Below are 72,089 nucleotides of genomic sequence, written 5' to 3'. Positions count from 1 at the left end.
TGAAAAAAAAACAGCTTGGACACGTGCAATTAAATAAATCAAAAATAGTGGTTTCATAGTGTGTCAGTGTGTAAAAGTGATTTCAAATTGTAAAAAGAGATTTTCACTTGGCCCGAAAAAAAAAAGAGCAGTAAGTGTGCTTTCAAATTGGCAAAGAAATTTCGTTTTGGGACTAATGTGAAAACATGACTCTGTGTGCATAGAAGAATTATAGGCAGAGATTTATTGCGTCTTGCTCTGGTGATTTCACAGTTGCATTAGATGGAAAGGGGGAGCGAATTATTGGGGGAAGAAGCAGAGGCTTAGCACACACCCATGTCCTTGCCGTGTATAGTCATGCACAGTATTTACAAGCCAGTGGGGTTTTCAGGTTTAAGTCTGTAATGCAAATACATTCAGCATCACTATGGCTGGTTGCCCTTGGTGGAGTGTAGGCAGTCACAGAGAATGCACATGGTGGTGGTCTGAAAAAAAAACAGCTTGGACACGTGCAATTAAATAAATCAAAAATAGTGGTTTCATAATGTGTCAGTCTGTAAAAGTGATTTCAAATTGTAAAAAGAGATTTTCACTTGGCCCGAAAAAAAAAGAGCAGTAAGTGTGCTTTGAAATTGGCAAAGAAATTTCGTTTTGGCACTAATGTGAAAACATGACTCTGTGTGCATAGAAGAATTATAGGCAGAGATTTATTGCGTCTTGCTCTGGTGATTTCACAGTTGCATTAGATGGAAAGGGGGAGCGAATTATTGGGGGAAGAAGCAGAGGCTTAGCACACACCCATGTCCTTGCCGTGTATAGTCATGCACAGTATTTACAAGCAAGTGGGGTTTTCAGGTTTAAGTCTGTAATGCAAATACATTCAGCATCACTAAGGCTGGTTGCCCTTGGTGGAGTGTAGGCAGTCACAGAGAATGCACATGGTGGTGGTCTGAAAAAAAAACAGCTTGGACACGTGCAATTAAATAAATCAAAAATAGTGGTTTCATAATGTGTCAGTGTGTAAAAGTGATTTCAAATTGTAAAAAGAGATTTTCACTTGGCCCGAAAAAAAAAAGAGCAGTAAGTGTGCTTTCAAATTGGCAAAGAAATTTCGTTTTGGCACTAATGTGAAAACATGACTCTGTGTGCATAGAAGAATTATAGGCAGAGATTTATTGCGTCTTGCTCTGGTGATTTCACAGTTGCATTAGATGGAAAGGGGGAGCGAATTATTGGGGGAAGAAGCAGAGGCTTAGCACACACCCATGTCCTTGCCGTGTATAGTCATGCACAGTATTTACAAGCCAGTGGGGTTTTCAGGTTTAAGTCTGTAATGCAAATACATTCAGCATCACTAAGGCTGGTTGCCCTTGCTGGAGTGTAGGCAGTCACAGAGAATGCACATGGTGGTGGTCTGAAAAAAAAACAGCTTGGACACGTGCAATTAAATAAATCAAAAATAGTGGTTTCATAATGTGTCAGTCTGTAAAAGTGATTTCAAATTGTAAAAAGAGATTTTCACTTGGCCCGAAAAAAAAAGAGCAGTAAGTGTGCTTTCAAATTGGCAAAGAAATTTCGTTTTGGCACTAATGTGAAAACATGACTCTGTGTGCATAGAAGAATTATAGGCAGAGATTTATTGCGTCTTGCTCTGGTGATTTCACAGTTGCATTAGATGGAAAGGGGGAGCGAATTTTTGGGGGAAGAAGCAGAGGCTTAGCCCACACCCATGTCCTTGCCGTGTATAGTCATGCACAGTATTTACAAGCCAGTGGGGTTTTCAGGTTTAAGTCTGTAATGCAAATACATTCAGCATCACTAAGGCTGGTTGCCCTTGGTGGAGTGTAGGCAGTCACAGAGAATGCACATGGTGGTGGTCTGAAAAAAAAACAGCTTGGACACGTGCAATTAAATAAATCAAAAATAGTGGTTTCATAATGTGTCAGTCTGTAAAAGTGATTTCAAATTGTAAAAAGAGATTTTCACTTGGCCCGAAAAAAAAAGAGCAGTAAGTGTGCTTTCAAATTGGCAAAGAAATTTCGTTTTGGCACTAATGTGAAAACATGACTCTGTGTGCATAGAAGAATTATAGGCACAGATTTATTGCGTCTTGCTCTGGTGATTTCACAGTTGCATTAGATGGAAAGGGGGAGCGAATTATTGGGGGAAGAAGCAGAGGCTTAGCCCACACCCATGTCCTTGCCGTGTATAGTCATGCACAGTATTTACAAGCCAGTGGGGTTTTCAGGTTTAAGTCTGTAATGCAAATACATTCAGCATCACTAAAGCTGGTTGCCCTTGCTGGAGTGTAGGCAGTCACAGAGAATGCACATGGTGGTGGTCTGAAAAAAAAACAGCTTGGACACGTGCAATTAAATAAATCAAAAATAGTGGTTTCATAATGTGTCAGTCTGTAAAAGTGATTTCAAATTGTAAAAAGAGATTTTCACTTGGCCCGAAAAAAAAAGAGCAGTAAGTGTGCTTTGAAATTGGCAAAGAAATTTCGTTTTGGCACTAATGTGAAAACATGACTCTGTGTGCATAGAAGAATTATAGGCAGAGATTTATTGCGTCTTGCTCTGGTGATTTCACAGTTGCATTAGATGGAAAGGGGGAGCGAATTATTGGGGGAAGAAGCAGAGGCTTAGCACACACCCATGTCCTTGCCGTGTATAGTCATGCACAGTATTTACAAGCCAGTGGGGTTTTCAGGTTTAAGTCTGTAATGCAAATACATTCAGCATCACTAAGGCTGGTTGCCCTTGGTGGAGTGTAGGCAGTCACAGAGAATGCACATGGTGGTGGTCTGAAAAAAAACCAGCTTGGACACGTGCAATTAAATAAATCAAAAATAGTGGTTTCATAATGTGTCAGTCTGTAAAAGTGATTTCAAATTGTAAAAAGAGATTTTCACTTGGCCCGAAAAAAAAAGAGCAGTAAGTGTGCTTTCCAATTGGCAAAGAAATTTCGTTTTGGGACTAATGTGAAAACATGACTCTGTGTGCATAGAAGAATTATAGGCAGAGATTTATTGCGTCTTGCTCTGGTGATTTCACAGTTGCATTAGATGGAAAGGGGGAGCGAATTATTGGGGGAAGAAGCAGAGGCTTAGCACACACCCATGTCCTTGCCGTGTATAGTCATGCACAGTATTTACAAGCCAGTGGGGTTTTCTGGTTTAAGTCTGTAATGCAAATACATTCAGCATCACTAAGGCTGGTTGCCCTTGGTGGAGTGTAGCACTGTGGACATGGGCTTTTTAAAAAATCTGAAAAGTGGTTTCATAATGTGACAGTTTGTAAAAGAGATTTTCACTTGCCCAAAAAAAAGAGCAGTTTGTGTGCATTCAAATTGGCAAAGAAATTTCGTTTTGTGACTATTGTGAAAAGAAATGTAGTAATATATTTAAATACAATAACAGATTTTTTTTTTAGTTTTTTTCAGGTATTGCTGAAGAACAGTGAACAAAATTTAAGATGCCTACAAAATCTCGAGTTCAAAAAACGCTAAAAAAAAAACTATATTTGAAGACAACTGGAGGACCAAAGTTAGTAGAAGATGCTGATGTTGGGAAAAAGAAAAAATCTTCTGGTAAGCAAAAAAAACAATTTCTAAACAAAATATTCAAAACAAAGAAAAATGTACAAAATGTCTGTTCTCGGAAAAATGTAACAAAACATAGAGAACAGCAAAAAATTGAGAATTTAGTTAATGCAAATATACCTTCTGCAATTGAAAAGTTTAACATAAACAGAAAAACAGCATTTAAAGAGATACGTAGAAAAATGTTTCAGAGAAGAGTTATGTCCAATTTGATAAAGGATATAAAGAAATATAAGCAAAAGGCTAAATATTACAAGAGAAAAAAAGAAATTGAAGCCATTGCAGCAAAAGCATTAGAATTAAAAAGGAAACTATTCATATTAATTTTGAATAGGATGCGTACATTAGATAAAATGGTTAATGTACTGAAATCACAAAGCAAAAGCAAAAGAGTAGTGAACAGAACAAACTTTTGTAAAGTGTTTTTAGGAAAGTGGATGCATAGTTCAAGTAGTGAACCTTTTTTTAATGAAGAGAGCTATTTTCAAAGTAATAGTTTGCTGCATGCAGTTGACACCAGAGGTCGTTCATACGAAGTAAAAAATGGTTGCATAATGGAGAAGGAGATAATGGTTCCAAGAGATGAGGTACAAGTGATGGCAGATGAGGCAATGGGGAGACGTCCTAAAGCCCCAGTGTACACTTGGAATTGTAGTAGTATTTGCACTGTGCGTCAGGAATCTATTGACAGATTTCGAGAGTTTCTAAGAGAATATAGTAAAAAAAGTGTAAAACAAAAGATTAAGGTGCTTCAAAGTCTGGATCCATGCAGAGTGAGAGAGAATACTGGTTTGCAGGGTCATTCTCTTGCTTGTCTATCTAGAAAAGTGTGCAATAGTGTTTTCCATCATTTTAGGATGCTGGCTGTTCATCATACTGAAATGAGAAAGTTTGTGAGACGGTTGTATTTTGCCAAAAGTCCAGCAATAAAGTTAAATGAATTGAATAGGGCTCTGTTCCGAGGAACGGTATCAGATGTAGAGAAGGTTGTTGATGAAATTCAGTTTTGTTACTTTGGTCCTGAACAAAACAGTGCAGAGAAGGACACAGTAAATGAGGCAGAAGTGGAAGACAATGTAGAACCCTCTGTAAGTAACACATTTAATGATCACATAACAAAATTTGCAATAGTCTCTAATGAAAGACCAAATTTTACTTGTATTTGTTGCCGCAGAACTCATTATAGAAAACAAACTAGGAATGTTGATCTCTACAGAAAGAGTGAAAATGAAGATAATTATAAGTGGAAGGATTTTGCCACATATATATTTCTAGAAAATTGTTTTGAATTGGGTGAAGATCAGCGTATTTGTAAATACTGTTATAACAAGTTAGAGGAAAATAGAATGCCGACCAGAGCTGTACATAATAATTTAGAATTGGATGCTATTCCTGCTGAACTTTCTGAATTAAATACATATGAGTCTATACTCATTCAATGTGTTCATCCGTTCCAGACCATAGTACGTATGGAGCCCAAAACTGGTAAATTACCTCCTTCAGATTTACTGAGAGGTTTAAAAGGTAGAGTGGTGTATTTGCCCTTGGATTTGAAAAAAAATATGGAAACTATTGATGCGGATACTTTGGAAACTGAACCATTAATTATTCTGGTTAATGGTGTACCTACAAAGAATAAGAAGATTTGGCAGGAGCTGGTAGATGTGCGGAAAGTACAAAGAGCAAATTTGTATTTGAAAAAAAATAACAAATGGTATGAATCAATTTATATAGAAGAAGAAGAAGAAGAAGAAGATTTACAAGGAGACACAGAAACACCAACTGGACAAATTGAAAAAGTGGACAAGTCAAAGGAAGAAGAAATTTATGAACATTTTAGCATACATCCTCTCCATTCGAAAGAAGTTATGGGAGACAATTTTGATCTCTTTCAGATGAAGAAAGCAAAAGGAAATCCCGTGAGTGTATGGGAGGAGAGCTTGGAAGCTCGATGTTTTCCCCAGCTGTTTCCTAAAGGAAAAGGAGGACGATACGATGAACGTCCAGAACAGATTCCAGCTTCAGAGTATCGAACTACAAGACTATATGCTGAAGATCCCAGATTTCGACAAAGTATTCCTTATTTGTTCCATCTTTTATTTGAAAGCGACTTGTCTGCACTGTCTTATGCAGTAAATCACATTTTAAAAAGTGGAGTACATTTACAAAATGTGTCTGCTAAGGATTTTATGGAGAAAGTGCAGCACCGAGATGATCATTTGGAAACACAACTGATCAATCTGATGGCTTGTCAGCGTGGGACAAATGAATATTGGTACCGACGCCATGGTGAACTAAAATGCATGTTACGCAATTTAGGAACACCAACATGGTTCCTTACCCTAAGCTGTGCCGAGTACGCTTGGGATGATTTACTGGATTTTCTACGAGAGGCCAATTCAAACATTAAAAACATCGAATACAAGACAGCAGGAGAACTGTGCTCATTGGATCCGGTTAATGTTTGCAGATATTTCAATCATAGATTTGAGGCTATGATATCCTTCATCTGCAATAAAAAAAATCCACCCCTTGGAGAAGTAGTGGATTTCTTTTGGAGAAAAGAGTACCAGGCAAGAGGTGCTCCTCATATTCATATGCTGCTGTGGATCAAGGATGCCCCAAAGTTTGGAACAGATACTGATGAAGCAGTGTTATCTTACATTGAAGAATATGCAACATGTGCTATACCTAAAAGCACAGAAGAGAACAAGTTAAAGGAGCAAGTTCTACGTTTCCAAAGTCATCGGTGTGGAAAATACTGTCGACGGAAATACAAGAGCAAAGAAAAATACTACACTAAATGTCGATTTGGATTTCCTAGACCTGTTCTTTCAAATGGAAGAGTCAACAGTTTTATGTCAGCTGTGAGACATACTATCACAAGAAAATCACCTAAGAATACCTACAACCTTAAAAGAAAAGAAGAATCAAAAAATATAAATGACTACAACCCAGTCATTTTATCCATGTGGAACGCTAACATGGATATACAGTATGTTGCTGACAATTCCATTGCTGTTGCTCGATATGTAACGTCTTACATTACGAAATCAGAAAAAACAGAATTGAAGGAAATGTGGGAAGAGATTTCTCACGAGAAGACTGTTAGTAAGAAGCTGTACAGTTTCAGTTTGAAGATGTTATCGCATCGAGAAATTGGATCCTACGAATGTTCAGATAGGTTATCTTCTGCAAGTCTCTACTCGAAGTCAAGAAGAATAATTTGGGCAAGTTTAGGCCTTGCAGCAATGAGAAATCGGGTACTGAAATCTGTTGGAGAAATTGAATATTTGGCTGAGAATGACCCAGAAAGTACAGATATATTGAAAACAAACATGTTGGACACATATTATCCCAAGAGAAGTCATCATCTGGAGAACATGTGTCTCTATGAAGTGTTACAGAACTACATTTATTCACGGAAAGCTGCAGAAGACATCAACAGTGGAAAATATAAAGTTGTTGGTGAAGAAGGATGTTTGGTGAAGCAAACCAAAGGAAGTTTGATAAATCACCGGAAGCTGAGTTGCGACACTACCGACAAGAAAGAATTTTACTACTTGGCTCTTTTACAGTTGTTTAAACCATGGCGTACAGAGGATGAACTACTGGGAGGATTCCAGAGCTATGAAGATTCTTTTAATGCTTGCAAAGACAGCATACAATGCAGTACATTCTCAACTTATCTGCAAATGTTAAATGAAGAAATTGAACAGGAAACTACAATTGCAGCAGAAATAGCTAGAGACAGTTCTCAGGACAGCCAAAGTTCAGGAACATACAGTCAAGATCCCCTAGGACAACCAATCGTTGAAAATGAAGCATCAATAGCCATGAATGAAGTGGAAACGGCTATGAATCAAGGTCAAGAAGAATTTATAGACTTAGAAAATTTGGAAAGACAACTGAATCAAGAGCAGCAACAAATTTATGAAGAGATCAAAAACAAAATTGATCACGGATTTCTACATATCAAAAAAGAGTGCTCATGCACATCATTTCATCCAATCAGGATGTATGTAAGCGGACAAGCTGGCACTGGAAAAAGTTTCCTAATTAAAGTCATCAGAAGCTACCTAAAGCAAAAAACGGATTCTACTTTGTCTTGTGTGGTTACTGCTCCAACTGGGTTAGCAGCATATAACATAAAAGGAATCACCTTACATCGTTTGCTAATGTTACCAGTGGAGCATGAGAACAAAATACAATTCAACAAGCTAACTGGAGAAGCATCCTTGGAAGTTTCAAGAGTATTGAAGAAGATGCAAGTTCTCATTATTGATGAGGTGAGCATGGTATCAAACTTAATGCTTGCCTTTGTGCATTTAAGAATGCAGCAAATTTTGAAGACAGACTATGACGTGTTATTTGGTGGAAAACACGTCATAGTTTTTGGGGATCTTTTGCAACTTACTCCAGTTAAAGGACAACCAGTGTTTAATACTGTGACACATGAAGACACGAAGAAGTCATTGGGAAGCATTGGAAATACAAATATTTGGTCCTTCTTTGAGTACAAGGAACTTACAACTAATATGAGGCAAGCAAACGATGAAGAATATGGAAGTATTCTGAAAGATATCAGGATTGGACTACTCACAGAAGTTGGGAAAAAAGCATTACAGAGTCGGCTGCTACATAATTTATTTCCAAAGGAAGAAATAGTTGCAGAGAAAATATACAAGAATATTGCAGAAAACAAAAGTGTCATCTGCTTAATGCCAACTCTACGTGAATGCTCAATATTTAATGAGGAGCTTTTGAAATTGGAAAAGGAAGACATCAGGAAATTGGAAGCAGTGGACAAAATTGAGGATGGAAGAATTACTGTCACAGTAACAGGCAAACTGAAAAATAAATTGGACTCACTAGAGAAGAACATCTCCAAAACAGCAGGATTAGAAAAAAATCTATATGTTTGCATGAACTGTAGAGTGTTTTTAAGGAGAAATTTGGATGTTGAGAAAGGCTTAGTGAATGGAGCGATGGGAAGAGTTGTGGGTTTTATTAATTATCAGAAAAAAGAAGGAATTGAATGTTTAAAAATAAAATTTGATCAGATAGAAGAAGTTAAAGATATTTGTCGTTGTACAGTTCGTTTTATGCTTGTGAAAGACTTATATGTACGTAGGAAGCAGTTTCCGTTTTCACTAGCATATGCTGTAACTATCCACAAGTCTCAAGGATTGACTGTAGATTGTGCATTTGTGAACATTGGTTCAACTGTGTTCAAAGAAGGTATGGCATATGTAGCTTTGTCACGAGTCAAAACATTATCAGGTTTATTCATGATAGACTTTGATGACTCAAAAGTTAGTGCTGATACAAACTGTGTAAAGGAGTATAATAGATTAAGAAGAAGCTATGCTCCTCATTTAGGTCAGTATCCTGTGTTGGAGAAACGTGTAGTTTCTCGTAAAAGGAGAAATGAGAATATCTGTAGTGAAGATGTAGAGAAGAGGAAAAAAAAGAGGAGTGATGTAATTGCAAGCAAAAAGAAAAAGGAAAATGAAGAACAGGTTGTAGGATGTCATTTTGAAAATAGCTCTGGTGTCAACTGCTACGCAAATGTAGTGCTGAATGTTGCATTTTATCTGGAAAGTTTGCAAGAGCAGATAATAGTAAATCAGGGAAAAAGATTCTGTTCAGAGCTGAGTCTCCTTTTTCAAAAGCTGAGTAAAGATAAAACTCAAATAGAAAGTGCTACTGACATTAGAAAACTTTTAGATGTATGTTCAGGACGAACACAGTTTTCTCAAAATGAACAGCAAGATGCACACGAATTTTTGATGTATTTTCTTCAGGTAGTGGAAGAAGAAGGAGTTCCCATTGACATTTTTTTTGGTCTCTCTTATAAATGGGAACATAGTTGTGATAATTGTTATAATATATGTGGCTCTATTGTTGATAATGAAAGGTTTATTTATTTGACATTGCCAGAGAGTAAAACAGTCACTTTTGCAAAATTAGTTAAAGATGCTAATCATAGCATGAAATGTGGTGAGTGTAATTCTGACATGTTATCAACATTAATTTTAAGGGAATACGGACAGTATGTAATTTTAATGATGCAACGATGTAGAGCTGATGGATCAAAATTGGATACTTTAATAAAGAAGTTTACAGGACAGCAATTATCAATTTCAGGAAAAACTTTTGTAACTGTTGCAATAATTTTCCATGATGGACCTACTGTTACTTCTGGACATTACACAGTTTATCTAAAATGTGAAAAAGGCTGGACACTGTGTAATGATTCCCAATTGATTTTCAAACAACGTTTGCCTTTTGATTTAGCAAATTCCTATCTAATCTTCATGAAACCTAAATTTTAGAGAGACTTGGCAAGATCTGGACAAAATAATTTTACCATTTTACTGGATTACCATTGCAATTTTGTAGAAAAAATATTTTTAAAATTATCATTTGGCCTAAAGGAAAGATAACCAATTGTAATGTGGACTTTTTTAATTTTTAATGCAATTTTGAAAAACCAATAATTTAGAGATAATCGGTAACTTCTGCACATTTTAAATTTTGGAATGCTATTGGACTGCCATTGGAAATTTTTTCAAAAATGATTAAAAAAATTACTATTTGGCCATGTGGAAAAGTAAGCAATTCTATTGTGGACTAAATAAATTATTCAAAAAATTTTCGTGAACCAAAATGTTACAGAGAATCGGTGAGATCTGGACAGATTAAACTTTAGAATTTTAATGGATTTCCCTTGGAAATTTATTCCAGGAAAAAAAAACAAATACTATTTGGCCTAAAGGAAATAAAATCAGATGTATTTTGGAGTTATTTGAGATATAATATTGTGATTATACTTCTCAAACAAACATATCAGACGGTATTTTAAAGAAAAAAGTATTGTTTTTAGATGATATTTTTTTAGAATAATATGCATTTCTGTAATGATAAGTTTAAGTGAGAAGAGATTCTGGGCTTTTTTAATACAATCTTTGAGATTGTTAATTTTTTTTGCCCGCTGTAAAATGATGAATGCAATTGCTTTCACAATTTATAGTGAAATGCAATATATTCTGAAAACAGCAAAAATAAGGCAAAAATATTTTTTGGTAAAAAATGTAAATATGTGTACTGTATTATAAAATGGTTTAAAAATATTAATACTTTTTTCTTTATTTTCAGATCGATATAGAAAATTTTCGGAAACTACAACCATTTTAAAAACTATTTTTAAAAAAAACAAATGAATAAATATTTTTTTGAGTGAGTATGGTAAGTCAATAATAATAATTGTAGTCTCTCAAGGACCTTGTAATGTGATAAATGATTTTTAGTGTTTTTTTTAAAAAATAAAAAAAAAGGTACGCTTACCGTACGCGTACGGTAAAAAAAAAAAAAAAAAGGTTTTAAAAAACATATGTAAAAAAAAGATGAAAGATAAGGTTGGCTCTTAAAAGAACCGTTGTGTTCATGCAGGGACAAAGGAAAGGAAGCATGGGAAAATCATTCAAAGCTACAAATGTGCTGATCTATTTTGTTGTTCACTAGGGAAACACTGGTCTCCCTATGACAAATTAGACCTTTACAAAATGTGCAATGAATATCAACCTTCCGAAATCGAAGGTTCATTTCCAGAGGGCCAGCAAAAGGAGATTCTCCCCCCACAGATGAAGGGCTCACCTGACCTGCAGAAGAAGGAGTCAGCCCTGCAGATGATGGTCCAGGCTGAGCTGCTGTGGATGTACTGGCTCGTCTTTCTGAAGAGTTACCTCCAAAAAGATGACCATGTGTCCTTCTGTGTACATCCTGGAGGTGTCTCTTCATGGTGTGATTCCCAAAGGAATACTTCCTGTTAGGATTACCTCTAGAAAGTACACGCTGACACAGCTTGCAAGTAACTAAGGGTGCATTCACCTTTTGCTGGCCTTCTGGAAAAGTAAAATAATCCCAAACATAAGAAGGCTTTTGTTTCCTCGATCTCTGCCTCAAGACAGTGCTGCTGGTGCTAGCCTCACTCTCAGAAGAGCTCTGCTGTTCTGCCATCGTATCCCAAAGACAAACCAGCTCCTTCTCCCAAGGGATCACAAGCAGAAATGAGGGGAATGGGTGTGGTGTAGGTGAGTTCTAGAACTGAAAGTAGTTTCAACCAATCAAAAGTTGTGTTTCAAGATCACATGACCTACCGTACGCTTACGGTACGCTTACGGTACGCTTACGGCAAAAAGTACGCGTGCGCGTAAAAAAGACACGCGCTTGCGCGCATGCGCATAACAGTCATTTCCCGGCACTTCCGCGTAACGTGCGCGTGTGGCGTAAGCGCGCACGCGTCCCACGCGCAGTACGTGCGGCTACGCAAAGTGCGTAACTATACGCAAGCAGCGTAGATAGATTACGGACGTTGCGTAAACCGTACGCTTACCGTGAGCTTACGGTACGCGTACTATAAAAAAAAAAAAAAAAAAAAAAAAAATCTGGTAATAAATTTTACATGTTTATTTTAAAAAATATATTAAAAAAAAATATTTAAGGATTTTAAAAATTTAAGCATAGTCTTTATAAAATGAAAGAAAATTAAATTAAAAATATGTTTGAAAAAAATGAAGAATAAAAAAAAAAATTAGCATTTAAAAAACCTTGCAAATTCACTGAAAAAACCATGGGTTACACACACGTTATAGTTAGGAATTAGCATTTAAAAAACCTTGCAAATTCACTGAAAAAACCATGGGTTTCACACACGTTATAGTTAGGAATTAGCATTTAAAAAACCTTAGAAATTCACTGAAAAAACCATAGGTTTCACACACGTTATAGTTAGGAATTAGCATTTAAAAAACCTTAGAAATTCATTGAAAAAACCATAGGTTTCACACATGTTATAGTTAGCTGGACATTTTACTCGTAAAAAACCAATGAAATTGCCCCGTTATAGTTAGTTCAGCTAACTATAACTCACGCGCCCGCAATGCACTGCTGATGACGTCACATATTACATCACTCATGACATGGTCAGTGACATCACTCATGACATCACTGATGACATCTCAAATGACATCACTGATGACATCACTGATGACATCATCCTTGTGATAGAGTGGCAGACCTCCTCTCACCTTAATATAAGCTTTGATACACACATTCAAAAATAGAGACTAAAAATTTCAAAACAATGGACATACCAATACCAGTTACAACAACCTCTTCAGTAATTCTAAGATCCACATACACATCCACTCATTCACCAACAGTCCTATACAGTCACTCATACATGTACTCACTCATCATATGTACTCATACACCTATACATCCTGTTACATAATGCCACTCATCCATAGAGTTACTCACACACATAGTCACTCATGCTAATAAAGAATCAAACATACATTCACCTGCATATACAGTTATACACACACCACCACACTTACTTCTACGGAAACTTACACATACTTAGTCTTTTAAACAATCACTTATAGAAACACATACTTATTCATACAGGAACTCTTTCAATCTCTCCCTCTCACATATACTCACATATATACACCAATAGTCACATATACTAGTTTAAAACATATGTAGTTACTCCTGAAGACACTATTGAGACAGTCTTTCACTCACTAACACACCCATACACACACTCATCCACCCATACAGTCCTGCACACATGCTGTCTTCAACACATACAAACAGTGAGTCACTCATTCATGCACCTATGCACTACGTAATACCCCCCACCGAACCATACAGACACTCAGACTGATACTCAAAAAAACAACTAATAACCTATATAGACACCCATGTAGCTACTCACCAACCCATGCAGCCACTTATACACAAAGTGAGAGATACACTTAATCAGTCAGTTACACAATCAATTTTTCAAAAACAAATCATCCATTTAGACACTTATATACCCATTTATTCTTCCATCGACCTTGAGATATACATATATAAAACATATTTAATTTTCAGAAAAACACACATTCACTGGATGATGTCATCAGTGATGTCATCAGTGATGTCATTTGAGATGTCATCAGTGATGTCATGAGTGATGTCACTGACCATGTCATGAGTGATGTAATATGTGACGTCATCAGCAGTGCATTGCGGGCGCGTGAGTTATAGTTAGCTGAACTAACTATAACGGGGCAATTTCATTGGTTTTTTACGAGTAAAATGTCCAGCTAACTATAACATGTGTGAAACCTATGGTTTTTTCAATGAATATATAAATGAATAATTACAATTAATTTTAAGTACAACAGCACTTGAAAGCCAGAGTTTATTTAATGCATCTTTAATCTACATGTACTACCTTTCTTTATGCATCTACATACCTTCCCTTTACTTATGGATCTATATATTTATTACTTTTCCTCTAATTCAGCATATCCACTGCATTACCACACTGCTCTCAATATATCCTCTACCTCAACTCTCTGACTCATCTCAAACTATTTCTACTACTCTTTCCAATGCACTACCCCATTTCTCACCCGATACCTCTATCTTTTTATCCTCTACCTCCACTCTCTGATTCATCCCAAACCCCATACCACTACTATGATCCCTAAAATAACCCTTTCTAGACTCTTCCCTACTCTACCTCTCTGCATCATCTCATACCTCTTTTACTATTCCAATCCCCCAAAATGAGCCCTTCTAAACCATTCCCTCTGACTCTACCCTCCCTCTCTATCTATCTTTTACTCATCCCAAGCCTCCTCCTTCTGCTATGAGCTCCAAAACAAACACGATACAAATACTAAATCCTTCCCTTTTCTATCCCTCCACTATCCTTCTCAATCTAAATAACCGACTAACATATCCACCACTCAAATTACTTTCATATTTCACTATACTAATTCACCACTAATCCTTTATGGGTTCAGAAGTAGTATGCTACTCGCCGAAAAAGCACTTTGACACCTCGTCAGGGGTAGTAAGCACTATATGAACGCATTTACAATTACAATTACAATACAGGGGCACAAAAGGTATTGCAACACCAGCTTCTTCATCTGGAAGCAGATTTAATCACCTCACAAGAAAGTATGTGAAAGGCCCAGCCTATATGGATCACTGGTCGTTCAAAGCAAGAAGTCATATTGGTGGGGTTAAAATGGGCCACCTCCTGACCAGGCTAGCCCATCCTGGCAACCCATGCTCCACAGTAACAGTCTTGAGCTGCCCTAATGGACGAATATTGACCACATAATCAGGCTTTAACAAATACTTAGCAACATTCTACTGATCCTTGTACAGAGGCAAGCACCCCTTAGCAGGGCTGCACTGCAAAGACTGACACTAGAACAAGTGACAGATCTTCATGTACTGATCAGTTATGAAGTAGAGATCGCCAGTTTCCAATTAGCATCTGGTAAGATGCCCAGCAGCGATGGATTGCCATTAGAGTTCTACAAAACATTTAAGGAACCCATGACTAGACATGTAACTAACGTCCAACTGATTCTGGGGGCCGCTCTATCTCATATAGCTAGAGAGTGGTACTACTGAAGAAGGACCCCAACCCACTTTCCATGCTGAAACTGGATTATAGAATTCTAGGCAAATTGTTTGAGGCTAGAGTGCTCAAGGTTCTTCCAGACATACCAAAGTGGGTTTACACCGAGAAGGATACTACCCCATGTCTGGCTGCTCTTTCGTGTCATTAATGATGTCCCTGAACAATCTCCTAATGCAACTTTGGTCGGAATCTTGAGAGTTTCAGAGTCTGCCTGTTTGGGTCGATGCCCAGACCTAAGTTGGGGAAATTGACAAGTAAATATATTGACTTGGCCTAGCCAAAATGACGATAGCCCTGAACTGGTAGCCGCCCTCAGCCCCAGACCGGATCTGTTGGAGTGGCGACCTATGTGATTATGTGCAAGCTGAAATGTTTGCCGATTGTCACTTTATGTCATCTGCTAACAGCCAGCTCATGATGCTAGACTGGGATCCCCTAATGCAGGCTATGACACATGATAGACCACAGTAACCCCCAATGTCTTGCTATTCCTACATTCTTATAACTGTCATCCTGCTCTCAACAACCCTTCTAACGTTCTTCATAGATTGCCTGTCCACAACACAAAATTAATTCAGGAAATGACTTTGGGTGTCTGCCCATTTGTTTTGTTATGATGTGTGTATTGTCTTCACATATTGTCTTGATGGCTTGACATACCTAACTTGTAGGCACACAGTATGAATTTAACAAACTATATTGAACTACTTACTTGCTGATTTTTCCTGTGATGTTGATTCTGATACATCTGTTACGTGACATCATATATATACTGCCGGTTGTGATATGAACAACAAAATTGCAATAATAATCAAGTAAAAAATATTTGTGTACACCTATTGAGTCGATGATATGGTCACATCCCCTCCTAGAGGAGAGTATCACCAAATCATATGTATGAAGTTACCTAAAAGGATGCAACTCTGGCAAATCTTTCTGTTCAAGCAGGACCCATCTTGGCTAGGTGTCTCTGGTGTAACATGATATTAGCTTTTCACACTGTGCAGCGAAAGCCTGGAACAGCCTGCCGGCGCATATCAGGAATGCCGAGGAGCTCCTCTCTTTTAGAAAGGGGCTGAAAACTTGGTTATTTAGGGAATAGGCCCCTCGTGCTCCAGGGAGTCAGTGTGCAGCGCCAGGACACCCTTGGGTATAAGTGCACTTTATAAGCTCCTAATAATAATAATAATGATATGCAAATGTATCTCAACTATATTCTCCTGAAACCAGCTCTAATTGGTACTTCTCTCGGTGCTTGAAGAGGTTTCTCTCAATTTTCACTCTGTAGATCTCTTAAGTTTAGCATCCGTCACTCCTGTGAATATTTTTGAGAATATGTATACATTTTAAGCACTATCATTTTAAAATCGCTGCCTGTCTCAGGACTGTCAGTGGCAGCGATCTCCAGTGCCTGACATATTCTTCAAAATTTAGTTGGTTGATCTGATTCCGGTTAAACAATTTGTCTGTCCTACGTGTGATGTATATAGTTATACCTAATTATTGAAAACTATCTTTGCATACAGTTGCTGGACATCGGTGCCAATTTGGTAGTGAGTATTTATTCAAGGAAAACAGCAGTGATTTTTTACCAGTTTTATATAGTTACAATGATCTGCACAATGCTACCTACTGCTGTTTCTGGCTCAATTATGTTAAAGGGGATATTGTCAGCCTATACTGATATTCTCTCATCCCTTTTGTTCTCCCACGTCAGGCCACTTAAGAGCACTCTCCCACTTACCTAACTTGCAGAGGGTTCTAAAGCCAATGCAAAAATCTTGGGCAACATATCTTCTCCAGTCAGAAGGGGTCTGACCTTTAGCCTGGTTCCTTATATAGTTATCTCAGCCATGTCATGTACCTGGATTTAACCCCCCCCCCCCCCCAAGCCTCATGTGGGGACCCAGAGGGACCCACTCTGGGGTCAAAATAAAACAAAATGTCAACTTTTGCCACCAGCTGGACCGTGTTCTTCAATCAGGAGGAGGGGGGCATGTGGCCATCTCCCAGAGCAATTATAGGCCTCCTGGAGCCAAAACCTGCAGTGAAATATCCAAAAAGGGGAAGGGAGTCTGCAACAGCCCCCTCCCTGGGCTTTAATGGCCCTAGGGACCCCATCCCTCAATGCTGGCTCACTTATTGTGTACCGGGGAGCCCACTCCTGGGACACACTAGTTTCACTGCCTGTACTACGTCCGGTTGAGAAACATGTGTTTGCTCCCATCTGGCGGGAATGTTTTTTAATCTCCCACCAAACGAGAGCAAACACAAAGGTGCCGATCACGATCCGGTAAAAAATTCCCCCGTGCGACTCGTATCGGGTTTTTTCACCGTACGAATCGTACAAGTGCCGTACGAACTGGCAATCACGATTCGCATGGTAAAAAGTCCATACGAACCGCACTGGGAATCATTCCCCACACGTCCCCGGGTCGGAAAATGTGTCCGACACGTCCTCGGACGATTTACCTTACAAACGTGAAAAACCAAGTCCGACCTAGGAATCACGATCCATCCCGTGCGTCCGAGGTTACAACCGTATGGAAAAAACACCGTCCGCACCGAACTCCTACAGCAACCATGGAGACATGTGCCCGCATACGCGCCCAACACTCCCCCCAGTCCCCGTACGTCCGACACGTACCCCCCGTATATGTATACCCCCACCCGTCTAGGTACACCCCAGTACGTTCCAGTCGAACCCCCACCCCAGGACGTGTCATAGCCCCGTCTACCCACACCCCAGTACGTTCCAGTCGTACCCCCACCCCAGTACGTGTCGTACCACCGTCAATGTACACCCCCCCACCCCAGTACGTGTCGTACCACCGTCCATGTACACCCCCCCACCCCTGTACGTGTCGTACCCCCCGTGTACCTACACCCCAGTACGTGCGAGCCACACCCCCACCCCAGGACGTGTCATAGCCCCGTCTACCCACACCCCAGTACGTTCCAGTCGTACCCCCACCCCAGTACGTGTCGTACCCCCGTGTACCTACACCCCAGTACGTTCCAGTCGTACCCCCACCCCAGTACGTGTCGTACCCCCCGTGTACCTACACCCCAGTACGTGCGAGCCACACCCCCACCCCAGGACGTGTCATAGCCCCGTCTACCCACACCCCAGTACGTTCCAGTCGTACCCCCACCCCAGTACGTGTCGTACCACCGTCAATGTACACCCCCCCACCCCAGTACGTGTCGTACCACCGTCAATGTACACCCCCCCACCCCTGTACGTGTCGTACCCCCCGTGTACCTACTCCCCAGTACGTGCGAGCCACACCCCCACCCCAGGACGTGTCATAGCCCCGTCTACCCACACCCCAGTACGTTCCAGTCGTACCCCCACCCCAGTACGTGTCGTACCCCCCGTGTACCTACACCCCAGTACGTTCCAGTCGTACCCCCACCCCAGTACGTGTCGTACCCCCCGTGTACCTACACCCCAGTACGTGCGAGCCACACCCCCACCCCAGGACGTGTCATAGCCCCGTCTACCCACACCCCAGTACGTTCCAGTCATACCCCCACCCCAGTACGTGTCGTACCACCGTCAATGTACACCCCCCCACCCCAGTACGTGTCGTACCACCGTCAATGTACACCCCCCCACCCCTGTACGTGTCGTACCCCCCGTGTACCTACACCCCAGTACGTGCGAGCCACACCCCCACCCCAGGACGTGTCATAGCCCCATCTACCCACACCCCAGTACGTTCCAGTCGTACCCCCACCCCAGTATGTGTCGTACCCCCCGTGTACCTACACCCCAGTACGTTCCAGTCGTACCCCCACCCCAGTACGTGTCGTACCCCCCGTGTACCTACACCCCAGTACGTGCGAGCCACACCCCCACCCCAGGACGTGTCATAGCCCCGTCTACCCACACCCCAGTACGTTCCAGTCGTACCCCCACCCCAGTACGTGTCGTACCACCGTCAATGTACACCCCCCCACCCCAGTACGTGTCGTACCACCGTCAATGTACACCCCCCCACCCCTGTACGTGTCGTACCCCCCGTGTACCTACACCCCAGTACGTGCGAGCCACACCCCCACCCCAGGACGTGTCATAGCCCCGTCCACCCACACCCCAGTACGTTCCAGTCGTACCCCCACCCCAGTACGTGTCGTACCACCGTCAATGTACACCCCCCCACCCCAGTACGTGTCGTACCATCGTCCATGGACACCCCCCCACCCCTGTACGTGTCGTACCCCCCGTGTACCTACACCCCAGTACGTGCGAGCCACACCCCCACCCCAGGACGTGTCATAGCCCCGTCTACCCACACCCCAGTACGTTCCAGTCGTACCCACACCCCAGTACGTTCCAGTCGTACCCCCACCCCAGTACGTTCCTGGCGCACCCCCAACACAACCTCCTAAGTACGGAGCGCACCCCATGCCCCAACATCACAACCGCATGTACGAGTCGTACAAAGCCACACACAAGGACAAAATCGTACAACCAAATGGCCCATGTACACACCGTACACACGCTCAAAACGCACGTACACAACAAGGACAAAACAAAACAACTCAACAATACACCATTCGAAAGGCACACAGCCACTAAACATGGCCAACAACCACTAAAATAACACAATCACTGACCTGCAACTGTCAAAAACAAACAGAGGCCCAATACACCACCACTCCTTATAACACACCCACCCAAAATTCAAACACTGCCACACCCACCCATGGACCAATGAAAAGGGCCCACACACACAAACCATGAGCCTTTGCAACAGACCCACTGCTGCCAGACACCACAGAACCAGACTACAAGCGACACCACATCTTACACTTGCACACCTTCACACGACCACCCTCACAAACACCCTCTCATCACATTCACACACACACACAACCATCCACACCCCCCCCCAACATCCACACCCCCCCCACACCCACACCATCCCCACCCACACCCCTCACCATGCCCACTACCAAGAATCCAAAGTTCAGTCACCGAGAGTTGGAGGTCCTTGTTGATCAAATCCTCAGAGTCGAGCCACAGATCTTTGGAACATTGGTCAGAAGCACCAGCCAGGCAGCCAAAACAGCCATGTGGCAGACCATCGTCGATGCTGTGAATGCTGTTGCGGACACCAGGAGGACCAAGCAGGATTGCCAGAACAGGTGGTACGATCTGCGGAGGAGGGTCAGAGCCAAGAGACAGGAGGAACACGACCAGGCCAACGCCACCGGAGGAGGGCCCTCCCGCAGAGCCGTACAGTACCATCCCTGGGAGGAGAGGGTGATGGCCATACTGCCGGTGGAGGCAGTTGAAGGAGTAGAAGGACTCCGAGACCCGGGTGAGTACACAAACAACGCACCTCACATGGGGGGAACTGCAACCACAACCAAAATTAATAACAGGCACGCAACCACCACAAGCCATCGCATTACTCAACCACACTCCATGAGCAGGCACATGCCACTGCTGCCACCATGCCCCATGCACCCAGCTGGACAATGTCAAGTCACAGGCCACAGAAGACAACAACACATGACACGGTAACCCGGATGGCGGGAGGCTGGGCACCAAGAATCACATAGTGCGACTCCAAAGCAGACAACAATGCCCTCTGCCCATATGGCCTAGGTCACAGCCAGACAAACACTGTGTCCCAACACAGGAATGACTTGCCAGCAAATGGCGGACGCCTTGCATCAACACATGGGGGTGAAGGCACTGTTTTGCACATGCCAGCAGCTAATGAACAGCCAACAGTGTGAAAGAGTGGCAGCACACACCACCACAGCAGCAGCGCACAGACACACAGCAGACAAAATGGGTGCCTGGAGATCAGAAACAAACTCACATCAACAGGCCAAGGGCCACTCAAAGATCTGCTAACAGTGTGTGCCCAGGAAGCTGGGCCAAGGTGACAGAGGGTGACACACGGAGGGAGGGAGAGGGGGACACAGAGGGAGGGAGAGGGGGACTGAGAGGGAGGGAGACGGACAGAGGGAGGAGGCTGACACACAGAGGGAGGGAGAGGGGGACAGAGAGGGAGGGAGAGGGGGACAGAGAGGGAGGGAGACACAGGAAGATGGACAGAGGGAGGAGGCTGACACACAGAGGGAGGGAGAGGGGGACAGAGAGGGAGGGAGAGGGGGACAGAGAGGGAGGGAGACACAGGAAGATGGACACAGGGAGGAGGCTGACACACAGAGGGAGGGAGAGGGGGACAGAGAGGGAGGGAGAGGGGGACAGAGAGGGAGGGAGACACAGGAAGATGGACACAGGGAGGAGGCTGACACACAGAGGGAGGGAGAGGGGGACAGAGAGGGAGGGAGAGGGGGACAGAGAAGGAGGGAGACACAGGGAGAGCAAATCAGTCCTTTGGTGTGTGGGAATGTCTGCTCGTCAGCAGGTGGACTGCGTGCATGTAGACAAGGGTGGCCAGTGCCAGAACCCCCCCCCCTCTTCATCATGGCAAAACGCAGGGCCATGTCACAACCTGTACACGAGCACAAGGACAGCCACCTGCATCATATAAGTGTGTGGATCCACTCGATGTGCACATGTACAGTGCTACAAGGAAGGCGCAAATGCATAGCTCGGCACACATGCACACTCCACTGCTGACTGCAGTCACACTTGACGCAGCAAGTAAGACTGTGCCACACATAGTTAAAGGGGCCAAATTGGTTCCCAAGGGACACACACATGCACAAGTGCACTGTGAGTGGAATGCAAGACAGATCCCAATTCCAAGAGGAAATGTGCCAACTTTGTAACGGATGAAACATGGATGTTGCATGGATCCAAATTAACATTTTCTCTCTCACACACAGGTCAACGTCGTGCTGCACCCCCCAACACTGGGGGGGAACACTCACAGGACCCGGATCTGCAGGAGCCCGATCCCACCGGCAGCGACCACTCTCACCACTCTGCGGACGGCCCCGACCAACCTGGCCCCTCTGGTGTCCAACCACCTGCAGCACCTGCGTCAGGTATAACTGTGCCAACCACCATCCCCACTCCTGCCACATCCCAGGAGACACCCAGGATCCCTGCCCCAACACCACAATGCAGCCAGGCTCGCCAGGAGGGACACGGTGTCCCGGGCACCCAGGAGGAGGCAGGCGACAACGCCAATGCCACCCCTCAGGGGTCCCGGAGACCCGATGTGCCCACAAGTGCAGGCCAGACGCAAGTGGGCAGGGGTGGTGGGAGTGGAGGACGGCGGAGGCGCGAGCCTGACCAGTTGGCTGGGTATCCGGTATTTTCCCATGTCCGTAACATCCTGGACTCATACCGGCAGGACACCACGGGCATGGCCCAGGTTGTGTCCGTCCTCGAGGGGATCAAGGTCCAGCAGGCCCAGCAACATGGGGAGCTAATAGCCTGTCTACAGGTACACCAACGGAGGATGGAGGACAGACAGGCTGAGCAAGTGACGGCGTCCCAGGGGATTCACGCTGAACTCCGTCGGATGGCCGACACCATGGCCGACCCTCCCTGTGCCAGAAGGCGGAAAACATCACCACCCACAGGGAGGGATCATGAGGAGGAGGAGGAAACATCCGACGGAGCATCCCAGACGTCGTCACGGCCTGCTGCTGAGGTTCCCCGCAGGAAGCCGGGTCGTCCACGGAAAGGACCGTGAGGGTGGCTGCTACATCACCATCTCCCAGGACACCTGGCCTGGCACCTGGCCCACTGGAGCAACAGCATCACAGCATCAAGAGACATTCTCTGCCACATGGCCCTGCTGGTCACTGGCTGACCAATGTTGACAAAGACTGTGGCATGGACTCTGAGGATTTCCAATGGCAAGGACACCAACTCCCAATACTGAACTTTGGATTCCCTAATCCCGGAAAGCCCCTCACTTTGTCCCCCCCCCCCCAATAATAAATCACACTATTAAGAGTAGATGCCTGCTGGTAGCATCATTACCTAACATGTGTCTTGTACAGTCTAAACATGCCTGAGTCATCTGTTCACTTCAACCATCCACACCCTGGGGCCTGAGTCTGGCACAGGACACATGGGTCACAGTTTTTTAGGCAAGACAGACATGGAGCACCATACACACCCGTGATGGTCAGAACCAGCTGAGGGGGTGGCCGAACAACCGTGCTGACAGACACATTGAGTACAGCAACAGTCATGCGCAGAGGTCAGGGATCCTGGCCCGTGTCCTGGGGGGCACCCAGGTACGTGTAGACAGGTGGCAGAACCATGTCCTGCAAGCTTGAGTCCGGTGGATGCAGAGAATGGGGTCATGGACAACGTTGGATGCATGGGGATGGCACATGTCACAATACCCACACAGTCATGGACATCATGCCCAATACACAGTCTCAGCACACACACACAGCTTGCATCTTGCCACTCGACACATTGACACATAGCCACAATCAGGGAATACCATGCCAGACATGCAGGATGCACCGTGCCAACACACCAGCATTGACCGAGAAGAGGCACCTTGGAGGCATAGGGACACCTTTAATAGTCATGTTTTTGGGATTGCAGAGGCAACTTGAAGTACACATGAACACATCATGTGGAGTAACATGTGGCTCCAACACTGGCACCCCCCTTCTGCAGCACAAATGCGTGATAGCCATGGAACTGGCACACAAGTGTCGGCTAACAGCTAAATACCCACAGCTGCTCACGGAGAGACTGCCATACACCATACATCCGCTGATGTGGAAGTCCCACGCCATGTCAAGACAATGTTAACCGTATGTGTCCGAGGGCAGTGTCACACACATTGATGCCTTCATCACAATCCACTATCCCATCACTGATGACTGACAACCAGGCAGCCCATCTATTCAGGTGTACCCAGCTGCATGTCGTGTCCCATGGGGATGCCACATGTCTGCAGAGGAACCAAACCCCGACCGGGGCAGTGTGCACACATCGTGAACAACTGCCACACCCAATACACCCCAGATGCATCCCTTACCCCATGGAGACTTCCAAACGTGTCCGTGCCTGTAACGCTGAGTCAGCCCACGATGCCATGTCCATGAGGAATAGCAGTGCCACAACAATGCAACCAGAAGACGGCATGCGCAGGTACCTGGGGAAGAGAGACACACAAGAAGTCAGCCACAAAAAGCACAGCCACTTGCATGTGCATTGACTCGACACATGTATGGATGACAACATGCTAGGTCACAATTATGAGTGGGGAAATACTACCATCACTGCCACCATCACTCCAGTGACACACCCACACACACCTCTGACTCACGTGCCATACATGCAGGTGGAGACACGCATCACAACACATGCCACACGGGGACCAAGGCGTGCACACTCAGACACTGGTACTCACCACTAAGCAAAGAAGTCGCGTATGAGCCGAGTCCGGATGTCCTCTTGCGGCTCCACATCCTCCACATCACTAGCCCCATTGCCAAGCCCTTCGTCCTCCACGGGTGGATGGTCCTCGTCATGTTGATTCAGGATGAGTGGCACAGCTCTTTCAACTGCCATGTTGTGCAGCATGCAGCAGACCATGAAGATCTTGCAAACCTTTGCCGGGGCATATGGGAGTGCGCCGCCGGTCTTGTGGAGGCACCGGAATCGGCTCTTCAGCATGCCAAACGTCCTCTCTATCACTCGCCTTGTCCGGCCATGGGCGGTGTTGTAGCGGAGCTGGGCCGGCGTGATGGGGTTGCGGAGAGGTGTCAGCAGCCAAGGCATGTTGGGATAGCCAGCGTCCCCTAAATGGAAAGCACATGGATATCGTTAGAACTGGCGAAGCGGTAGTGCTGCTCGTCCAAACAGAATACAGGACAGACAGACTGTACCCACCAACAACACATGCCCGTTCGTTGCGCAGCTGCATCATCATATCAGGCATCCCGCTACGCCTCATGATGTAGGCATCGTGTGCTGATCCTGGGAAACGAGCACAGACATGTGAAATCACCATGTTGGACAGACACACCACAAGGGCATTGATGGAGTGGTAGTGCTTCCGATTGCGGTACGCCACCTCCCGTGCGTGTGGTGGTACCAAACCTACATGTGTCCCATCTATGGACCCAATGACATGGGGTATCCCTCCCAGGGCATAGAAACCACGCTTGACCTCAGTCATCTGTTCAGGGGTTGGGAACTTGATGAAGTCATCCAGGTGAATCAACATGGCCTCCAAGAAATCATGCAGCACACCGCTGAACATGCTCTGGGACATGCCACCAACATGAGCTATGGTATTTTGGAAGGTACCCGTGGCAAGGAAATGTAGGGCAGCCATTACCTTCAGCTGGGGTGTCAGTGCCGTAGGATACCTGTGCTGCGGTTGCAGGTGTGGAGCCAGTCTCGCCGTCAGCTCCAGAATCAACGGTTGGGTGAAGCGGTAGAGCCGGATCCTGTCATTCTCCTGCATGGTGGCCAAGTCTGGAATTCTTCGGGCAACAGGAGGCGCTCTGCAGTAATTTGGAAGTGACAAGGAAGAGTGAGTGCACTACGAGAACAACTCATGTCTACTGAGCACATGTAAATCTGGCAATACACACATGCCACATAGGGAGTCAGGCATGTGCTACATGCCCAGGACACGTATGGATGCAAGGTGACACTCCTTCCAAGACCCAGCTACACACGGTGATTGAGAACCTCCCCATGCCACGCCATGGAAATAGCTGTGTCCCAGTGCAAGTGCACTGCCCGACGCAAGACAGGAGTGACATACACCCACACATCAGCAGAAGTGTGATGCCGATTGCAGAGACTGGCAGCGGAACACTTGAGCCACAGGTCACATGACATTACACTAGTCCAGCCCACACACCTTGCCATGAAGGTGCACATGTCATGACTCACCACACATTCCTTGTGAGTTTGCTGACATGGCCTTGTCACGCTACTCCGTGTCCCTTGCATACATGTGCACCTCACATCCGATAACACATGTGGCATGGTGTTGGGAACAGTGTGCAATGACAATCTACACACAGCCACATGTTGGTTGCTGCAACGGCTGCAGCTTTTGAGGGTGCTACAACATCAACCTGATGTAAATCCCGGACACATATATGGCATAGTCACATTGTGCACTGTGGGTAGTGATAAGTCATGTGTCATGACCCCTGTACCGGGCATCATGGGACACTTCCGTGTGTTGGTGTCCGTGCCATGCCAGTGACGCTCACCCCAAGTGCGCAGTCCCACATGCACACATGTCAAAGGAGTCAAGGGCATGCCTGGCACACATTGCACCCTCACACAGTACACATGTACACATCTCATCATACATCTGGTGCCTTCTCCACTCAGGAGGCATGTTCCACATCACAGCCTGTGACACCTGTGCCCCACACATGTGGTAATGCACAGACGATGCCTTGATGTCCATTCCTGGACAAGTATGTCCATCCATGGACAAGTATGTCCGCCCTATTCCTACATGTGTGTCGCCTATCACCACAGTGATGTGTAAAATCCGCCGTACTGCTGCTGAGAGGGCCTGTGCATGTTCCCAAATCACTGTGGGAGTGCTGCCGTATGTGTACCCATCGTGATGGCGAGCGTAGATGCGAGTGTACGGTCCGTGCCACTACGGGTACGCATACGCGTGCAGACCCATAGTGATAGTGAGCGTAGATGCGAGTGTACGGTCCGTACCACTACGGGTACGCATACGCGTGCAGACCCATAGTGATAGTGAGCGTTGATGTGAGTGTACGGTCCGTACCACTACGAGTACGCATACGCGTGCAGACCCATAGTGATAGAGAGCGTAGATGTGAGTGTACGGCCCTATCACTATGGGTCTGCACGCGTATGCGTACCCGTAGTGGTACGGACCGTACACTCACATCTACGCTCTCTATCACTATGGGTCTGCACGCGTATGCGTACCCGTAGTGGTACGGACCGTACACTCGCATCTACGCTCACTATCACTATGGGTCTGCACGCGTATGCGTACCCGTAGTGGTACGGACCGTACACTCGCATCTACGCTCACTATCACTATGGGTCTGCACGTGTATGCGTACCCGTAGTGGTACGGACCGTACACTCACATCTACGCTCTCTATCACTATGGGTCTGCACGCGTATGCGTACTCGTAGTGGTACGGACCGTACACTCACATCAACGCTCACTATCACTATGGGTCTGCACGCGTATGCGTACCCGTAGTGGTACGGACCGTACACTCGCATCTACGCTCACTATCACTATGGGTCTGCACGCGTATGCGTACCCGTAGTGGTACGGACCGTACACTCGCATCTACGCTCACTATCACTATGGGTCTGCACGCGTATGCGTACCCGTAGTGGTACGGACAGTACACTCGCATCTACGCTCACTATCACTATGGGTCTGCACGCGTATGCGTACCCGTAGTGGTACGGACCGTACACTCGCATCTACGCTCGCTATCACTACGGGTCTGCACGCGTATGCGTACCCGTAGTGGTACGGACCGTACACTCGCATCTACGCTCACTATCACTATGGGTCTGCACGCGTATGCGTACCCGTAGTGGTACGGACCGTACACTCACATCTACGCTCACTATCACTACGAGTACGCATACGCGTGCAGACCCATAGTGATGGAGAGCGTAGGCATGCATGTACGGGCCTTTGCCATGCATTTGGGGTGCCCTAGGGCCCCCACACGCACCGTACCTGTGTGTGATGCTCCAAATTACATAGGGGAAAAGTATTAAGGCCTACATGCATGCTGGTTGTCATGGAGACCAAGTTCAAAATTCGAAATTGTTCTGGAAGGTGCACAGCAGAAGTCAGTTGGAATTTGTCTACTTTGTTGCAATGTGTTTGTGGGGCTGACATCATGCAGGAGAATGAAACCGATAGAGAACCCACAGACTGCTAGGTTTGAAGGGATTGGTGGAAACATAGGATGCAAATGTGAGTGACCAATCTCTCTGTACTCCTGTGCATGAGACTGGGCAGAAGGGCACATATAAGGCAGCCAGGTCCCATGAGGGAGCACTTGCCTGCACATCTTTGCATTCGTCGACCCAGCTGCTGCTACTGATTCCCTGGAACCATGTCAAGGGCTGTGGAGAGGACACAGCCATTCACCCTGGAGGAGAACATGGCTCTGCTGGATGTGATCCTCCCACAGTACTCCATGCTGTATGGGCGACCAGGGTATCAGGTGAGTGCATAGGCCACTGCCACAGACTGTCCCTATGTGGTGACTGTGACTTCTGCCATTGCGTCCAGGTGTAACACACATGCCATGTACTGTCGGGGGGGTGTCTCCCAGCAGTGCCCTGAGACAGGAGGGGTGGGGGCCTATCACTCACAGCAGTGCCCTGAGACAGGAGGGGTGGGGGCCTATCACTCACAGCAGTGCCCTGAGACAGGAGGGGTGGGGGCCTATCACTCACAGCAGTGCCCTGAGACAGGAGGGGTGGGGGCCTATAACTCACAGCAGTGCCCTGAGCCAGGAGGGGTGTGTGCAGAGTCCTCCCAGCAGTGCCCTGAGACAGGAGGGGTGGGGGCCTATCACTCACAGCAGTGCCCTGAGACAGGAGGGGTGGGGTCTATCACTCACAGCAGTGCCCTGAGACAGGAGGGGTGGGGGCCTATCACTCACAGAAGTGCCCTGAGACAGGAGGGGTGGGGGCCTATCACTCACAGCAGTGCCCTGAGACAGGAGGGGTGGGGGCCTATCACTCACAGCAGTGCCCTGAGCCAGGAGGGGTGTGTGCAGAGTCCTCCCAGCAGTACCCTGAGACAGGAGGGGTGGGGGCCTATCACTCACAGCAGTGCCCTGAGACAGGAGGGGTGGGGGCCTATCACTCACAGCAGTGCCCTGAGACAGGAGGGGTGGGGGCCTATCACTCACAGCAGTGCCCTGAGACAGGAGGGGTGGGGGCCTATCACTCACAGCAGTGCCCTGAGACAGGAGGGGTGGGGGCCTATCACTCACAGCAGTGCCCTGAGACAGGAGGGGTGGGGGCCTATAACTCACAGCAGTGCCCTGAGCCAGGAGGGGTGTGTGCAGAGTCCTCCCAGCAGTGCCCTGAGACAGGAGGGGTGGGGGCCTATCACTCACAGCAGTGCCCTGAGACAGGAGGGGTGGGGGCCTATCACTCACAGCAGTGCCCTGAGACAGAAGGGGTGGGTGTGATGCACAGTGTGAGCCTTGATCATTGATTGTGACATTGCCATCATTCCACCTGTGTACCCACTGTGGCACGTAGTGCTTTTTCCCTCACCAGGGGATGATGTCCCTATGACAAAGGTGCAATGCGTTGGCTGCATGACATGCCTTGTTGTAACCAGCTAATTTGTACCCATATGTCTCTCTGTGACATGTGGCTGGTGTATTGATGTGGTGTCACTTGTTCCTCCTCACAGGTAGGCGCCACTGCCAAGGAGCAGATCTGGCTGACCGCCGTCAGTGCCGTGAGGGGTGTGGATGGTCGGAGGCGGAGCCTGCCCCAGGTGAGGAAACGCTGGCAGGATATCCGGTGCTGGACGCGGAGGATTGCACGGCTCCTGCTGGGGGACTCACCTGAGAGCCACAAGAACCGCGGCCGCCGCCGTCTGAGCCACCTCCACAGGCGTGTGCTGCCGGTGGTCTTTCCAGACCTGGAGAGGCGCTTACAGGCGATGCAGCAGCCGGAAGTGGGTAGGTACATGTGTGTTTGTTGTGTGTCACCGGCATTTGTAAGGGCACAGTAGCATGAATTCACTGGCAGGGTTTAAAGGTGCTGTGCAGATCCTGTTTGCCCCAGTATAGCGCTGTGCCCCTGCCACCCTTCCCCTCCTTGCAATGTGTTCCCTGGTCTGTGTGTAGTCACTCCTTCACAGGGTAATGTAGGCTGGCGCTTTGTCCACGGGAACAATGTCTGTAGCATCATGTGTGGGGGTGGTGTGTAACAGGTTGTGGGACCTTGCCTGTGCACTGTCAAGTTCACTGCATGTGGGTTCCATGTCAGTTGGCACTGATGCTGACTCCAGACATGGGAGTTGGTCTCTCATGTGTCATGCCTTACAGCGCGCATGTCCCATGTAGTGGCCTGTGACATGATGTGCATGAGTGTGCGATACACATAGTGCAGGGATGGTGACGTGTGTTGCAGTCATTACCATTCAGTAGCATGTAGTTGCGTGCCCACTACTGTCCCCTGGGGCACCTTTTCCTCAGTGGTGTATGTGTCATCATAAACGTGGCCACTGTCAGTGTCTACATCGTAAGTTGTGCTCTGTGCCATTGTCCCCTGTCACCATGTATATAGACGTGCTATTTTGTACAGGTGTCCACTGTGCAGCCTGACCTGATTGTCCTTCTTCATACTCACAGTTGCCAGTGCCTGTGTGTCTTGTTATACTCATCTGAGGATGGGCACTGGTACCTCATTATTTGTACAGGCGCACCTTGGCTGTTTGGCGTCCAATCTTGCTTTTTGCCTGCCCCTGTGTGTATCACCCAGACTATGAGATGTTGGTGCCACCTGTGTCTCCACAATTTGCCTCGTGTAGGGTCTTGTTGGGGCGGGCAATGCCTATGTGTTAAATCCTGATTACCACTTGCTGGGTCTGGGCAGTGTGTGATGTGTCTGGACACACACGCAATGTGCAGTGACCGAGTCATGTTGTGCATGTTTTCAGCATTACCTATGCAGCATGTGTCTCAAGTTCATGGATATGGTCCCTGGTCATCGGTATTTTCGCCAACGCTGTGTGGTGCAGATGCAGTGCTGGATTGTCCCCAGGGCCTGGGTGCTATGTCAGGCTCCGTTTCCTGTAATTTGCTATTGTCTCATGCTCTCCATGGTATTTCAGTGGCATGGTGGCTCAACCAACTGTGTGTTTCATGCCCTACATCGGTACCCTGTTCAGTAGATGTTAGGGATCTTCCTTTTCAGGCCATGCAATGTTACCTATGTAGATTGGACTCATGTGACAGATGTGTACAGGTGTCTGATTAATTTCTGTCTCTCCACCCTGCCCACAGCATCGTCGGGGGACACAGAGGGAGACATGGACACAGACCAGGCGGAGGGACCGAGCACCAGTGCCAGCCGTGACATCGGGTCTGGCACATCGAGTGGGACAGAGGCGGAGGAGAGTGTGGCCGAGGACCTGTCGACTGGCACATCAGACTACGAAGCTGACAGGTCCGGGGACGATGTCTCCGAGTGGGCGGAGGCTGCACCAGCAGCTGACAGCGGAACAACACCTCGCACCGCCCCCTCAGTTTCCACCAGCCGCCTCCCACTTGCTCGTGTCCCTTCCCAGCGTGCCCGGTCACAGCATGTCTCCTTCCTGCCAGGCACCGCACCCCCTGCCCCTGTCTCCACTGCTGCCGCCAATGCAGAGTCTGTGGACATCCAGCGGCAACTGCAGGTTGGTCAGGCTGCGATCCTTAATGTCCTCCATGCCCACGGCAAAACCCTCACCAACATCGAGGCTTTCTTGGAGGGCATTCATTCATCGCAGGCTGACCAACGCAACTTGCTGAGGTCCATCGACTCCACACTGACTGCAGCAGTGGGTCTCCTGCAGCGCGACCTCCCCCCACCTACCCCTGCCCCATCCACACTTCCCACTCCCATGCCTGTCACACGTACACCCAGACGTCGGCATGCACCCACATCAACGGACACGGGCACCACACCAGCAGGGAAGGTCCACCGCACTCCTCCTGACACGCACACACAGGGTGAGGTAGGCACACCCACTGGGTCGGGGGGCAAACGTGTGACACGCAGCCATAGTGGGAGTCCGCATTCCACCCAGTCCACTCCCTCCAAATCCCCTCCCCTCAGCTCTCCTGGCCACATCTCCCCCAAGGACTCCTTCATGGCCGCTCTGTCCCTGAGCCCCACAGTTACACCACCACGCAAGCGGTCAAGGAGGTCCCCGGTCAGGGTGGTTGAGTCTCCCCCCCTGTCTCCACCCTCCCCCGGTGGCGCTGCGACCCATCCCTCTGACCCCCCCCCCCTCCTTGGGGCCTGAGGTCCCTTCGGGTGCAGGGGACTCCCTGGAGGACCTTGCAAAGGTGTGTAGTGCCATCCTGGCCTCCGCCTTTGGCACTGACCCACCCCCTGTGGTGGAGTCCTCCATCCCTGCACCCACAACGCCGCCCCTTTGCCCTGATGTCCCTGCGGTGCCTGTTGCTTCCCCCCCCCCTGATGCCCTCACCAGTGTGGAAGACGATGCCATTTGACTGTGCAGGCAAGGTAGGGGACACGCATCCCACTGTGTCCCCCATCCAGCTGAGAATCATTGACTGCCCTATGGGCTTTGTGAAGATTGAAGTGCCTGCGATCCACGGACATTGTGCTCATGCTGAATAAAGCTTAATTTTGTTTTCATTATCACACTACTGCTATGCTGGTATTGGTGTTGGTGGGGCTGCTACATGGTTTTGGGTGGTGTGTAAGGGTTTGGGTGTGTGGGATATGTAGTAGTGTACTGCTCATTGGTGGGACCCTGTGATCTGTGTGCCATCACAAGGTGTTGGCTAACTTTCTTTGTTCATGTAAGCAGTTACTGCATGGTGCACTTGTCCCAGGGTGTATTCCTTCCTCTGTGTACCCAGCTTTCTTCCCTGCAGGGTGTTCCCAATGTTTAGCGCAGAGCTGTGTCTACATGAGCTGTGTGTGTGACGGAGCCCTTCTACTTTGGCCATGCATGCAGGGCCATGTCTCCACCTGCGACAATCGTGGCATCCTTGGTGATCACTGTACTTGTGTGTGGAGTCTGTTGACATGAGTTCATGGGGACATGTTCCCTTGTAGCCAGTATGCATGTGGATAATTCTGGCCTCACACACATGTGTTACACCCCTCCTGTCTCAGGGCACTGCTGGGAGTGATGGGCACCCACCCCTCCTGTCTCAGGGCACTGCTGGGAGGACTCTGCACACACCCCTCCTGGCTCAGGGCACTGCTGGGAGTGATAGGCACCCACCCCTCCTGTCTCAGGGCACTGCTGGGAGGACTCTGCACCCACCCCTCCTGTGTCAGGGCACTGCTGGGAGGACTCCACACCCACCCCTCCTGTCTCAGGGCACTGCTGGGAGTGATAGGCACCCACCCCTCCTGTCTCAGGGCACTGCTGGGAGGACTCCACACCCACCCCTCCTGTCTCAGGGCACTGCTGGGTGGACTCTGCACACACACCTCCGATTTCAGGATATGTGCGCTTGGCACATACACGGTGGGGGTACGCACAATGCATTCGAGGTGAGGGTACGAGTCTACTGACACTGGTGTGGTGGGGGTACGCTCCGTATGTCCGCGGGTGTGGGTACGGGTTGTACTTACACTGTTGGGCTGGGGGGTACGCTCCTTGCATTCGCGGGTGTGGGTACGGGTCGTACTTACACTGTTGGCATGGGGGGTACGCTCCTTGCATTCGCGGGTGGGGGTACGGGTCGTACTTACACTGTTGGGCTGGGGGGTACGCTCCTTGCATTCGTGGGTGGGGGTTCGAGTCGTTCTTACACTGTTGGCATGGGGGGTACGCTCCTTGCATACGCGGGTGGGGGTACGGGTCGTACTTACACTGTTGGGCTGGGGGGTACGCTCCTTGCATTCGTGGGTGGGGGTTCGAGTCGTTCTTACACTGTTGGCATGGGGGGTACGCTCCTTGCATACGCGGGTGGGGGTACGGGTCGTACTTGCACTGTTGGGCTGGGGGGTACGCTCCTTGCATTCGCGGGTGGGGGTACGGGTCGTACTTACACTGTTGGGCTGCGGGGTACGCTCCTTGCATTCGCGGGTGGGGGTACGGGTCGTACTTACACTGTTGGGCTGGGGGGTACGCTCCTTGCATTTGCGGGTGGGGGTACGGGTCGTACTTACACTGTTGGGCTGGGGGGTACGCTCCTTGCATTCGCGGGTGGGGGTACGGGTCGTACTTACACTGTTGGGCTGGGGGGTACGCTCCTTGCATTTGCGGGTGGGGGTACGGGTCGTACTTACACTGTTGGGCTGGGGGGTACGCTCCTTGCATTCGTGGGTGGGGGTTCAAGTCGTACTTACACTGTTGGCATGGGGGGTACGCTCCATGCATACGCGGGTGAGGGTACGGGTCGAACTTACACTGTTGGGGTGGGGGTACGCTCCGTACGTCCGCGGGTGGGGGTACGGCTCGTACTGACACTGTTGGCATGGGGGGTACGCTCCTTGCATACGCGGGTGGGGGTACGGGTCGTACTTGCACGGTTGGGCTGGGGGGTACGCTCCTTGCATTCGCGGGTGGGGGTACGGGTCGTACTTACACTGTTGGGCTGGGGGGTACGCTCCTTGCATTCGTGGGTGGGGGTTCGAGTCGTTCTTACACTGTTGGCATGGGGGGTACGCTCCTTGCATACGCGGGTGGGGGTACGGGTCGTACTTGCACTGTTGGGCTGGGGGGTACGCTCCTTGCATTCGCGGGTGGGGGTACGGGTTGTACTTACACTGTTGGGCTGGGGGGTACGCTCCTTGCATTCGCGGGTGGGGGTACGGGTCGTACTTACACTGTTGGGCTGGGGGGTACGCTCCTTGCATTTGCGGGTGGGGGTACGGGTCGTACTTACACTGTTGGGCTGGGGGGTACGCTCCTTGCATTCGCGGGTGGGGGTACGGGTCGTACTTACACTGTTGGGCTGGGGGGTACGCTCCTTGCATTTGCGGGTGGGGGTACGGGTCGTACTTACACTGTTGGGCTGGGGGGTACGCTCCTTGCATTCGCGGGTGGGGGTACGGGTCGTACTTACACTGTTGGGCTGGGGGGTACGCTCCTTGCATTTGCGGGTGGGGGTACGGGTCGTACTTACACTGTTGGGCTGGGGGGTACGCTCCTTGCATTCGTGGGGGGGGGTTCGAGTCGTACTTACACTGTTGGCATGGGGGGTACGCTCCATGCATACGCGGGTGAGGGTACGGGTCGAACTTACACTGTTGGGGTGGGGGTACGCTCCATGCATACGCGGGTGGGGGTACGGGTCGTACTTGCACTGTTGGGCTGGGGGGTACGCTCCTTGCATACGCGGGTGGGGGTAGGGTCCGTACATATCCGTCCCCACGCTATGTGATGTTTGTGCGGCCCGTACCCAGGCCTTTGCCACGTGGGTGCGATCCGTCCCGCCATTGTTGGGGTGACGTGTGTGGGCGTGGTCCGACTCGTACCCACGCTCTTCAGGCGTGGGTACGGGACGTACCTGTCTGGTTGTGTTGCCGGTTCGCGTGGTGACGGACTTCCGTTGTGGCGGTCGCTGGCTTATCAGGACACGCCCCCACCCCCTCGTGGTGACCAGGGCATGGGAGTCAGGTATGTCCAGGCCATGTGTGGTGTGTGACTTATGTGGTTGTTTTGTGGCCTGCCCTGGTCGTGCCACCCCCACCCCACCCCACTTTCCCCCCTCCCTTAGTTATTCTGACCTTCTGCGGCGTCTGCGTCGTAACCTGTAGAGGAGGTGTACTGCTATGAGGGCAGGGATGACTCGTAGGTTCGGGTCCATGTCTGTCCGTCGCGTACTGGTCCTCCTTGTTCGCGGCGTCGTCTGTCCGTCGCGTACTGGTGGTCCTTGTTCGCGTCGTCCTGATTTCCCGGCAGTTTTTGGCTGCCGCAAAATATTCACCGTGCGGGGTGACGTCGGTGCGAATCGTGATTCCTGGGTCGTGAATGGCTGGCTGCGAGCTTCCCGACGTCAGGTCGGCGCTTTCCCGGATCGCATTGGTAGGTGTTTTTTGTTCGGTCGGGCTTTTTTACGAATCGTACGGTAATGGTGTACCCGTGCGAATCGTAATTCCTTGTTTGTAAAAATTGACGACCGGGTACGCGTCGGGCGGAGATTATGCTCCGTCCGACGGTTCGTACCCGGTTTTTGCCGGATCGTGATAGGCACCAAAGTCTGCTCCCAGTGAGCGGGAGCTTTAAAAATGCTCCTGCCAGCTGGTAGTGGACTTTAGATCTGTTTCCTTGCCTGCACTGAAACGGGCAGGGAAACAGATCAACATATTGCTCCCTCACCATGTGGGGAGCTGGATGGTGCCACGGCGGCCCTGGGGATCTCCCCATGACTCCCAATCTGTGTATGATGTATGCCCTGGGTGGACACCAGGAACCCCACCTTTAAATAATGCTTGGCCCTGGGGATCAGGCCCTTGGACCATAATAGGCTTTTGGAGGGGGGTTATGTGGCTCCCTTCCCTTTTAAACAGAATAAGGCCCTGTGGCATGGAGTCCCCAGGGCCTCTTGAAGCTTGAGGATGGGTGTCATATGGCCCCGCACCATTTAAAAAAGGCAAAGTAAGTGCGTCTTCTCTACAATTTCATGTTGAAAAATCTCTTCTGTAGTGACTGTCCAAAACAAGTGGTTTCTTCCTTGTTGTCTCCTGGTCTGAGAGCACATCCATAATTCTCCCTATTAATTGATGGTGAGTTTGGAAAGGCACCAAATCACCTAGATGCGCCGCCCGATTGGCCCTGCCCATCCACGTTAGTAGAATGCAATGGTGTTCCCGCCATTGTCCAGACTGATGGACAGCTCAACTTACCAAAGGGACCCAATTGCGTTTCCTACCTATTCCCTTGGTGTGTTCTTGATGCAGAGGAATATGAGGACATCACCACCAAACAATGAAGAATTTACTTCATACCATTAAGAGGAAGTACCCTTGTTTAGTGGATATTCAACTCTTTGTCGGTAGTCTTCTTGTCGTCTCTATGTGAGAATTAATTTTGTCACTGATTTCTGGATAAAGACGCTCAAGGAACAATCACATAGCCAAAATGACACCTGCACAAGGTTTCCAGAGACATTACCTCGTGGTACTTTATGCAGCTGGTGTGTGGAATATGTACTAGACATTCACCCAACGGGGTAGCACTAACTAATTAACTAGTCGAAAGTACTCGAGTTGGGTATACATTTTGTGCAAAATTGTGGACTCTTCTTGGATAAATACGCAGGCGGGGTTCCATTCTAGCCCTGATGCTCATTTCACAAAAGTTAAACCTCAACGGGAAGCACTTAGAAATATAAACATAGCAGGTGCCCCAGTTGAAGCTCCACATCTGTAAAGGACAAATCATCCATATTTCTTGTGCTTGGCCAAGGCAATGCTAGTGTATTTTCTCTACAATTGCACATTGAAAAGCGAGTTGTAATCCTTGATTGAGGTGAATACATCATTGATTTATTGGAGCGCAGTCTCTTCTGTAGTGACTATCCAAGACGAGGGAGTTCTTTCTTGTCGTATCCTGGTGTGAAAATGGAATCCATGGTTCTTCCTTTCAATTGCTTCTCAGTGTGCCAAGGCGCTAAATCACCTACAAGCTTCACCATTGCCAAAATTACACGTACACAAGTGCCCCCTAAACAGTCCCTATTGCATCTGTACTAATAGGGAACCTATGTTTTATAGAGTTTTGGACTGACATCTGGTTGGTAGATATATTGTACATATATTGTGAGATGTGTCCCATTCTACGATTGTGACTTGCTGCATAGCTCCCTTGACTGCCCACTTTTCACCTACTACATGTATAAGCTTTTTAATCAAGATTGCCATCCCTAGAAGCCTGACATAAAATCAGATTGAACCAATCCTCAGTAGCCACCCTTGTCTAGCACTTTTTGAATGGTTGCTTTTAAATGTGTTGCGTGTAAGGAGATCACGTCCAGACTATGCCTGTAGAAATACTGGTTGACCACCCCTCTTAAGGTAAGGTTCAAGCTTGAGATCACTTGGTCTCCATGGCAGCCATGTTTGCATTGACTTACCTCCACGTCAAACTGATCCCTTTGTTTGCCAGTCTGCTGTGTGATTCTCTATAACTGCTTTTAATAAGGTGTCCTGCTGGACTGCATGGGGAAATGTGAGAGCATTTATTTTGTGAGAGCTAAAATGTTACCTGGACAAGCCTTGGTACTTGCAACATCGTGACTGGACTTACTGTATGTCTGAGCCCACTGCAGTAATGCACACGTGGTTGTGGTGCTGCTCTGCTCTCCATTGGTTGTCTCATATCCAGCTTATTACACTTTCCTAGTGTAATGTGCCTGTCGCCAGACAGCTGTCTACCAATGTGTGTTCACTTTTATAAAACTTAAATGAAGATCCATACCAAAACAAAATCCAGGTTTTAATTGTTAGGTATGATAGTGAGAAAAGAAAGATTAAATCCCTCTCCGCCCCAGCCCCACCTCTTTCCACCTCCCTGCGCTGCTGGTTTTCAAATACTCGCATCCCCGATGCGCCTGACCCCAATTACCCATGATAATTTGTGATTCTTTCACTTGGCTCATCCAAATGGGGCCCCTTTTCCCCCCATTATCACATGGTTCCTGTTTTTCTTATTTTTTATTTTTTAACAACATTTTTATTCAATTTTGACATGAGAAGGAGCAATGAGTTACATACTGCATTAATCACATTTAATATAAATAAGTCATAGGATACAATTCAGGCAACTTGTGTAATCTTGTCAATGGTGCAGCATAGTCGTCAATACACCCCGAGTCTGACATAAGATAGCTTGGAGGACATCTGTCAAGTACATTGCTATGTGCTACATTCCCAACCTTCAAGATTCTATATCTATGGGGGGCGATGCCTCCCTAACAACCCTCCATCTCCCCATCCCACCCTGAACCCACCCAGCTAACCCAAACGTGCCACAAATTTCGGTCTGACGGCCACATGGTTCCTGTTTTGTCAGTGTACCACTCATTTGTCCTCATAGTCGAACACCTGTAGTCGCTCCTAACTTGATATGCGAGTCATTTCGGCGTATAAAGTGTTACTTTTGAATTCTGTAACGCGTTATGAGCTTTTCATGATATAATTCTGGTTCCTGATTTGGTGCTCATATACTTTTATTGCCCGATGCCAAAGGGCATTTCCTCTTCAATCTTTAACATTTTAACGAGCACTATTAGTAAAGGTATTTCCTGTGTTCTATTTCTTACATGACTAACGTTATCCACTCTTTTCTTTATCTTAAAAGCTATATCTTTAATTTTCACAATTTTAAGCATTCCACTATTGACACAATACAATTGCTATTGTTTTTCACAAATAACATTTTAATGTTATTATTGACTGCATCAGTGCTGCAATGCAGATAACCTTGGTTTTACCATTTGCCAAATAAAAAGTTCTCATTGATGGCATCAGTAAGTAACACAATACAACTATGATTCGTTTTGCTTGCTCCCAACACGTGTTTACTACACCTTAATGGCCGGGTGGCTGTCGATGCTCTTCATCTCGATTGTCACCTGGCTTTCTTTAGTATTGCTCCTTCCTTGTGAGGAGGAGGAGGCTGAAATTCCTCCTTTACCTCCACCAACCCCTCTACCTGTTCTCCCATGGAGGCCCCTTGTATCAAGGAGACTTTAGGCACTGCCTTGTTTTTTGGTGACTGGGTGTCATCCCTAGATCCAGTTCCATGCTTCCTCAGGTGCCAGAAAAATCCATCATTTGTCCTTAACTATAACACATATTTCCACTGAAAATGTCACAATGTAATTCATTTTCCCTCTGTGATCTTTTGACCTCAGGAAAACATCATCTGTTTTTGCACCAGAAGATTCAAGTCTAGAAATACCTTTATTTTCGTGTTTTCGATGTGAAGCTGACCTTGCTTTCTGTTGGCTTTTAATATCACATCCCACTCATTAAAGATAAGGTCTATAATTGTTCTTGGTTGGCCACATGGTTTTAGAGAAGGTATCTGTGGTGATGTTATGCATTACATCCCAGTTGATTCGTGATCAGATTGTTGTTCGGTGCTGTGATTAAAGTGTTGAAGAGCAACTGCTGACACTACAAAAACCTACACCTACTGAAACTATAGACATTGTTAAGAGCATAGAACTGTCACGTAAATCATCCAGAGAGCTGACGCGGAAAGGTGAATGTGGTGTGTCTGTAGTGAAAAAAAAACTGTCGCCGCACACAAAAATTCTAGTAAAGTCTTTAGCAAGAAGAGAGAGGGAGAAGATCTTTTTTTCGGACAGAAAAAATTTCTTTCAGAAATGAGTACACATAGACATGGAACAAGAAACGTGCCCTGCTAAGAACGTGAAGTGCAGGAGTTGTGGTAGAATCGGACACTTTGCAAAGGTGTGTCAATCTACAAGGAATAAGGTCATGGTTAGTGCTATTACGGACAGAGAAGTTAGTGAAGATTCTGGAGATGAAAACAATGTAGATAAGGACCTAATTTTGGTAGTGCGTGGCGGGGAAAATGATTCCATTAACCCTTATGAAGACCTCCTTGTTGATGGGAAAGTAATCAATCTTTTGATTGATTCGGGTGCAAGAATGACTGTGATCATGGATGTTTTGTTTAAAGAGACATGGGTGAGTAAAGTTTATTGGCCCCAGATAGGAACCCTGTTACATACGATGGAAGAAAAATCGAGCCGGTGGGATATTTTGAGTGTCAAATGAAATTCAAGGAGAGTTATTTCCAGAAAGGTTTATGTTGCAAAAAAAGGTCTCAACATACTGGGTTGGTATCACCAGGGACTTTTCGGAATGACTCTTAGGCCGGGTAGGAAAGTTCAGTTATCAGTAGTAACGGAGTATACCATTAATGAACAGGCTGTGTCTGAACAAAGCAGAATAGGGTGGATTAGTCAGTTTAAGGAGGTTTTCCGCGTCAAGTTAGGAAAAATTGCAGTTTTTAAACACAGAATCAAAGTACAATGTGGTGTTGTGCCAGTCATACACAAATTAAGGAATGTTCCTTTCAGTTACGGGAAGAGTTGCCACAAATCCTTAAGAAAATGTGTGAAGATGGGGTCATAAAACCCATTGAGTCTTCTCTCTAGTCAGCTCCATTAGTCACAGCAAGAAAAAGAATGGCCAGCTTAGGGTCTATGTAGACCTCAGGAGTTAGTTTGAACAAAGTTATTTGGGTGGATTCCCACCCACTCCTACGTATTGATGACATTGTCTCAACTTTTGCAGGCGCCAAAGTTTTCAGTAAAATCGACTTGGTGTCGAACTGAATGAGTCATCTAAACACTATACAGCTTTTTTTTCTCCAGCTGGCACTTTCCAGTTCAAAAGGATACCTTTTGGCCTGGCATCTGCTAACTCAGTTTTTCAACATGTGTTGGAAAACGTTCTCAAAGGGGTCAAAGGTGTGGTAACCTTCCAAGATGACATACTTGTGGCTAGAAAAGATCTTGTTAGTCATAATAAAATCATGTAGACTGTTCTGAACAAGTTACAAAAATGTGGTATTGTTGACAATGTAACAAAATGTGAATTTTCAAAAGAAAGTATAGAGTATCTTGGTCATGTAATTTTGGAAAAGGGAGTATTACCCAGGCCTGGTCTGGTGGAGGCTATCACAAAAGCTCCTTATCCGAAAAGCAAAGAACATGTGGGTTTGTGAATTTTATGCAAAACCTGTTAAGAATTTCTCGGCCAAGACAGTAAATTTGAGGTAACTCCTACACAATAAGAACCATTTTAAATAGTCTTGTTCTTGCCGGGATGGATTTGACAGCCTCAAGCGAGATATTGCTTCTGCAGGAGTGTTGGCACCATTCAATCCTTCAAGGGAATGCATAATAACCTATTGATGCGAACAATAATGGTCTCAGTGCTAAGCTGTCACAAAGATGCAATACAGGAAATGAAGTTACAGTAGGTTTTGGATACAGATCATTGATTGAGGATGAGAAAATATTTTCTGTAATTGAAAAAGAGCTGCTAGACTGTTGTTGGGCTGTTGAAAGATTCAAATGTTTAATTTAGGGAAGGAGGTTCGCTCTGAAGACAGACCACAAGCCCCTTGTAAATATCCTTGGCGGTGCTATTCTCAGAGATCACACTCCTAGACTGGCAAGACTGAGTTCGAAACTGTGACAATACGATTTCAAAATAGAATATATACCTGGAATTAGACTTGCTCGGCCTATCTATTGTGCCACTTCTTTGCCTGCTGCAACACACAAAAACCTTATAGGGCTGCAACTCACTCTTTTCCTTACTCTAATTATCCCTGATTGTCTTGAACCTTTTTCAATTCCATTTCTGATTCAGCCCCAACGCTCTTGCTACACACACGCATGATACAATCTGTAATAATTCTGCTGACTTAAATTGAAGATGAGGATGGATGGCAATGCTGCCAAATAGGTTCATAAAGTGTATTGCTATTAAATATTCTACAGCTACCAGTGCTTGTGGGTATGTTGCAAGTTTTGGTATTGATTCTATATTGTGGTTGCACTTTCGATAACCACCCTACATGCTCAGTTACAGTCTTTCATGAGTGTGTGTCTAATCAAGATATTTCCAAAGTTCCAAATCTGGTATCCATATTTCAACATTCTGTTAGGTGTTGAGGTTGGACATGGGGCACTCTCCCCATTGACTACAACAGAGTTGATTCATGTACTAACTCTGACTTGCAAATTATGTGCTTTATATTATATATTCTGGTAAATACAGTACGAATAGAACAATAACTACTACAGGATTGTGCATAACCATTGCAATTTTTGCAAAGCTTAATTTGGTGGTGGGCACCCAAATATTTTGTAAGCTCTGTTTTAAGACTGATTAGGCTGCGACCAACTGAAATGAAAGAGTGTGTTATAGAATGCACCATTAGATGCTGTTTATCCTAGAAACTAGAACCTGAAATTCCTCATCGTACCAAGTTAGTAGCTTAATATTTATTAAAACAAAGCAACATTCCTTATTAATCCTTCTAAATTTTCTTCAGGGAGAACCCTAGACACATAGTAAGAATTGTTAAATCTTGTTATGCAAAGACCAACATTACTGCCCAGTGTGCTGAAACATGTCTTACTGCCCATGTATCATTGAGACTAGCCACCCTAAATCGGAGGCCCCGATTCACAGAACTAACTTAAGACAAAATCCTAAACTTACTACCATTTTGGTATTCACAGAATTCACTTACTATTCTGGTATTCACAAAATGCACTTACTACTTTTGGCATTCACAGAATGAACTCACTACTTTTGGTATTCACAGAATGGACTTACGACTACTAACTTTACGTCCGTACTCGGGCCGGAATTTCCGCTCCGATTCCGGGCCGGAATACACAAACTGTGGCCGTTGATCATTTTAGCCAGGGGTAAACACCTGTCCAAGTGCCTACCATCCCCCACCATGCATCAGCTGACACACTGCAGCCAATCCTAGCCCTGCAGCATGTATAAATGCAGAGCAGACACACACAAACCCTTTCAACATGTCACTGAATGTGTTTTTTGCACTGCCCCTTGCCATGCAGCAAAACTACTTGAGGAGGAGGAGGAGAGCAGAGAGGATCTTCAGACAGAGGATCAACCTATTTGGAATGTCCAGCCAAGATGTAAGGGCCGGGTACCGTTTCCCTCCAGAAGTCATCTTGGATATGGTAAGTGAGTGGGAGCAGGAACATGACTCTGTGACCTGCTGCTCACATGCAATACCAGCATATCTCAAGATACTTTCTGCTCTCCATTTCTTTTCCACTGGGTCTTTCCAAAGGGTCTCCAGTGACCATGTGGGCATTTCCCAGGCAAGCCAGTCACGGTGCCTGCATCAGGTACTGAGATGCATCACTGCTAGAGCCCACAACCACATACAAATGCCACATACACTGGCCATGAGACAAAGGGCAGCACGAGATTTCTATCTCATTGCACAATTCCCACGTGTGCAATTGATTGTACCCATGTGGCCCTTCAGCCACCCCGCCGCATTGCACACATCTTCTGCAACAGACACCGATGGTATTCCATCAATTTGCAAGATGTCTGTGATGCCAGTGGGAGGTTCATTAATATGCATGCAGTGTTCCCAGGCAGTACCCATGACAGCTTCATATTCAGCATGTCACCTCTTGCCCGGCGGATGGCTGCGGGAGAATTTGGCAACATGTGGCTACTGGGTAAGTACCAAGCACTAAAAATGAGGGATATGTTTAATTGAAATGTCTGAATGCCTCCAACATTAACCATTGTACAAAAAGGATCATAAAGCTACATACATGGCCCAACAGACACTGCATATACTAACGTATAGATCATGTCCTGTGCAAATCAAAGAGGGAAATGTAACCAACTGCCCTTTCTTCACTCCTCAGTGACGCTGGATATGTACTCTCCCTACATCTCCTCACCCCTTACAGGCGTGCAAACACTGTACCTCAGCGTAGGCACAATAGGGCACACATACGGACTCGAGCCATCATAGAGTGCACTTTTGGTCTGTTGAAGCCGCAATTCAGATGTTTCCACTGTACAAGGGGTGTGCTGCTGTACTCCCCAGAAGTCGTGTGCAAGATCATATTAGCCTGTTGTGTTTTGCACAACATTGATTTGACGCATGGCTTACACATACCTCTGGAACCTCGGCTAGCTCTGAATCTGGGAAACCAGGCCATTGCACATAACTGAGGTCAGGGCATGAAAGTCCGTGATCAGCTCGTTGCCATGTTTTTCACATAAGCAACCTGTAGTGTCATGGACAAAATGTGGTTTGCTGTCTGTTGTCAATGATGAAACTTGGATATACACGACTGTGTCAATAAATTCCATCCTCGGACGACTTTGCAAGCCACACTAACTGCATGTAAATCACAGCTGCTGACAGTAGTCAAAAGCTGGAGCGTGCCTCAGGTCATGTACCCATGTCAGCGATCAGTGTAGTGGATGTCCCTAAAAACAACTATTCACGCAGATGACAAAGAATACATGTCCTGAGAGACCTACCTGGACCTCATGAGGATGGGAAACTTAATCACAAAAGGCCATAACCATTGCATACTCAGGCCTGTGCCCTCAACTTATTTGACTCCCTTATAAATGATGGGCCCAGAACATGAGTGATGATGTCATGGGTGAATCAGGCACCATGTGTCTGTGATATATCCACACTGCTCCACCCCAATGTTACGTAACACATCACAAAACTCTGGTAATGAGCACTCAATATGGACTACATGTACCATAATGCAAAGTAGGAGAAAATGAAACTGGGGTTTGATGTTGTGTCAGCCCCCATCCTTGCAGAAATGTCATTAAATGGTCGGTTCCCCCTTTTGTTACATATTCATGATTCTCACCTGCACTGTCATTTCAGTTTTTTCCACAACAGAACAGCAGAATGGCAGTGGATTTGATTTCTGATTGTGGATGGATCAGGATGAATACAAAATGGCTGTTAACTATTTCCTGTGATGTATTTCCTGCCTCCCACTTCCTGTAAAACATTTCCTGTATGAAATAATGTGTTCCGGGTCATTTTCGGAGTTTACGGCCCAAAAATGTAAGTTCCGATTTCGGAGCGTAATGCGCGTGTGTGGATCTGCAGCTCCGGGACCGGAAACTACGTTTTCGGGTCGTAATCTCCGAAAATGACCTGGAACACATTATTTCATACAGGCAATGTTATACAGGAAGTGGGAGACAGGAAATACATCACAGGAAGTTGTTGACAGCCGTTTTGTGTTCATTCTGAGTCATCCTCTATCACCGATCAGATCCTCTGACATCCTGCTGCTCTCATCTTACTTATTTGCCCCAAAATGGCTGAGGGTTATGAAGAGAAAGCACCCCCTTTCACTGAAAGGGAATTAGACATCATAGCTGAGGGGGTGCTGTCCAAATATCCTCAGCTATATGGGGACCCAGAACACTAGCTGAGCAATGCAGCCCGGGCCAGGCTATGGGCCAACATCGGGGAGCGCTGCAGTGCAGTGGGAGTCCACACCAGGAGTGCTAGGGCATGCCACAAGCGCTGGGAGGACCTAAAACGCTATTCCCGGCACAAGGCTGAGGAGCTGGTGGGCCTGTCTTCCCAGCACCATGTGCATCATCCTCGCCTCTCCCCACTGTACAGGAGGGTCCTGCGAGCAGCTTGGCCGACCCTCCATGCTCAGCTGGAGGAGCATAAGCAGCAGGGACCTGGTAAGTGCATCATATGCAATATGTGTCTGGGAGTATGATGTGAGTGAAACAGTGCTGTACCATTGTGTGTCCCATGCCTCCATTTACCGATTCCATGTCCATGCAGCAGTCACAAAGATTAAAAAGGCACACTGTGGCATATGAACTGTACAGGGCAGAGTGCATTTTGGGAGTTGTAGTTTCTTCATGACAACTGGGTAAATGAGCCACACTTGTGCATTCATATTGAAATCTGCCCTGCCAGCACCACTACCATTGAACCAAGGAAATCATAACTAATGTGTGCATTGGATGAGCAATGGTACACACACTGTCCAGTGTGCGCATGGCAGGCCAAAGGGAATTGGATGCTGTGACTTGCATTGCATTTGTAGAGTTTGGGTTCCAATTGAGACAGATCATCATGTGCCATGGAGTCAAGACAGACTTTGAGATCCTTGCATCACTCTTAAGTGCTTCTAAATTTGCAAGGTGTGTCCACTGACAGACGTCTCACCCTCAGTGGCCTGTATGACATTTCACATGTACAGGTAGCTGTCACAACGACCCACCACTGTTCACCGGTGTACTGCACTACCTTATCAGTCACCAAAGCCAATATGTGGCACTGGATTGTCAGATTCTGTATGGGGACAGCAAAAGGCTAGACTCGCAATGTAGCTGAAGAAATAGCCCAGACCCTATGTGGGCATTTGTCTTGTCCCATACAATGCTACAAAGCAGATGACTCATGTCCTGACATTAAATAGCTGTGACTCCATATCAATGGCCAAATTCTAATAAATCTGGACTCTTCATGTTCTCCTTTGGTGGACTGGTTTTGGAACCTGCACATGTAGCAGTGACAGGACACACAGATCACAAGAATGCCAAGGTTGAGGGTTGGCCAATACAGTTGTGTAAGCCATAAACATTCACATGAGATGTCCATGTCAGACTCAATTCAGTAAATGACAGTGAACATACACGTAATGTAAGTTTATAAACACTGACAACTGTAGAGTGTGAACAGAGGAAAACAAAGTCTGACCTTGGCTCATCTATGTATGTGTCTCGTCGTGCATGAAACAACCACCACATCAGGATTTTGCTTACATTTCAGCAGGCACAGCTGGCCAAATGGAAGAACAGCAGGACCAGGTCCGGAGCGGGAGGCCATCAGTGCGCCGGCAGCTATACCCTCTTTCCACCAGCGAGGAAGAAGAGGATGAGGAGGGACCCTCAACATCAGGAGGCAAGGGGATTGCGCCCACCCGGACTGACAAGGAACACAACTCTGGTGCTACGTCCCGGGTGGAGGCTGTGGACATTGAAGGTGGGGGGAAGAACCCGACACCTCTGCCCATGATGTGGTGGAGAGCTACCTGTGGGTCCTGAAGAGGTGTCCCCGGGGCAGGCCAATACCCAATCTGGGCCTGCCATCAGCCCCTCCCTACCTCTAGAGTCTCCCATTCCATCGGGGGCTCCAGCTGCATCCCCTGCAACCAGTCCCCCTCCTCGTAGCTACCAGCTCAACCAAAACATTGGCTCCGGACTTGAGGTACCACATCCCTCCTGTCCCCCCCAGGCCCCTCCTGGTGTTGTTCCTCCTGTGGCTGTGCCAGGGGACTTGAGGTGGATGTGTGAGGGTCAGCCAGACATGTCTGTTAACATCATGCTACAAGTGTGTCTGGAGATACGCATGATGCGAGAGGACATTGTCTGATCTCTGGCCACCCTCACCACCAGCATCAATTCCATGGCCACAGTCATGCCGTCTGTTATCTCCCAAATCCCTTCCCATACCACTGTCAATGTCTCCCCCTGTCCGTTGCCCCACACTGTTTCCCCCATACTCCTCGTGTGTCACGAACCCATGTGGTGACTGTTCCTGCACCAGCCAGCCGTGTGCCTGCATCGGACACTAAGGATCTGGACATTGTGGTAGTAGAGGATGACCAGAAGGGCACTTGACTTTTTGACTGAGACGTCGTCCTGAACAATTATTTCATTTTCCCCTTGTAAATAGACTGGTTTCCCTGACGCTCCCTGACGTGTTATATTTTTGTTGCCCCACCCCAATCGAAGTTCCCTTCTCCATCTGCATTAAGATCATCATTTGTTTTCCTTTCTCCCTTCCAAACGGACGGTTCATACATAAATATCTTAGAGGAATTCTACTTACTTTAACTTGTTTAACTTCATTTTGAATGTCTGGTTCAGAATATGGACACATATTTGGTGAGTCATCTGCTATGCACATAATGGCTTGTTGCAATGATGGGTTACACTTGTAACTGTGTCACACACACACATACCTCCTCACATCTCTAGGCCACCTACATCATTATACATGGTGGGAGTGCCTGTACAGAGGTTGGTGGTGGTTGTGCAGGTGGTGGCAGTGCTTGTACAGGGGTTGGTGGTGGTTGTGCAGGTGGTGGTAGTGCCTGTACAGGGGTTGGTGGTGGTTGTGCAGGTGGTGGCATATCCTGTACAGGGGTTGGTGGTGATTGTGAAGGTGGTGGCAGTGCCTGTACAGGAGTTGGTGGTGGTTGTGCAGGTGGCGGGAGTACCCGTACAGGGGTTGGTGGTAGTTGTGCAGGTGGTGGGAGTGCCTGTTCGGGGCACCAGTGTGGATGTGTACCTTTGCTGTGGTGCTGTGCAGTTGGTGGTACAGGTGTATAGATGTGCTGTCCTCCAGGCAGATATGATGGCTCCCCTCCCTGCATTGACCATGAAGGGAGACTTTGGATCACTTTCAGCATGCCCTCCATCATCTTCATGGCCAAGGCATGGTGTCTTGCACTCTCTTCCCTTTGGATGGATATCATGTCTCTCATATTCCTGGGAAGTTCTATCCATCCTATCCAAAACTTGGCTCAGCCTGTCCACCACCTGAGGGAATTGGACCATGTCCTGCAGGGACTTAGACATGTCTGACACGGTAGCCCGTATGGCACGAATGTCCTGCCTCACATCTGTCTGCTGTTGGAACAAGTCTTGCTCCCACTGGCCAACATAGCCAGATGCAGGCCCTCTCTGCAAGTGTCTGCCATGGATGGGACGAGCAGGTCCAACAGCAGGGGAAGGGGTGGCATGTGGGAGCCTGTGGGCAGGAGAATGGTGTCCAGGGGATACCTGCACCACAACAGGGCTGGTACTTCCCCCAGATGGTGGAGAGGATGGCAGGGATACACTGTATAGGGAAGAGCGGGTAGGGGAACCACCATGTCGGTCCTGGACGTGAGGGCTGTGAGGGAGTGATGTCTGTGTTGGAATGCGTGGGAGCTGTGGCTGGTTTGAGCTATGCTGGGGACAGGCAATTGTTTGCTTGGGAGGAGGCTGACGAACGTTGCTTGGCGGAGGATGTGATACTGTGACTGATTTTGGCAATCTAGCAAGATAGCTCTCATTGGCATCAGAATCGTCATCCCCTGAGTGGATGGACATGTAGTCATCATCATCCACCAAGTCGAAGTCCTCAGGAACTTCCTCGTCCTCTTGAGCAGTACTTGCTGCCGACATAACTGCTTGGAGGATCAGGGGATTCTTCCCTCTGATTCCCAGTCGGCCCGCACTGGTCGTAGGTCTGTCATCCTCATCCTCAGCATCCCCTGGAACACAGAGGTTGCAACCGTATTAGTGATTGACCTGGTATTACATGTGGTGCAACACAAGGGTTGTATTAACTGTACTTTGCATCAACAGATGAGGATCATGTGACCTGGTTAGGGTACCACCACAAATGACAGCTCACACCATAGCACTGAGGTGTTACACGGAGATGTACATGATACAAGCAAACTCACCAGCTCCAGACACAACTTTCTGTCCCTTCGTGTTCCTCCCTGGTGTCACCTGCTGAACCTGTCTCCTCATAGATGTTGTAGACATAGCTGTCCCCGATCCAGCAGCTGTAGAGGGAAGTGACAACATTCTTGATGATCTGCATCGCTTATTGACAGACAGGCACATGACACTCCTAATTTGTATTTCACTTTGTAAACAACAACTGTTGATTCCATGCAGAAGGAGATCTTGATCTCTGCCATGGTTTAGTAATCTAAGCTAGTGACACACCTCATGCCAGAATTACCTGAAGAACAGGTGCACGAGGGTTTCACTGCTGCAGCCAGGATGTCATGCATTCCCCGGGATGGTGTCCGCTGCAGTGGTGTCATCCTGTCAGCAGCTATGATGAGACATACATGTCCATATTTTAGTACAACAGATGGTAGCTTTGAGCCAACATGTCATTCTCAATAACCATTTGCGGATAATCCAGGACAATGTGCAGCATGTTTACCTCATGGACTTTACATGTGGGCACCTGCTCACATGCAGCCGTTGTCAGCTGTTACCTCCACGCAGCACTACATCAATAAGATGACACATCAAAAGACACACCTCATGCCAGAATTACCTGAAGGACAGGTGCATGAGGGTTTCACTGCTGCAGCCAGGATGTCATGCATTCCCCGGGATGGTGTCCGCTGCAGTGGTGTCATCCTGTCAGCAGCTGTGATGAGACATCCATGTCCATATTTTAGTACAACAGATGGTAGCTATGAGCCAACATGTCATTCTCAATAACCATTTGCGAATAATCCAGGACAATGTGCAGCATGTTTAGCTCATGGACTTTACATGTGGGCACCGGCTCACATGCAGCATTTGACAGCTGTTACCTCCACGCAGCATTGACATCAATGAGAGGACACATCAACAGACAAACTTGTATGAGAAGGTTACTGATATTTCATGGAAGGGCATAAATGACCCGGACTCCTCCGCATTACACTGATTTCACCTTTACCATTAAGGCTAACATTTTTCACGAGTGTAATGTTGTCTGTTGACAAGTCAGAAAGGAGTTCATGTGTGAGATGTGCAGTACATGATGTTGCTCATTTGTGCTTCCATACCTATGAAGTCATGCAGCTCATTTTTGAATGAGAGAACACAGATTTCTTATGTCCATCCTTTGAGTGTCCTCTCTTTGCATACTCTATTTCCAACATCATGGTACTACTTAGCTGACAACGGATGGTGTCTTGTACAACAGACAACCAAACCTCATATGTCAAACACTCACCTATACATGTGAATATGGTAGGAGAGGAGGCAAGCAGAATGCAACATTTGGTTATGATCACACATTGCGGACAAGCTGAGAAGCTTTGATGCTTTTCGCCTGCACTGGATTAGCGTGTTGCTCTTCAGCCAAGTTATTTTGCAGGTGTACCTGCATGAAGATTCACCTTAGCAGCCCCTACACCCATCTCAAAGGTACACGACTGGCATCAGTGTGGGCCTCAGCCATACCAATTTCATTATGATTTAACCATATATATTTTGCTAGGGATTTTTCCTATCATTGAATTGCAAGCCTGTTGTGTTTTGGTCACTTCATATGACACATTGTACTATTGTATGTCCATTCTGCACACATTTTGTGTCATCCCTTCATTAGCCACCAGGGTCTGCTCTGGCATGTGTTCAAATGCCATGTGTGAGCATATTGTGATGAAGAACAACAGTGTTGTACAACACATACAACATACATTGGAGGTGAAAGGCACATTTAATGAACATTCAACCTGAATTATTCTTGGGTTTACTTACCTTGGCCCAGCACCAGAACAGTGTGTGGTCCCTGAACAGATGTCACAGCCAACCTTGTAGCAGAAGTCAGTGTGTGTCTTTGATTCAGGGAGGACCTCATTGTACCTACAATGATAAGTGTGTTTTGCAACTTTACATTTCTGCAGCCACATGTGATGCACTCCATTTCTGGCACAAAGGATGAGCAAAAGCAGTTGTGGGAACCACCGTTGCAGAAGTGTGATATACTTAATATCATGAGTGATCCCACATATAACTTAGAATATGCCCACTACCTAGATGCAACCTATATCACAATGACATGACTACGAATCCTGCGGTAAGGTCCACTATCGTGTTTTGTTGATGGCCAACAAAAAAGCCAGCCAATGTAAGAAGTACATGACCAGGTGTGTGGACTGGGCAATTTAATGTATATTGGAAACATTCAAAGTTGGACAGTGGATGCATTGTCAGTACTGACACTGGTATCTCACTTCTTGTTCATCATTACCATATTTGTGCAAATTGGATTTCTTGATTAGGTCTACAGACACTATTACAATATGGTGGGGACACCCTTTTGACTAGTTGTGGCACTCGATTACAGGATTGGATTCCCAGGTCTGGGACTGTTGGGGAAATACATGTTATGTTCCACAATTACAAAGGTATGATGAGCCAAGACAGGTTATATTTTGTCTTTCGCTGTTCACAAATGTAATTTGCTAAAGGTGAATGTCCATTGACAACTCCAATAGTAATTAAGCAATTTTTTCATCTCTGGTTGACTTTCATATGTGGGCACTATATGTCCCTCGGTCGTCTCCTGACAATGTATGCATTTTGACCATCTCCTGGCCAGTTTGACTTACCAGTTAGTGAGGGTGGTATGCCTTTCTCTGTACGATGTTGATTCCTCCCAGTAGATGCAGGGACCTCTGCTACTGCAGTTGTCTGTGCCCTGGCTGAATGTGTCAATGGGTGAGAAGAGAGAAAAGTAACCAAATGGGAAATGAGCTTGTGGAACTTTTCAGGGATTTCCCTATATCTTCTGCATGCTAACAGTGTTGTGAAGTACTGCCGCAGACCGGGCAGGTAGGAGCAGTGGCGCGTTGAGAATGTAATAGCGTGGCAGGGTACGAAATCAACAACAGAATATGTGTATGACATATTTTGATCTGATGATTCTCTCACCTTCTGCTTTGTGATTTAGGCTGGCACAGGGTGATTTACTTCTTGGGTAATTTGTGGCAGGTTTACAAGCCCCTTGAAAAACATTTACATCATCGTTGCATCACTTCTGTGACACAGCGGTGGTGTAATACAAGCGACGCATTTCAACTTATTCACAACGTGACGCATCTATGGGGATGTGTCACGTTGTGAAGCCCTGCGCAACATTAAACCTGCGTCAGCTTTGATGTAGGCAGGGTGGGCGTTCCTTTGGGATATGCCTCGTAAAAGTGATGCAGTGAAATCTACAAGATTTCACGGAGTCACTTTTCAGAGGCCGCTACGACTCAACCTGATGCCTGCTTGAAGCACACTTGAGGAGTGGCACAGCACGTTAGGTATGGGCGGTCCATGGACATTGTTGGAGTTGCGTCACACTTGCGACATGACTCCAGCAAAGCACCCCCCTAATGCCATCAGTTGCAACACACATCTGTCTATCCCTGCGCCACAGTGCACCGCATTGTAAATGCGACACATCCGTGGTGGTGCAAGTGTTGAACTGCGTGTCGCATTGTTAATGGCGCATCCCTGCTAATATTTGTCAATTGCTACTTAGCAGGGTTGTGTATATACGACAGCAGTACTATGCCCATGTTTTCAAAAGTGGGGGTGGGATTTGCCATTTCTAATGCAAAGGATTCTGGGACTTGTGGTGCTACATACAGAGGGTGACACATGAGTCTCTGACTGACTATATTTTTATATACACTTTGGACAACTTCCTTACTCACAATGACAGTGCAACACAGACAATCTTTTCATCCCATTTACCTGGTACCACGTAGTGGACATCACTAACAGGCAGCCCATGGACCAAGTGGGTGTGTATTGTGGTAAGGATATCCTCCTCCAGTGGGGTGAGACGGATGCGGGGTCCAGAGTGTGCAGCAGGGAGGATCCTGTTTAATTCAATCCTGGAGTACTTCTCCTTCACCCTCTGCCTTTCATCCTGCCACTTCTTCTTGATGTCCTGGACTGTGCGCCTCTCCTCCCCCAATGCTGTGACAGCAGTGGCTATTTGCTGCCATAGGGCTGCCTTCTGTGTGCCACTGGTGCAGTAGGGTGGGAGTCCATATAGGCGTTTGTGGTGCCTCACTATATACTCCACAAGCATGGTGGTCTTCTCTGCAGTGAAGTTCTTCTTCCTCCTCTTTAGTTCCATTTTTCTCTGGCGATGTCAGCGTTGTGAACACGAACTCTCTGTAGCCAAACCTGTTCCTTCAATGTGTGCTGCATTTATATGTTTTGTGGTGCTGGTCAATTAGTGTTAATTGGCTTCAGCTGGAGCGTGGTGGGGGATGGTAGGCACTTGCAACATAATGGCAAAATGGAGCTATTGGCTGGCATTGGATGCAGTGTGGCAGCTGATCCATGGTAGGCACTTGGACAGGTGTGTACCCTTGGCTAAAATGATCAACGGCCACAGTTCGTGTATTACGGCCAGGAATCGGAGATTGGTAGGCGGAGATCCCGGCCCGGAAGCGGAATTCCCGCTCCGGGTGCGGGATTCCCACTCCGGGAGCGAAAATTCTGGCCTGAGTGTGGACGTAAAGTTAGTAGTCGTAAGTCCATTCTGTGAATGCCAAAAGTAGTAAGTTCATTCTGTGAATGCCAAAAGTAGTAATTGCATTCTGTGAATACCAGAAGTAGTAAGTGCATTCTGTGAATACCAAAATGGTAGTAAGTTTAGGATTTTGTCTTAAGTTAGTTCTGTGAATCAGCCCAACATATTGTACCAGAAGAGTGAATGGAGCACTCACAAGTAATTTAGATTCAGCTCTGAAGGTGGCCCCGCCATCACTGGTCTAAGCGTTAGCCCCCCCACAAAAGTTGGGGTTTAGTTGCGCCCTTGATCCCAACAATACCTTGGTGGACAAAGTGCACCAGCATGTGATCTTGCTTATGTATGAAAAGAAGAGGCTTCAGAGCGTACTTTTGTAGAGGTATTACAATTTTGAAAACATTCTTGTTAGGGTACTGTTCACTTGTATGTACATTCTGAATGCTGGCTGTAGAAACACTTGGGATGCAAACCATTGTGAGAAACGTTTTACATGTGGTTTTGTACTCTACTCCTTAACAACTTTATGCTTCAATGCATCTAAACATTAATAAAGTAGCACCTGATCTCTAGCGTCACGAGAGCTAACTGAACGCAGATCAATGCTAAGACAGATTTTTTCTACCAGTTAAACATTTTCAATGACATGTTCATACAAGGAGTATACTGGCTTGTTTAATCCAGCGCACAGTCCTCATTCTACTTGCTAGGTAGTCCACAGCTTCTCTGCTCTCTTTTCCCCAATACGGTCCCTTCGTGTGATGAAAGTTTGCTTGGTGTCTGCTCGTGCGCACTACCAGCTCCAGTGGCAGCTCCTTCGCTAATGTGGCGGAGTGGCGCCCCACTGCACAGTATAAAAACAAATTATAATAGCAGAAGTTATTTCTGTTATTATCATTTTCTTTTTTTTCATCCATGGTTGGGCGGGGCTGGCACAACCGTGGCGTCCAGGAGGAGGAGTGGGTTGCACTCCTTAAGTGCACATGCCTGCTTGCCCGGTCCTTTTGGGCTGCCAAGCAGTCATCCACACTTTGCATGTCCCCTACCATGTTGCATTACACAGCCTGGTGAGGAACATGCAAAGCCTCCCAGTCCCCGTCTGAGTGCCAAGCCCAGGCGCTTAGACCAATGCAGAGTTGTGATTGGTCAGGGGAGGGAGTCTATGTGCTTCCTGGTTCCGGAGAGACGATGAGGGACAACACGACGGAGGAGAGGCGGCTGCAGACTCGGCATGGAGGTAAGTGTTTTTTTTATTTTGTAATACCCCCCGCGACTCCCCCAGCCCCCGCCCGACCCTCCACTCTTTTTCCCTGCCAGCTGTTACTGACCAGCTTGTGTGCCATGGCAGTGTGCACGCTGCTGTCTGTGCTGAATTTATTCTATGTGGGCATGAGGTTTTGCTGATGTATCACTGTTTTCGACTTAGTCTGACTGGGATCCTGCTATCCAGGACCCCAGTCTAGCTGCTTTCTCCTCTAAATTGATGGCATGTACTTTAGGTATACTCCCGATTGGATTCTGGGGTACCCTTATAAGTCCCTAGTATATGGTATACTATGTACCAAGGGTCTAGGTACCCCAGAGGCCTCCCAGGGGCTGCGGCATGTATTGTGCCACCCCTGAGAGACCATTCAAAATGACACCACAAGTCTGCTACTGCAGCCTCTGTAAGGTGGTGCATGCACCCCTTACTTAGATATAGGTTCACTATATCTATTCTATATCACTGCACATATAAACCTATCAGTCACCCCTATGGCAGGCCTTATCAAGCCTGAAGGCAGGGTGTTGGGTTTTATGTGAGAGGGTGCACCTGCATGAGCAGAGCCCCTCTGCAACCTTCGGAACATATTTTCCGGGGTTGTTTGTGATGCAGCCAACCATATATATTTAAGTGCATTATAACCTCGCGGTAAATGCTAACTTTAAAACGGCTGCATAGAAACATGTTGTGTTTGGTGTCAAACACCTTGGAATCATACCTCCCCACCAGTAGCTGGCGGGGGAGGTATGATTCCACCCTTCTAAAGGGACATATGTGACACACCGGGTACCAGCTTTCTCGACCTGGGCATCACAAAATGGATACTGCCAGCCTCAGACACGAGTCTGCCCTCCTGCTGCTGAGCCAAGCTCGAGCAGGGTAAGGCTTGACAATAGGTTTCCTGTCACAGGGAGGTGTGACCACCTCCCACACAGGATTTAGTGTATTGGGGCTGGGTGGGTGCACTCTGAGAGTGCTTTGAAGTCTGCACTGGGGGCACATTTGGTGTCACTGTGCATAATCCAGCTCAAACCGGTTGCAGGAGCTATTTGCTCCAGCTCTGGTGCGTACCTGGACAAAGGACATGGGTGTAGCCACCCCTCTGTCCTGACCCTCCCATAGGTGGGTCCCCAGAGTTTGTTCCACCCCTTCCTTGGGTATAAAATAGGAACCCCTGACTACAGGTCTTTAGATTTTACCTGGACTAAACTCTGCTACAGAAACTTCTATGATCTGCACGACGCTAGATGACTGAAGAATTTCCCTTGGAGTAATGGAGTTAATCGCCTGCAAGGCAGGCACCTAAACGAATCTGACCGATTTGCATCTCCCAAGCTCCTGAGGACTCTGAAGATTTCTGCAACACAGGAGGTGGGTTCCCAAGGTCTCTGAGGTTGATCTGCGCTCTCAGCAATTCTGAGGCCCGTTTCCCTCGTGGGGACCGTGCAACCCGAATCCCTGTGCACTGCGTACTTTTGCAGCAGCATATGCTTTTTGGCAATCCCTGAGGCTGTGCTTTGGGCTACTTGTACTCCTGACCCCAAGCAGTATTTTCACTGAAGATTTCAGGCCTACACTCCACGAGTGTTCCGTGGGCTGGTATTTCGTGATTCAGCTTGAGGTCCCTTTGCGATTCCTGGTCCGTTGGCCTGTGGGTCCCTGTGAAGGTAACTTTGACTTTCCGTGGGCTTTCCTGGTTGCTCCAGATATGCCCTGACTTTCCATAGCTTGGAAAATCCCCAGGACCTTGCTGGTCCTCACCGAAGCTTCTTTCCTCTGCCCGCGTGGGTTGCAGTTGCCAAGGCTTGTTGGTATTCAATCCGGACACTGACCCCCCACGCACTTGACATTCTTTGTAGGACAGCTCACCTCCAGACTTTGATTGTTATCGATGTCCCCATGACTGCAGAGTCAAGCTTCACCTCTTCTCACCTGAAACACCCGACATCGGTGGGCATTCGTCTATCGTGCCCCTGTTCACTGTGAAGTGACACAGACTCTTTCCCCTCTGCTTTCAGGTTCTTCTCACCGCGGATCCAGGCTTGGATCCCACCGGGCACTCTTCATCTTCTCGGCAGCAGCAGTTTTCCGCATCATGCCATTGAAAACGACGATGGTTCCCGACATCAATAGACCCCTATGCACCCGGCTCCTCTGGGATAGGTAACACAGGTATCTCGGTACTCTCAAGGGTGCTGGCCTTAGAACCTTTTATGTTTAACTGGGTTTGCTTAAAGTCCTCTCCGAAGTGTCCTTAATCTTAAAAATTCCAAACGCGACATTCCCATAGGATTGTACGGAGCTCGCGCCTGTGTTCACACACTGCACCCGTCCTCCGTGGGTCCCCTGTTTCACTACTTTGGGTGGTTCCTTGGGGTCCCAGCGATTCTACGTGCTCTAGGCACTGTGTCTAGTCAAGTCGTGGTTGTTATACCACTTTCTTAGTATATGATTTGGTCTCCCCCTGGAGCCCACTGTGTATTGTGCTATTTACTGTTGTTCTAGTAATTTCATATTGTGTGCTTTGTTCTCTAATCTCATAAAGAGGTTAGTAGAGAGTGTTTAGCAATAAATACATATATTGGATATATTCCTTGTGTGGTTCTCCTTTCATTTGGTCATTCAGGAGGTTCTAATCTGGTAAAACAAGCTGCTTTACATTCCTTCAAGACTTAGCCTGAAGGCTGCTCTCCTTAGCTACCACTAGGATAGCTTTCAATAAAGGTCGTCTTTAACCTAATCATCAATAAGGGACGTTTGGACTGGTACAAGGTGCCCACTTTAATTAGTGGACAGCATATACCAGGCCAACTTCTCACAAAATATACTTCGACTCTTGGTGCATCTTTGTAAGTGAGGGAAGCCTGCATTCCTCAGCTTGCATTTGCCATTGTGTATGCTTGTGCTTCTCAAGTTCCTTCTCCATCTGCTTGGACAATTTATTTATGTGCGAGAAGCTTACTCTAGTGCTGCATGTTCAGTGTCTGAGAAAAACTGACATGGTAACTGCCTGTTTTTTTTGTGAGTGAAGTTTTCACTTTTGATCTGAGCTGTGTGATAGATGTTTGCTCTTTGCTATCTGGTTACTGCCTGTTCTGTGTGTGAAGGAAGCCTGGACTGCTACTTCCTGGCGCTGGAAGTAGGTTTGCTTGGGGTGCTGCAGCACCCCCCACAGTAACCATGCTGGAGTTCAAAAGGTTATTGAGCTATGAGGATGCCGTAAAAGTTTGCTTTTATTGTGTCACATTTGTTGTGGTTTCAAAGGCAGGTCAAATGTTAGGTTCTGTCTTCTGACAAATTACTACTTGTTCTTTTAACATGGAGACTGGTGTTTATTTTTATTTTTTGTGCCTTGTTTAGTTGTATCAGTACAACAGCATGTGAGTACTAATTGTGGGGCCATTTCAATGGAAAACATGCTTCCTGTAAATGACCGAGTGCTATCACAGCATGTTTTAGTAATATGTTTGCAACAATGCACTCCAAAATGTGCCACTGGCTACATACCACACCTTTACCACTCTTTGGCTGAATACACGTGCCTCATTTGCTACACTCGTTCTTTGTGTGATGCTAACGTTTTTCACGATCCCTATGACTTCAGGGATGTAACAGGGATTGATGGCAGCACCCCCACTCTGAAAATTGTTCCAGCACCAATGTTGGGAATGGCTGCTTTATAAAAGCGTACTTTCCTGCATGCCCATCGTGCTAAGATGTCTCTGTGGCAGATCTATATTGGCAGCGGATTTACTTTTTCCTTTAGTTATATTTTGGCTGTGTTTGGGATGGATCATCTGCTGTGAGAAATGTTGTCTATACGTTTCATATCCGTTTGAAAGTGTACACCAACCCATTGTTGGATCTGTGTAAGAAGAGAATGTCAGACCACCGTCTGTATTTATTTGTTTGTGTCAAGTGATTTATCAAAGCTGACCCTTCCTGTGTTTGACAAATCTGTATTTGAAAGGAGTTCACAACGGTGCTGCCTGTCCTTTACACGGTTATTGCGTGTTTATGTTTGCCATGTTTCCACTACTGGCGTCTGCGCCGTGCGAGGTATGCTTGCTATGCTCATGCCTGCACTGTGTCTGCTCGGTATGTGAGGGAAGCTTGCGCTGCTGCTTCCCAACTGTGGGACAGCTTTACAAGCCCCTTGCGCCACTTTTGCGTCACTTTTCCCATGTTGAAAATGACGCAAAAGTGGCGCAAGGGGCTTGTAAATCTGTGTTCTTCAAGGACACGTAGTGTTACGCAGTCCCCTAAAGGTGAAACCTGTTATAAAAGTTGTTCGAAACATGTGCACCGATGTAGTTTTTCTTCTAGTTATGTTCAGTTGCATTGTGAAACTTTGTTGACATTAAAAGTTTAAGATCCACACTAGTGTGGAATAACTCGGTCTTGAAAGAGCACCGGCATGTATCTCCTAGCTGAACAGATGGTTTCCTCTATTAGTTGGCAAAAGATGGCTTTGCTGTCAGAAGCTGGACTCCACGGTGTCTGTGTAACTCGAGGAACATCCTTCGTGACAGATGCCGCTTCTGTAAGGTATATGTAACCAAAAGTATAGATTTCCTGTCGGATGCCTCAGCATTTTAGATCGGAGTGGGCTAATTCATCTGTCTCACTGTAACCTTGTAACCTGTAAGTCGAATACTCTTGCTGTAAGAGGCCAGAGAGAGCTGTGTAATATTTTTCCTATACATTACCTGGTATGATTTATGTAACCCAAGGCATACCTTACGTGACTGAAGGGTGAATTAGTGATAGCTTTCCTGTCAGAGGCCCAAACCCTTAACATCTGGGTAACGTGAAGAATAGTTTTGCTTTTAGATGCTTGAGCATGTATGGTTAATTTAAGCTAGGAATAGGTGGGTTTTTATGCCGTAGCCTATAAGGTGGCTGTAAATTGAGCCATACAGCTGTTGCCAGATGTCTAAGCAGGAAAGACAGATGAACCCTAAGAGATGGGGTTACTGTCCCAGTCCCAGGTCTGTGAGATGTGTCCAACTTGTCGACTAGGTCTGAGCTTTTTCAATCTTTCCAATCTGAGCCCCGAGACTTTAGTTTAGGAGAGCTCTATAACCGGAAGGGTTGGTACCTGAGACCCTATAATATGTTCAGAGCTCGAGCGTTCTCTAAGATATGTGCAACATGACACATGGCTTTGATGTCAAAGGCTTGAATATGTATGGGGTGTGTTACATGAGTGAAAGTGGAGTTTTTTAGGGCAGAGCCTGTAACATCTGTGTTGACCTAACTAGCTCTACCTGAAAGAGGTGTACAGCATCAAATGTTTATGAAATGTGTAGAGTTAGCTTAAAATGTTCCTGGAGAGGCTGACATGCAACCTACATTGCTGTTAAACTAACTGGGCCTTTTTGAAAAATAAGTAAATAATGTCTTTCTTCTTTTTAAGTTCGCTCATGGACATGTCTGTCTTCTATGTTTGATGGAGCACAGTTTCAGCCTTTGTAAGTCTATAGGCGTTTGCAAATGGTAGCCCCTCTTCCTTGCCCATGAATAAACATTCAGAATTACATCATAGAAACGTGCATTTATTGCCATTTCTTTAAGTCTCCTTTGTCCAAATAGGGTGCCCACATTAGGTTGTGCCTCGGGTCACAAAATCCTTAAGAAGGCACTGACTCACTTATTACGGAGGCTGGCAATGAAAAGCTGAGCTCGGAGTAATGAAGATTGCTCATCATAAGTGCCATGCCCAGGGCATAGCTGCCATGGGCATTCTTTGGGAAGCATGCTGTGGCTAGACCAGTATCAATGCAAAGTCATTTAGGCTTCAGTGACCACAAATAGACTACAGTTTTAGTAAAAGGTTTTAAATTAAAATACAAACAAAGTACAGACAGTGCTGGAAGTGGTGAATAGCTTACTCATTCTTTTTTCCATCGCAGATCAAAGAACCTCTGATCTTTTTACGTGAATGTGGGCAGTAACATGTCCGGCATCATCACGTCCATACCCAGAGATGGGTTAGATTTACGTGTAGTCAGAACTTATTTACGAAATTGTGTCAGCCTTGTGGCATCAAACACAAGTTTTGTGTTTTGCAAAATTTGTTTTTTAAAAGTCCATAAAATGGTTGATGTTCTTCAAGGAAAGAGTGAGCATGCTGGTTTATTTTATATCTTGAGCGCCCAGATACCCCTAGGGGGTCAGTGCTGTGCTCTACAAATGCTGCTTTGTTTGATTGATTGATTGATATACCATGGCACCCATGTTTTGGCATGTGTGCTTCCTTAGCACACTGTCACCAGAAGTTGGTGTCTTGCCATTGGCCAGTGAAAATAATTGTAGTGGGCAATTAGGTGAGACAAGCAGCCCAAGTAAGGGATCCTGCGTGTAGCCGCGACTTTTTCTCATCTTTATTGAGCCTCTGGCAGTAAATCTAAGGTCGTTGTCAGAAATTGTCCTGTTAGCTCTGGGTACTCCAATTCTGAGTGGTACAAAAGGGGGTGGTGATGGAAGGAGCATCAGAACCAATCAAACACTCACACCCAGTCAACAGATCTGGGTTTGATCCATCACCGTTCTTTAGCCCACTCTGCCACCCCAGTTCAGACATGGCCATATGCAAATCAGTCTGACCCTGTGCCTCATGGGAACAGTCCAGCCCGAACTGCCAATCCATGCCTTCCCTGGAAACAAGCTTCCTAGGACCGGTTTCTTGCATTTCAGCCGTCTTCAGCCAGGCTTGCTTGAATCCAGTGGCAAAGTGAGCAAGGGACTCACGTCTGAGCATACCCTGCCAACTTATGGGGAACAAAGTGGTACAAAAGGGGGTGGTGATGGAAGGAGCATCAGAACCAATCAAACACTCACACCCAGTCAACAGATCTGGGTTTGATCCATCACCGTTCTTTAGCCCACTCTGCCACCCCAGTTCAGACATGGCCATATGCAAATCAGTCTGACCCTGTGCCTCATGGGAAAAGTCCAGCCCGAACTGCCAATCCATGCCTTCCCTGGACCGGAAACAAGCTTCCTAGGACCGGTTTCTGGCATTTCAGCCATCTTCAACCAGGCTTGCTTGAATCCAGTGGCAAAGTGAGCAAGGGACTTACGTCTGAGCATACCCTGCCAACTTACGGCGAACAAAGTGGTACAAAAGGGGGTGGTGATGGAAGGAGCATCAGAACCAATCAAACACTCACACCCAGTCAACAGATCTGGGTTTGATCCATCACCGTTCTCCAATTCTGAAACTCGGCACCGAGGACTTAGCTTTGTTTGTTTGGGCCCATCAGGCTAGTAATCTTTGACATTAAAAGCTATAATGATGTATACCACATTTAGGGGAAATACGGTGAACAAACCCGAAACGTTATTTAAGGGTGAGATATTGAGAAGATCCTGGTGAGCTATTTCAGCTGGAAAAGGACATGTACAATTCCTTCCCTGCCCTGGCACTTACAACCTTGGGTCTACTTGTTTTGATAAAGTTGCTGGTGAAACAAGTATTTTTGGTTTTCCTTACTGTAATTGTTTGGTTTCTGTTATCTGCGACATTTAGAAGAATTGATGGTACATATTCAAGATTTCAAAATAATGCAAAATGTCAAACTATCTCAGGCGGAACTGTGTTTTGCCTTACTCGATTTACTTCTGCATTATTTTTCCCTACTTGCAGTTCAAGCTCTGAGATTGGCCTTCTGCTCCTCTGATTTTAATGATCCTTATATTCATTTTTTACTGTTCAAGCATGTACAAATAATGGTATTGCATACATTTGTTTGTTGAGGCGTACATTTAAGACGCTGACATACCGTTTTAAGTAACATATAGCATTTTCTTTCTTCTAACCCCCACATGTCAATGCAGCAATGTATTAACTGGAGTGCCCCCACTTCTTTCTTCTTACCAAGTAGGGCCTTTTATACTGGGTATCATGAGATGGAAGCAACAGGCTCCAAAAGGGCAGGTAAAAGAGCTTGCTGTCTTCTGGATGGATAATCGGATCGATAATGCTTGGTTTCTTTATCATTATATTCAGCTCTCTTTTTCATGCATAGACCAGTGTTGTCTTAAGGATTTTGGGAGCCCAGGGCGAAACAGATTTCATGGCCCTGTTTGGAACAACTTTGATTTTTATTACCCATTGCTAATTCAAGCCCGCATATTGTCAAACAAACTTTCTTAAATGAGAGTAAATCAAAAACAGTTGAACTATGCCTTGCCGAGTGCCCCAAAATCGTTTAGATGTGATTGGGCAAAGAGAGACGTATGCAAAGGTAGGCCGAGAGGTTGACATGCAGAAATCGATAAGACGTGTGAGAGAGTGCGAAAGTTCACTTTCCCAACCCCCTCCAGGTGGCGAGTTGCCCCCCCTCATCAACTGCTTCCAATCAAACTGCGTTCCTGTTAACTTAAATCACCACTGACTATGTACTTTGGTGCCTTAAAAGGTCGCAGTTTATTTAACATCGCATGTTATACAACTTCTCTTGAGCTCGCTGGCCCTCTTTATCCCCTCCCCTAGCCCTACCTGACTTGCCCCCTGATTGGTGGGGCCCGTGCTTGCCCTGGGGGGGACCAATCCTGGTCCCCCCATCTCTAGCAGGCATGCAGATGGGTGCGGGGAGGGGCTTCCCGCCCCTGGATTGTGTTTGATCCGGGCCACTATCGGGTCCGAACCCCCTCCAGGTGGCGGGTTGCCCCCCCTTCATCACCTGCTTCCAATCAAACTGCGTTCCTGTTAACCGTTAAATCACCTCTGACAACGTGCTTTGGTGCCTTAAAAGTCGCAGTTTATTTAACATCACATGTTATACAATTTTTGCAGAATTTATGGTCATATCAACTGTTCACTTAATGTCCATGCTACACATTTACATTTCCTGGTCTCTGCACTCATTTGCTTGCAGTATAGACCCAGCCTCCTCAATTTCCCGGGAGACGAGGGGGCCCACTGTCTGAGTTTCCGATTTACAGGTCTAGGCTTCAACTTGCTAACGACTTGGAGGTTGTTCGTCTGGACCTGCCCAGGCTGCAAGTGCCATACCACTCACCCTGGACCCTTTTGTGGGCCCTCCCTGCTCCCCGGGGTCCCTGCCATGTGGCATCCCAAGGACCTTACTTGAGCATCTAATCTATCTTTCCTGAGGCTGAGTCCTTGCATTTCGCTCCCTCAGTACCCCTGCCATGAGGCATCCCAAGGGTCCTGCGGGAACATCACATCTACTCTTTCTATGGCCGCACGCCACCCTTGGCTCTCTCAGTGCCCGCTGCCGTGAGGCATCCCAAGGTTTCTGTGTGAGTCTTCCATCTACCTTTTTAGTAAGTTCACTCTTTTTACTACCTTCTTTTTGTTCTTTCCGCCACTCTACCTACCGTTTCCCAATCGGAGGGAGCTCCCCTCTACCCTGGCCTCCACTTTCCTCCTAGTTGAAACTCATCTGTTCCAGTACCCTACAATGTTCAGTAGGAACATGTCCATCCCTACCCCGGTAAGGTGTACTCCATCCTCCAGGTGATAGCCCAGAGACCTCAAGTTTATGAAACCGTGTCTAACGAAACCCCATCCATTGGCCCTACACACCTGTGCCATGGTGATATTGAGTTTCCGTCTGGATTTTTCCACCGCCCCCAAGACATCCCTGGTATAGACACAGAGCATATGGCAGATCTTGGAGTAAATTTTCCCTCATTTAAAGAGTACGCCTTTTGTGTAGGAAATTCAAACATAAGGAGCAATTGTGATCAAACTGAAGAAAGGAGAATGGAAAGAAATTAGGTCCCCGACATACACTTGGTTTGAAGGTCGAATCTTCAGAGCCTAGTGTTAGACGGGTCTACTGGGCACTCTGGCACTGCCAAGTAGGCTGGCTTGAAAGGTCGAGTCAGTAGGCTGATTTTTTTGGTCCCGTCATGGCCCACGGGGCCAAAAAGACACAGGTCACACACTGGACCTTTCAAGTAGGCCTATGTAATAGTGCTAGAGCGCCCCAGAGGCCAGTCCAACACAGGCAGAGCCTGCTTGTCTTTAATAGATGAATGTTCACGGACATCGATTCACCAAAATGCCAGTGTTTGCAGAAGTGACGCCACACACCCTTTGACCTTAGTTCAGTCACAGAAAGCGTCATCATATAACCGTTGACACTGTATCTTCCCAATAAGTTATGTCGCATGACATTAACCCTGATGACATCTAAATAACTGACCATCTGCTTGAATAATATACCAACAGAACGAAGACAAATGTAATTTTAGATACCATCTATATGAGGGTGCGGAAATGATATAGAAGGCAAACATAAATTTGTCTTTGATTTACATGACAAAGTATATGTTTGTCCACAGAGGTTGTAGTGCCACAGAACACACAACAGCACTGGGAACCTGAAATATTTATGCCACAAACTGTCATGAATTAATTAGTTCCCCTCCTGTATACCACTGAGACAAAAATATTGATAAATGATAGGGAAGGAAAATTAGATTTTAATTACACAATAGTAGTCGGGTTCACATATATTAATTGATAGAGACCATATATTGATTATGAACCATATTATAGGCTTAAATTCTTCCTTACTGTTAATACATATTGATTTGCCAACATTTGCAAGGCACTAGTACTCATTCGATGCACAGAGGTGAAGGTTTTATTCAAACATAATTTTTAATGTAGTCGCAAAAATCAAACATAACTTGTTTAAAAATGTGTTTATTTATATCATGTTTTTATTTAATCAAAAGAGTACTCATTGCATTGATGAATGTATTTATTTTATAAAACCCAAAATGTAATGTACATATACCAGTTGATCCTGCAGGAGTAAACTGTGCATATCAAGACACTGTTTACTTTCTTGCAGTGGTGCCTGGTGATCTTTGAAAGTGGTGGGGTGTAATACTTGCCCTGAATTGTAGCGATTTAGCATAGTGAGTGAGCCTGACCACTTCCAAGGAGGGTTTAGGTATTTAACCTCATGAAAATGCTGAAAGAATGGTGTGAAGGGGGGCATTCTAAAGCTCAACTTTCACATGCATTTGCTGCAAAGTCATAGTGGCATTCAAAAATCCATGCGTAATGCTTTGTCAAAAATCACTTCTAGCATATCAGGGCCATCATTTTATTATGGTTGCCCCCTCCCAAATCTCAAAGTTACCCTCTCTTATGCCAAGAATAACCTTTATTGTGCCACTACAAGCATTGTTTCATTGTGCTCCTATGCCAACAATTACCTCTAGTATGTCAGTGCCAACATTTTGTCATGGGTGTCCCACATGTCAACTATTACCTCTATCATGCAACTGCCAGTATTTTGTCACATGTGTCGATAAAGCTAGGAATTGCCTCCTGTATGCCAGTGCCAGCGTTTTGTGAAGGTGCCTTCATACGCGTAGAACTCCCTTTAGTATGCCAGGGCCAATGGCAGACTCACAAGTATAACTCCCCATTATCACGCACACTCATTTACATTCATTCACTCATATTCATTATCATTCACTCTCATTTATTCATTATCATTCACGTTCACTCCCTCATTCATTTTCACACACTCCTTTGCACTCACTTAGTCTCAGTCACTCATTCACAATCACTCAATCTTCCTCTGACCCCTCATTCTCACTTATTCTCACTAACTCTGACTCCCTAATTTTCATTCATTCCTTCACACTCTAATTCAACCTTACTCTCACTCACTCTTGCATTATTACTTCCTCACTCTCACTTGCACTCATTCTTATTCTTACTCAATCATTTTCACTTATTCTCACTTACTCTAACTCACTCATTTGCTTTCATTGTTACAATCATTCACTGTCACGCACTTCTCACTTCCACAAATTTTTGCTTACACTCCCACACACTTATTCTTACTCATCATTCTCACACACTTACTCTTGCTCATTTGTAACCACTCTATTGCTCACTCATTTTCCCTCTCTCTGATTCACTCATTGGTGCTCCATCTCACTCGTTCCCGCTCACAATCTGTCACTCACTCACTTTCACTCACACACACATGCTCACAAATACAAATAGACACACACACACACACATATATATACATACATACACATATATAAGAACCATAAGAAGAAACTATAATCTCTACCGTTAAGTAACTTTAGGCCACAAGTTTTAGTTTCTTAACTATAACTGCAGAACTTCAATGGCTTTGTGTGGGTAAAATATTAACCTAATTATAACCTTCCTGTAATCTTTGTTTTTTTCATGGAATATCTATCTATCTATCTATCTATCTATCTATCTATCTATCTATCTATCTATCTATCTATCTATCTATCTATCTATCTATCTATCTATCTATCTATCTATCTATCTATCTATCTATCTATCTATCTATCTATCTATCTATCTATCTATCTATCTATCTATCTATCTATCTATCTATCTATCTATCTATCTATCTATCTATCTATCTGTCTCTATTATCTACTGGCGGTAGCCAGTGGATAGTTATAGTTAGGACCGAGTTTCCATAGGAAATCTGAAAATTCTATTTTGAATAACTTTGGCGATGGTTGACGAATCCTAGCAAAATTTTCAAAACTAATGGGGTGCTCCGCTCAGCTCCTACCCTGAAAGTCTCGGGGTGATTCGTCAAGCGGGGGCTGAGAAAAAAGGGGGGTCCCAAAACACGTTTTCCCCATGCATTTTCCCATAGGACATTTAGTCGAAGGTACAGCCGAACGGCTGAACAGAATTACTTGAAATTTGGCAAAGAGGTAGTCCTCAGGTCAGGCATGTGCCTTTTGCATATATGGTGTCAATCTGTTCAGTAGTTCTTGAGAAAATTGCAGTTAAAAGTACATAAATATCTATAAGCGCGCACCGTGCGCGCTCGGTGCGCGCACGGTGCGCGCACCATAACGTGCGCGAGCGTAATTCTGATTGGTGGTTACATGTCAGTCAACATTCGAATCGGTCGAAATCAGGAAGTGTCGGCCGCCATTTTGTGTGTTTTGTGTGTGACAGTGAAAAAGAAAGGTGGAGAACGTGAAAAGGGGGCAGGGTAGAGAGTTCCTGACCCCCTAGCCTTTGTCAGGGGGTCCCTGAAGGACCCCGAAGGGTGAAAAAAACTGTTTATTTTTTTTTCAAAAACTCGCGGGGTGCGCGCACCGTGCGCGCACGGTGAAAAACCTTAAAAAAACAAAACAAAACATTTTAAACGAGCCATTCCATATTACAGGATACAGTCAATCTATAACTATATACATAGGTAGCTTATTGTAAAATAAATATATAAAAAATATAATAAAACATACATAACTTAGCATTTAAAAAACCTTACAAATTCACTTAAAAAACCATAGGTTTCACACACGTTTTACTTAGGAATTAGCATTTAAAAAACCTTGCAAATTCACTTAAAAAACCATAGGTTTTACACATGTTATAGTTAGCTGGACATTTCACTCGTAAAAAACCATTGAAATTCCCCCATTATAGTTAGTTCAGATAACTATAACTCGCACGACCGCCTCTCTATCACAAGGGTGATGTCATCAGTGATGTCATGAGTGATGCCACTGACCATGTCATGAGTGATGTAATATGTGACGTCATGAGCAGTGGATTGCGGGCGCGTGAGTTATAGTTATCTGAACTAACTATAACGGGGGAATTTCATTGGTTTTTTACGAGTGAAATATCCACCTAACTATAACCTGTGTGAAACCTATGGTTTTTTAAGTGAATATATATATATATATATAGTTCCACAAGGTTGCCCGCTGAAGAAATGCCCAAAACGAAAGAGTTTAAACACCTTTAATGTGCAGGTTGGCAACACAGAGCAGCTTCCTCCTCTCGTGCATCATGTAAGGCCATACGCGTTTCGGGCAGCCTTCTGCCCTTGATCACTGGCAAGTTCAAAGCCCCGGCAGGCAAATAGGAACACCTGATAAAGGACCCACCCCAGTGGGTGTGGCCACAAAGCCTCCTGGTCAATGTAGTTCCCCAACATTAAACCACAGTGGGTGCCGTCGAGATTTAAAATAAAGGCATTCAACTCTATGTAGCGGCATCTTCATGTGGCGCGACCTTCTTGTTTGATGTTTAGCGGCTTTGCTCGGCAGTTAAGATGCCCGCTGCATATCTTGCAGATCTGGCGTTTGGAAGTACCGAGCGCTGTTGAGCGGAGGGGCCGCTTTTGAGACTCTTTTCTATGAACAGTATCGCAGTGTTTCCAGTCCCATTCTCACCCACTGGGGATATACTGAAATACAGTACAGACTGTGGCGGCACCCATACCGGGGAAAAGGTGAGGAACCACAAATACCAGAGTGCTTTGCAGCATATGCCCACTGGGGCGGGTCTTTAAATACTTATCAGGGTGTTCCTCATCATGCTTGCTGCTTTCTGCTCATTCGCCCGTGATCAAGAACACCAGCTGTTCGAAACGCATTGGGCCTTGAAATATGAAGAGTGGACTCTTACCTGCTATGCTGAAAATCTCAAAATAAAGGCATTCAACTCTTCGTAGCGGCATCTTCATGTGGGGCGACCTTCTTGTTTGATGTTTAGCGGCTTTGCTCGGCCGCGAAGATGCCCGCTGCATATCTTGCAGATCTGGCGTTTGGAAGTACCGAGCGCTGTTGAGCGGAGGGGCCGCTTTTGAGACTCTTTTCTATGAACAGTATCGCAGTGTTTCCAGTCCCATTCTCACCCACTGGGGATATACTGAAATACAGTACAGACTGCGGCGGCACCCATACCGGAGATAAGGTGAGGAACCACAAATACCAGAGTGCTTTGCAGCATACGCCCACTGGGGCGGGTCTTTAAATACTTATCAGGGTGTTCCTCATCATGCTTGCTGCTTTCTGCTCATTCGCCCGTGATCAAGAACACCAGCTGTTCGAAACGCGTTGGGCCTTGAAATATGAAGAGTGGACTCTTACCTGCTATGCTGAAAATCTCAAAATAAAGGCATTCAACTCTTCGTAGCGGCATCTTCATGTGGCGCGACCTTCTTGTTTGATATATATATAAATATATCTATACATATACCTGTCTCTCTCTCTCTCTCTCTCTCTCTGTATCTATATATATATATATTACCTACTGGCATACGCCAGTAGGTCGTTATAGTTAGGACCTATTATCCATAGTAAATACGCAACATTCTGTTTGGAATAACTTTGGCGCCGGTTGACGAATCTTCACGAAATGTTCAAAACCTGTGGCCCAATTCGGTCCGCTCCTATCCTGAAAGTCTCGGGGTGATTCGTCAAGTGGGGGCCGAGAAAAAAGGGGGTCCCAAAACATGTTTTCCCCATGCAATGTTCCATAGGGACTGTTAGTCGCAGCTACACCCCAAACTGCTGAACGGAATTATACCAAATTTGGCAAAGAGGTAGCCCTTGGTTCACACTTGTGCCTTTTGGTTAAATGGTGTAAATCCGTTCAGTAGTTCCTGAGAAATTCAAAAGTAAAAACATAGATATATCTAGGGCCGCGGATCCTCCCGAGCACGAGCTTTATGTTAATTGGCTGTCAACACTTCAAACCAGGAAGTGTTGGCAGCCATCTTGTGCCTCGGTAACCGAGGCACAAGAAAGCAGTGAAAAAAACGCACCAAACGCAAAAAGGTAGAAACACCCTGACCCCCTAGGCCTGCTCAGGGGGTCCCACAAGGACCCCCAAGGCCCAAAATTTAAAAAACTATTTTTTTAAAAATCGCAGGATGCGCTTAAGATCCGCGCATCCCGCAGTGAAAAAAAAAACCGAAGCGCGGGATTCCGCGCTTCGCTGTTAATTAGCCCCCGGGGGGGCCAAGTCCCGGGGGCAATATGTATATTGGAATGGGGGGCCCAGAGGGGCCCCCCAGCCCCGGGGACCGCCACCCCCTGGGGCTTTTCTGAATTATGGGGGGGCTCTCAGCCTCCCAGCCCCGGGGACCGCCACCCCTGGGGCTTTAATATACATTGGTGTGGGGCTCAAAGGCCCCCCAATCCCTGGGGACCCCCACCCCCGGGCTTTGTGATAATAGATGCGGGGGACTCACTGCCCCCCTGCAGCCCCGGGGACTGCCACCCCCTGGGGCACTAAATATTTAACATAGGGGGTCTGTTACGGACCCCCAAGTCCCGGGGACCACCACCACCCGGGGCTTTAAATTAAGTGGGAGGGGGGGCCGCGCAGCTCCCCTCCTGGAGCCTTGTCATGGCCCTGGGGACCGCCACCCCCCAGGGCCGGCTCCTGCAGTGTCCCAGGGTGCCCATCCCCGGGACACTGTAGTTTGCAATGACAGGGCGGGAGCTTCGCGGCTCCCACCCTGTCATTGCAAACTGCTTTCCTTCATTGAAGCGAGAGCAGGGAAACCTGCTCTCGCTTCAATGAAGCAAAGCAGATTGCTTTTCCACATGGGGGGATTGGGGAACCCCCACGGTCCCCAACGAGGTGGCCAGCCCCGGGGGATGGGGTCCCTGGGGCTATTAGTGG

This window comes from Triturus cristatus, chromosome 4_2 (genome assembly GCF_964204655.1).
Source record: "Triturus cristatus chromosome 4_2, aTriCri1.1, whole genome shotgun sequence".
NCBI classification, from domain to species: domain Eukaryota; kingdom Metazoa; phylum Chordata; class Amphibia; order Caudata; family Salamandridae; genus Triturus; species Triturus cristatus.
The sequence above is the reverse complement of the archived record's forward strand: the minus strand, read 5'-3'. Positions refer to the sequence as shown.